At 40.9% G+C, this 70,172-nt stretch overlaps 5 protein-coding genes across 9 annotated transcripts; 3 read left to right on the top strand and 2 right to left on the bottom strand.

Annotated features, from left to right (window-relative positions):
• Positions 1 to 5,160: 5,160 nt before the first annotated feature.
• Positions 5,161 to 18,973, bottom strand: LOC145212258 (plectin-like). Of its 2 annotated transcripts, none has more exons than XM_080080318.1 (37): positions 18,871 to 18,973; positions 17,648 to 17,736; positions 16,945 to 16,993; positions 15,352 to 15,443; positions 13,812 to 15,024; positions 13,672 to 13,752; positions 13,534 to 13,592; positions 13,274 to 13,419; positions 13,006 to 13,121; positions 12,730 to 12,870; positions 12,477 to 12,612; positions 12,215 to 12,348; positions 11,975 to 12,143; positions 11,724 to 11,845; positions 11,566 to 11,618; positions 11,301 to 11,395; positions 11,127 to 11,239; positions 10,916 to 11,056; positions 10,665 to 10,800; positions 10,463 to 10,596; positions 10,215 to 10,383; positions 9,721 to 9,842; positions 9,541 to 9,608; positions 9,182 to 9,276; positions 9,004 to 9,116; positions 8,795 to 8,935; positions 8,499 to 8,634; positions 8,303 to 8,436; positions 7,858 to 8,026; positions 7,659 to 7,740; positions 7,381 to 7,576; positions 6,945 to 7,107; positions 6,756 to 6,884; positions 6,492 to 6,683; positions 6,230 to 6,368; positions 6,099 to 6,156; positions 5,161 to 5,662 (listed from the first exon to the last, which is right to left on the bottom strand). In XM_080080318.1, exons 1-37 carry the CDS (start codon positions 18,968 to 18,970, stop codon positions 5,451 to 5,453), a joined length of 5,637 nt encoding a protein of 1,878 aa, XP_079936444.1. In that variant the 5' UTR covers positions 18,971 to 18,973; the 3' UTR covers positions 5,161 to 5,450. The 2 variants fall into 2 exon arrangements, with proteins under 2 accessions (XP_079936444.1, XP_079936445.1); XM_080080319.1 differs by having other exon boundaries at positions 13,006 to 13,118.
• Positions 18,974 to 21,533: 2,560 nt separating this feature from the next.
• LOC145213195 (gap junction gamma-1 protein-like) lies at positions 21,534 to 23,560 on the top strand. The gene is made up of 6 exons (XM_080081426.1): positions 21,534 to 21,770; positions 21,890 to 22,070; positions 22,332 to 22,375; positions 22,650 to 22,742; positions 22,878 to 23,052; positions 23,376 to 23,560. Exons 1-6 carry the CDS (start codon positions 21,534 to 21,536, stop codon positions 23,558 to 23,560), a joined length of 915 nt encoding a protein of 304 aa, XP_079937552.1.
• A 4,413-nt stretch (positions 23,561 to 27,973) lies between these two features.
• LOC145212288 (gap junction gamma-1 protein-like) lies at positions 27,974 to 33,503 on the top strand. The gene is made up of 6 exons (XM_080080375.1): positions 27,974 to 29,050; positions 29,364 to 29,580; positions 29,893 to 29,936; positions 30,444 to 30,569; positions 30,783 to 30,957; positions 31,294 to 33,503. Exons 1-6 carry the CDS (start codon positions 28,811 to 28,813, stop codon positions 31,566 to 31,568), a joined length of 1,077 nt encoding a protein of 358 aa, XP_079936501.1. The 5' UTR covers positions 27,974 to 28,810; the 3' UTR covers positions 31,569 to 33,503.
• A 12,485-nt stretch (positions 33,504 to 45,988) lies between these two features.
• On the top strand, positions 45,989 to 67,265 carry LOC145212262 (sal-like protein 1). 4 transcript variants are annotated; one of them, XM_080080335.1, is made up of 16 exons: positions 45,989 to 46,558; positions 61,127 to 61,212; positions 61,283 to 61,316; positions 61,492 to 61,623; positions 61,724 to 63,250; positions 63,345 to 63,599; positions 63,703 to 64,186; positions 64,383 to 64,518; positions 64,794 to 64,950; positions 65,426 to 65,496; positions 65,681 to 65,785; positions 65,950 to 66,033; positions 66,111 to 66,293; positions 66,367 to 66,520; positions 66,598 to 66,710; positions 66,858 to 67,265. In XM_080080335.1, the coding sequence occupies exons 1-16, from the start codon at positions 46,087 to 46,089 to the stop codon at positions 66,864 to 66,866; spliced, it is 4,002 nt and encodes a 1,333-aa protein (XP_079936461.1). In that variant the 5' UTR covers positions 45,989 to 46,086; the 3' UTR covers positions 66,867 to 67,265. The 4 variants fall into 4 exon arrangements, with proteins under 4 accessions (XP_079936461.1, XP_079936460.1, XP_079936459.1 ...); XM_080080334.1 differs by having other exon boundaries at positions 63,700 to 64,186; XM_080080336.1 differs by lacking the exon at positions 45,989 to 46,558 and adding an exon at positions 51,477 to 58,031 and having other exon boundaries at positions 63,700 to 64,186.
• A 920-nt stretch (positions 67,266 to 68,185) lies between these two features.
• Positions 68,186 to 69,809, bottom strand: LOC145212284 (adenosine receptor A1-like). Its single transcript, XM_080080370.1, has 6 exons — positions 69,461 to 69,809; positions 69,085 to 69,375; positions 68,867 to 68,997; positions 68,526 to 68,667; positions 68,364 to 68,466; positions 68,186 to 68,303 (listed from the first exon to the last, which is right to left on the bottom strand). Exons 1-6 carry the CDS (start codon positions 69,807 to 69,809, stop codon positions 68,186 to 68,188), a joined length of 1,134 nt encoding a protein of 377 aa, XP_079936496.1.
• Positions 69,810 to 70,172: the final 363 nt, after the last annotated feature.

Genomic DNA, 70,172 nt, shown 5'->3' with positions numbered 1-70,172 from the left:
AAAATCCCAAGTCAGTTTCTTCTTCAGACGACAATTTTGTTGGTTCTTGTTCAGCTGGGCGATTTTCTCTCTCTTCATGCGCATCAACTACTGAGCCTGTGGGTAAGGTATCGTCATGTTCGTTGTGTTTTTTCTCATGGATCGTTTCTGGGAATTTATCGTGGGTCTTTTCCAGTTCATGTGGCTCATTAGGTTGATTTCCCGGGTTGCTCTCTGCTGGTTTGACCTCCGGTTTGTTGTCTTGTGGCTGTACAACAAAATTATGAATTAGTATTAAAAAGCGATTGAAAGCCTATCCATGCCGATTTTAAATTCCAAAATTAACGGCAAAAATGTTATCCTTGCAAACAGGATTTAGATAAGAGACAAAATCGTGTTTTAAACAACCAACCTCGGGATCTTTATAGTGCAGATTTTCCAATACCAAGGAATCTTGTAGCTGTTGTAGGTTATTGGTCTGCAATTAGAATAAATGTAGATTTAAAATAGTCGTCACCGTTCGGCGCAAAAGAGTTAAAAACTATTTTTCGTCACTTTCACGAAGTGTTACTGTTTTTAGCGGGCGTTTTTTACTGGACCAGCATGCTAAAACTAAAATTAATTATACACCCAGTATAACATTGTAAAGGTGTGCTATCATGCTATGTATTTCTAGTTGTTGAATTGAGTTGAGTTGAGTTTATTTTGCTTGGTGAAAGCACATATAGCGTCACAATGGCACGGAACAATCACCTAGCCGGAAAGTTGCGCAACGTTGAAAGTTATAGAGCGCAAAATACTAGATGGCATAATTGGTTGATCATGACTTTATGACGCGCTGCAGCTACACCGCAAGAAATTATCTTAAAAAAATTAGGTACCTCTTGGGGTATGTTCTGTGTAAAATCTTCCTCATCACTAGAGTCTGTATCACTGTCGACTAGGTTTAAGTTAAGATCCGCAGAGTGGTGAAGGTTGTTTCGGGCTTTAGGCGGTGTACCATTGGATTGGGGAGCTGTTTGCAGCGCTTTTTCGTGTTCAAGTTGCAAGTTGGTAACATCGCTGCTGAAAAGCGGAGACACAGAGAGTATCTGCTGCTCATTATTTTGTACTCGTTCATTTTGCACGTGCTCTTTCTCTAGCAATGTATCATCGGGTCTCTCGTAGTGATTACATTTACCATTCTCCGTTCCCTGCAAACAATTACAGTACACCAGTTTAGTCACTTGTAAACGTGTTTTATATGGGATGTTAACATTGTTTTAGATTGGATAGTTTTTAAAGATAAACGAGCAAACTAATTAGATTGTTTTTGTTCTTTCAAATATTTAACTTTTCAATTTACACGTACACTAAAGTGATGTTGCATTAATTTGAATGTTGACATGTTTTAATCAGAACAAAAAAGTAAAGTGTGCTGTAGATAAATGTTTAGAAAAACATTCAAAAAAATGAGCAAAGATGTTCATTACGAAAAAAGCAGAAAAATTCCACTTGTGGCACCGAGAGTGATTAGGATTGTTTGAAGTGTGGCCAAATTGAGGGGGACATACAGTACAGAAACCTTTACTCAGTTTTTATCGTGATTTTTACAACGCGCAAAAATGTTACTGGGGGCATCAATAGTGATTTGGATTGATTTTGGAATGTGGTCAACTTTTGTAGTACAAAATACATTCACTCAGATTTTGTTGTACCTCGCTGGTATTTTCCTCTTCAAAAACCAGTGTATCATCTTTTGAATAGTTGTCAGCAATGTCAGGGGTTTGACTGCGCGACGATTCGTGAGATTTCGAAACTGGTTGGTGGTTTGGAGCGTTTTCTTGTTGTAATTTCGAATTTGCAGCATCTTCGGAAAGTGATGACACGGTCGCCAGAGATGTTTCCTCCCCAGCACCGACATTCTTTAGCTTTGAAAAGTATTTTGTTTATGTTTCACACAACAGGTAAACAATACTCAGTGAAAACCTAGAGCTATTTAGAAAGCTTGTGTTGTATGGCAATGAAATATTAAATTATACATCAAATCGAAATTGGCTGCATTAGTTTTGTGCAAAGTATGCCAAAACGTAAAAACACCAAGATAAGCTGCATTTTGACCTGTAAGGTCTTATCAATGCAGCTGATGACGGAAGATCGGACGTATTGGCTAGTGAGGCAATCCAATGGCACTCCAGTTGGGTCTTGGTAGTTTACGCTAGCCAATACGGCCGATCTCGCGTCACTAGCTGCACTGATAAGACCTTATAGGTTGAAACAGAGTGCACTGCCAAAAACGTTTTACCAATATGTGCCCAAGTTTATATTTTAATTTAAAGTTGAAAATCACATGTAAACTGCAAATGACGTATGTACAAGAATCTGTAAGGTTTTCAGATTTATCCCCGGTACTTTCCGCAGATAATACACGAACTGCAAGGCAGCTTTAATATGAAGCACGAATGTCTATGACGAAACTTTTGTGAGTGGGTTAGACTGAGAAAACCAGCTGTCAAAAACAAACCCTCGTGAAGGTACACAGACCAACAACACAAACATACCGTGCTAGTGTATGGTCTTCGGCCGTCCGAAACCACCTCTGTTAAAGCGTTTTCACCACGTCTACGCCCATCTTTACATTCTGTAAACGACAAAATAAAATTTGCACAATTTTAGACAACCGTTTTTGTTGCGTAATTTGACGGTAAAGTGCTTTTGTATCGCATAGTTGCTACAGGATTGGTTTAATAATGTGACAGGGTTGTCAAGCTACTACACAAAAGTTGTCGCAAACTTATCTTTTAATAGAATGATACCACGCTTTGTCGAATGTGAAAGCCCCAAGGTGCGGTCTAGGGTTGGTGAGTAGGTAACTACTAATCTAAAATGGTTCAGCTTTTGACAAGTTTCTCTCCTCCGAAATACAATACACGAAGTAATTTTAAAATCTTTTTAAACCGATCGTATTAAAACACCGGACTTAAAATGTTTTACAAATAACCCTTTTTAAAAAGATATGAATAATTTTTTCATTTGTTTTTGTTTTGGAACACTAACGTTTGATTATTCACAAGATACAATTTGATGTTATACAGATACAACTTTAAAAACAAAAACACTTACTTTGAATCGTATAGCTGCATACAAGAGCTACGATCAGAATTAGTGAAATACCACCCAAACTTCCGAATACGTTAATCACAATAATTTCTGTCGGTCTTAAAGCGTTTACGATTCCCACTTGAAGCAATAACACCAAATCTTGCGGCCATCTCATCCTGCTGTCTCAGCTGTAAATAGGCACAGGACCGTGCAAAATTGCGCAGTAATTCCTCATCTGGCTTGGCGGATGGAGAATGAACAGACCATGCTGGTGCTTTCTTCGTGTGCTCAGACTTGAGGGTGACGCACAAGTGGCGCACCCAAAACATGACTCAGTTCACTACAACCGTATATTAGTGGTCTTTGTAGTGTATTTGAAGCTTAAGTTTGCTTGACGAGTCGTTATAATATATCACACTGACTGTGTTAAAGCTTCAGTTACAATTGAACACCCAATGTCTTGTGCGCAGTACATTTATTTGAAGAACACTACGAACTCAACATTGCTAACACCAACTCTACACTAAACCTAATCATGCAATAAAACTGTACAAAAGTCAATAGTTCACAAAAATCAAGGTATACATGACGGGAAATTAAATTATGTGACTTCATTCTGCACGAACAATTAGTACTCATTGCTTTCGTCATCGCGTACGACGATAATGTTTTTGGTGAGAACAATCTTCATTTCTGTGTCCGTCGAGTCACTTAGGTTATCTGGAGGAAGAAAAATAGCAGAAAAAGATTGAACAATCACTAAAAATCAAATAATGAAATAACATAAATTACAACTGCAAGTTATACTGCGTATACCTTCAGACGTATCCGTTGCACTTTCGACCTCCGTTATGGTAGTGGTTTTTACAATCTGTTGACATTAAAATGTGAAGTTTAAAGGGGCGTAATTTGTTGTGTCGAATATGGCAGAAAAGTGGAAGAAAGCTACCTTGGAGGTGACATGATGAACTTTAGTTGTTTCCAATACCGTTGTGGAACTATGCTGTACACCTACAAGGCCGTCCTTTTCTGATTCCCATTGAACCATCATCTGCTGAGAACCATTGTCGATGACGCAGCTAATAAATAGAAATAGTAACCAGCCTTTGATTTTGGTTCTAAAAAAAACTTTTGAAAAGTTCACCTCTCCATTCTCCTTGAACAATAAGTCCCAACTTCCAGTCCGTTTCCCATAAACTGCTCTTTATTATCACTGAAAAATGTACACCCTATCGTTGTACATAATCGGAGACTTTTTTTGCTCTGAATCATTCACAAAGTTTATTACACCTCATATAAAAGACAAGTTAAGTTGGTGTTTTTCGTGCAGTTAAAATTTGGTACGTATAGTCCTACCAGGCTTGGCATTATAAAAATAGATGCAATATGTGTGGAAAGCCGGGAGAAGTGCTTAAATTTTCCATAATGTTTGATAGAGTTGGCGCCAGAAATGAAAATCAACGGAAATTGATATCTATCCTCAATCCACACCTTCACATGTTGAACAAATTTATAAATAACACGCACCTTTGTCGTAGTAGAACGCGAATCACTGTGTCTGATATAGAGGATTCGCCTGACTGCCTACGTACGACTTTATCAAAGGTCAATCCAGTTTGGTAAAGTTCAAACGCCGCCCAGTCCTCTGAGAAATTCCCCATGAACAGTCAAAATTAGTCACGTACACTTGGCACTGAAGAATATATTGACAGTGCATAAATAGGCTCATTTCTTACCATTTGTGCTCAAATGTGATTGTTTCGAATTCTCGTGGTTCCTACAGACTTTAAAAGTGCAGTGCCAAGACCTTTTTCAAAGTGAAAATGTGTTGCCCAATTATCCGCCATGCACCGTTGAACCAAACTACGACTATTAGTGTGTATTGAATCGTAACGACGTGCCAACTTTTCCAGTTGAATATCTGTTTAACTGTAAAGGCAGTTTGGGATATGTACAACTACATACAAACACCACTTCATCAGACTTGTAATACGCAGTGATGCTTTTTCTCGTTGACATTCCTTGAGTTTTTGTCATTAAATTAACAGCAAGAATTCTCGCAATTGATTTACTGGCTATTTATCGTCTTACAACAAAGTATTTCTTCGTCATATGCGTTTGTTATTTGTGAGTTTCTCTACGGGGCACGAATACACGATGAATAGCGTACAAGAAAAGTGCAGCGTGTCAGTCAAATAACAATTACAAAAGAAGTTGTCAATTCTACGCGAACAGGAACTGTCAGGTTGAAAAGCGGGGGTACATGAAAAGTGAAGCATGCAGTGTGCACAAAGAAGCAAAAGTCTTTACAAACAAAGGCAAGAAATACTACAAGCGTGGAATACAAATCTAATCAAGCATGAACTGTAACAGGCGGTCACGTAATGCAACTAACTCTCTTCCTCGAAGTCGCCCTCCTGTGCGATCAGCTGCTTGGCAGTTTCCTCGTCAATGAGCTTGAACTTGAGAGCTTCCTGCACTGTCATCTCGTTGCCCGTGTTCGGATCCACGATCACCACCCTCCGGCTGAGGATCGCTGGAGGACTACTCGGGATCGCCGTTGGAGGAGGAGAAGTCGAGGATGTGGAAGCCACTGCTAATGCTGGAAAAACCAACCCACAAAATAAAGTGTCAAATATGTACAAAGATACATAAACTGTTGCCACCAGGAGTACTACACATAAGCTCAACAACGTGATTGCGATAAAAATCACAAAAAACTTCATTTAAAATCATTTAAAAACCATACTCATCGCCCAAATAAAGTATCAAATATGTACAAGGATGCATAAACTGTTGCCACCAGGAGTACTACACATAAGCTCAACAACGTGATTGCGATAAAAATCACAAAAAACTTCATTTAAAATCATTTAAAAACCATACTCATCGCCCAAATAAAGTATCAAATATGTACAAGGATACATAAACTGTTGCCAAAGGCGTACTGAATAACGTAATTGAGACAAAAATCAAATAAAAGATAATCTGTAATTTATCTGTAAAAAAATCCATATTTCATTGCCCAACTAACTAACCTGCTGGCGGCTCTCCCTTTCTTGACCTTCGCTTCTTTCTCTTCTTTGTTTCTACCACCTAAAATGATCGTTTACTTTTAGTTGATTGTTGCTCACAAAAAACTCCTGCTTGGCTACATGAGTATCCAAACCTCTGTAGTGAGCTTGGCTTGTGCCTTTTCCCGAATCTTCTTCGTATCAGGTTCTGGTTCGAATGGTCGCACGTTCTGCGTTACGGTTCCTCCTTCGGTCATTAAGAACAGTAGATTGGTGTCCTTGTCCAGAACACATCTATTTCGCAAGTGATAAAACGTTATACAACAAGGTAGTGCACAACCATTGAATGCAACTGTGATTTGAGGCAAAACACAGGTTAGTCTGCTCATAAGCTTTACAGAGAATATTTAGGAATACCTTCCCATCAGTTCCGAATAGTTCAGATTCTCTCCAGTCATGGGATCAAAATAGCTCGTTGTTTCGCGTTTCTCCATTTTCTTTGCCAGACCGGAATCAATCATACCTCTCTTTAGCGCCACCTGGACGCTAATGCGAACAGGACTCTTGATGTCGACTATGCCTCCAGTGGCGATTTGTGCCTCCAACAGTCTGACGAAAATCAAAAGGATTGACATTGTTGAAGATCAGTTTTGGCATATTTGTCAATTAAATGTGACAAACCTAATTGCATGTCTTTCCACCACAAGATGTCGCGCCATAGCGTCACATAGAGACAACACTTCACGCTTGAAAGGTTCTCGGTACCCGGTTACGGCTCGATGAGCACGTGACACAACGTCTTCAAATTCACTGCCAAAATAATAGAGGATTTTGAATAAGTATAAAAGTGCGAAAATTGACGTATTTTACCTGTCAATCACGCCTATGCGTATCGCGGTTTCCAGGGAGACCGATTTGCCTGACTGTACATCCATGATCTTTCCACAAGCCGCCTGTGCTTCAAGAAGTTCGAACGCGGTGCCTTTGCGAATGAGACCAGCGCGACTTGCTTCAACAATGCTCATCTTTTCACCTAGACATTTAATGCAAACATTCGATATTGTTAATTGTATGTCTTTACGAGCCTTACAAATATTGGCCATTAGGCCTCCATACTGTGCAACCACCAAGGTTTAATGCAGGCAAAAGTACTTAGAGGGTGTTGTTTACTACCGGCTACGAATCATAATTTCTTAGGTCTAATCTAGTTTGTTTACAGCGTGGATAATTAACTTTTATACTCTATGACCGGAACAATCAGCTTGAATTTGCATTGCAAACCTTTTGAACAAAACGTAAACAATACCTGTAGTCGAGCTTATGATACCAGCAATAGGCATCGTCCCATCCACGTAAACTTTAAGATGGGCGACCATGTCTATCACCTCATCAGTTGTCATCAGCCCCTCGTCATACTTCTGAGCAGTGTTGCTATCCAGAAGATCGGCTGCGAGAAGATCAGCAAGCAGCACCTGACGCTTTGTGGCTGATTCAAAGACCACCTGTGTGAAATTTTAAAGTTGAGGTAGTATTTTATTAAGAGTAGGCTGTGTTAGTGTGGAAAGAAGAAACATAATACGTTACCTTTGAATGTTTCAATGCTGCCCTTGAGCGTGTTACACGGAAGGGTAACAGCCTTAACCCGGTGTCCTTGTCCACCACACATCTGAAAACAAACAAACAAATTAATGGTTAAATATATGCATACAATAGCAACATATCTCGACACAATTATAAATCAACCACCAAAACTGTTTTTGAGGTTAAAAGTTTAGTGCACTACCTTTCCATCAATTCGAGATAGGTCAGATTTTCCTCTGTGTTCGGGTCAAAGAATCCTCTCGTGTCGTCTGAAGGATCTTCCAGAACATTATGCAACCTTTCATCAAACAGACCCCGCTCAAAGGCGACCTCTACCGGCAGACGATGGTTGGCGTTAGGATCAATAATTCCTACATGAAAGGGACAAAGATTTATTGGCAACGTTTTCAAAAAAATCAAATTTATGATCTCAGTCAACTGTAAAACACATTTAGTGACGTTGCACCGCACAGAAGTTCCCGATATTGGAATACGAAAAACAGATTTGAAAATGCAAAATATGTTGCTGAAACTGCACAACGATCGTTGGAAAGGGTGTTTAACGCCGTCGGTATATATCATTAGTAATAGTTTATTATTCAATCAGAAAAGGCTTTCCTCGCCCCAGCTGAACTGTAACACTATACCTCCAGTAGCAATCTGAGCTTCAAGGAGTCGTATTCCATGATTTTCAACTACCAATCCTCGTTTCATCGCAGCAAACAGTGACAGAGGTTCCTTACTCAAACGAGTCTTATATCCGTACACAGCCCTCTCAGCCCTGCAACCAAACTTGTCTTTGAGAAAAAATATTGACTCATGTCGTTTACGGGCGAAACTTACCGGGTCAGTACAGCCTCAAACTGTCGGTCGATAACGCGTTTTTGCGAAGCTTCCTCGACTGACATTCTCTCAGCCGTTTGTGGGTCAATTATACGACCGGTCGCAGCTTGTGCTTCCAGCAAACTAATCGAGGTTCCTGTATAAACAAAAAAATAAAGGTATTTTACGTGGTACATAAAGCTGGACAAAATGTTCTGTGAAGGTAGTTTCATAAAGGCAAAAAAGGTTCACGACATTTTCATTTTTATCCGATACCGTAAAAATTCTAATAATGATTAGAGATTTGGTCTATTAACCTCTTCTAATCAATCCTTGTTTCCAGGCATCATAAATTGAAATTTTGTCCCCAGTATCGGACATAAGCAGTCCAGCAATCGGTTCAGCTCCAACCAAGTATTGTTCCAACGATTTCTCAACCACTGACTGTTCAATTTCACCTATAAAATGTGGTGCATAAGATTTGTTTCAACAAAGAATGTTTTTTGACTTTTGACCCGAAACCTACCTTCTTCCAGTTTTTCGATTGTTGATTCAGTGACGACACCAGCTTTGAGGAGGTCATCTATGGTCACTTGCCTCTTCCAACCTGACAAAAACTTGATATCTTTCCGCGATTTCCTGTAATACACAATAGTTAAAAGAAATGGTACCAAAATGTTTGACGAAATTGTCTCAGAAACAACCTTCGTTTTTCGTGTGTTGTTGTGGTAACAATCACTTCTTCCATGGTGACAGTAGTTGTCGATGAATCCTGTTCTTTCTTGGTCTCTTCCGAAATCTACATCGTGATTGAATACAATACGTATTAATCTTAAGTTGGATTCATGTTGTACATCTGAGGCAAGATATAAAACTTTTGGAACAAAGGTATAGCAATATAGGCGTTTCAATTTCAATTTTGTTTGACTCATGGAGTATCAAAGTTTGTACAGATTTTGTTACTTTGTTCTAGACAGCAATGCTCACAAAAAAAACGCTTTTGTCAGACGAAGTATTATTAGATCCTCCAAACGTTGAAGTAAAACTTGTTTATTGCACTGACCTCTGACACGACCATTTTTCCTTCGTCAGAAGATGATGAAGACGAAGATGAAGTTCTAGTCCGTGGCTCTATAATAAAAAAATCATTTACATTTCATCCCATGTTTATGTACTGCTTAAACACGATGATGTTTGCCTGCCAGTATCACTTGAAATTGCATGTCCGAAGCCACAATCTTACCTTGTTGCACAACATGAGCAGCACTTGTCGTAACAACTTCTTCAGAAGCTTTTGTAACTTTTTCAGCAGTTTTGACTCGGAATGGGAGCAACCTTAAGCCTGTGTCCTGGTCAATCACACACCTGCAAAGCAATTTAAGACCTTGTGTCACTGTCACAGTAGTAACAAAAATCACATAACACAAAATCAGTGCATTTAACTTTTAATTTCTAATGGCCTGTAGTGTTTTAATCGAAGTTGTAAATTGGACCACAGCTTTTCAGGTCGGGCTAAGGCTTGATTTGGACGTGATTTTACACTAAGCCACATTGATGTTGTAACTTCAACCTGGTAAATTTAATACTTAACACTTTTTCATCCAATTTTTTATGTTCGATCCGGGTTTCGGGCCTCCATTACAGGCCAGCTTACCAGTCACACTTTTTATGTAAAACAAATGGTCAGTCTATTTTTATGCCCTTAGCTAACGTTAAGGACGTTACAAAGTGGATCACCTTTCCATTAGTTCAAGATAGGTAAGATTTTCTTCTGTGTTCGGGTCGAAGAATCCTCTTGTATCGTCCGACGGATCCTCAAGAATCTCATGCAGCCTCTCGTCAAACAAACCTCGCTCAAAGGCGACCTCTACCGGCAAACGGTGATTCGCTTTTGGATCCACAATTCCTAGACATCAAAATGAAAAAAATAGTGACATAACGGTGCCAAAATTATACTTGGATAGCTTTAGTAATTTTATTCGTACCTCCAGTAGCTATCTGTGCTTCTAGTAATCTAATTCCATGATTTTCGACTACCAGTCCACGATTCATCGCCTCGAATAAAGACAGAGTTTCGTTTCCACCGCGTGCTCTGTATCCAATCACAGCCCGCTCAGCTCTGCAAAATGAAACACAGCAATTGTTGTTAACCACCGACCAAGGTAACAAGTTGCCTGTAGTACATACCTGGTCAACACAGCCTCAAACTGCCTGTCAATTACTCCACTTTCGGATGCATCATGAACAGACATTCTATTAGCGGTCTTAGGATCAATAATGCGACCAGTGGCTGCTTGTGCTTCAAGTAAACTGATGGATGTTCCTGTTAAAATAGTTACATTTTGTCGATACTATAAAAGAATTATACAGCTATTCAGTTAAGTAGAAAGCATTTTGTAGTTTGTAAATATAAAAAAAGACTCAATAGGGCTATCCACCTCTTCTAATAAGTCCCTGTTTCCAAGCATCATAAATGGAAATCTTATCTCCTGTATCGGACATAAGCAGCCCAGCAATAGGTTCGGCTCCCACCAAGTATTGTTCCAATGATTTTTCGACCTCAGACTGTTCAATTTCACCTGTTCGAAAAATTGCTTGCCTTTCAATATATGACAAGTTTGTGTGGTCAGTTTGAATTTGTGACTTTACCTCCTTCAAGTTTTTCGATCGTGGACTCAGTGACTACACCAGCTTGGTATAGATCTTCCAATGTAACTTGCCTATTCCAACCCGACATAAAGTGAATGTCTCTCCTCGATTTTCTGCAAGAATATTAAATTACGAACACATTCTTTTGCTATGACACGTTTTATCGACACAAACCTTCGCTTTTCTTGGCTAGTAGTTGTTACAATCATCTCTTCAGTGGTTACTACGGTAGTTGACAATTCTTGTTCTTTTTTGATATCTTGTGAAATCTAAAAGGTAATGTCATATTAGTCAACACAAGTTTTTATAAATCTATTTTAAATTATGTCGATTATTGTACAAAAGGCTTTGGGGATGATTTGTTTAACAATAGACAAGCACAACATAGGGAACAATCTTTGAATTATTTATGAACAATGAAACAAAACATGAAGATTACCTCTGATACATAGCGTTTGTCCTTATCCGAATCTGATGATGTCCTTCTAGGTTCTTTTTAAAAAAAATAAAAATTGAGTAACACACCATTTTTTCACGTCCAGCAAAAATGGTAAATGCACAAAGATTTCCCAAAGCATAAAGTAAATCGAAAATCACCTTGTTGTACAACTTGGGCCTCACTCGTTGTAACAACTTCCTCAGATGGTTCGGCAACTTTTTCAGCGGGTTTCGCCTTAAACGGAAGCAACCTCAGCCCTGTATCTTCATCGATAATGCATCTGAATGCAAGGTTTCAAGTAATCATTTTTGGTAACAGCACTTTTATCAAAGTTAGAAAATGTCTGGTCAAAAACAATTTTGGAATTTTTAAAAGTTTGTAAAGTCACTGTAACACTCTTGGTAATAACCTTTCCATCAGTTCTTGATAAGTAAGATTTTCCCCTGTGTTGGGGTCAAAGAATCCTCTTGTATCATCCGATGGATCTTCCAGAATATTATGCAGCCTTTCATCGAAAAGACCACGCTCAAAGGCGACCTCCACCGGTAGACGATGGTTGGCCTTTGGATCAACGATTCCTGAAAAACAAAACATGTTTGTATGGGTTTTGTCACCAGCAACATACACTTTTGTAACGCAAAAAACTCACCACCAGTGGCTATTTGCGCCTCTAGTAACCTAATTCCGTGGTTTTCCACCACTTGACCATTGTTCATTGCTTGAAACAACGACAACATTTCGTCTCCTCTTCGAGCCCTGTATCCTATCACTGCCCGTTCAGCTCTAAGAAAAAGTAGGTTTAATGGAATTTTGTTCACTAAGTAGCTTACGTAATTTAGCCACATGTCTGTCTGCTAAAGTATTTTTTCTATTTACTCTTTTGTTTACTCTATGAATGTAACATGTGTTACCTTGTTAGAACTGCCTCAAACTGTCGGTCAATGATTTTATTTTCCGACGCTTCTTTTACCGACATTCGATTTGCATTTCTAGGGTCGATAATGCGACCTGTTGCAGCTTGTGCTTCCAACAAGCTGATTGAAGTACCTGAAAGCAAATTATCGAATACCGATCATATTTTAACCAATTAAAATCTACCTGTGGGACTTTCTCATTATAAGTTTATTGCTTCAGAGTTCAGACATAAGTAGACCTTGCAATTACCTCGTCTGATAAGACCCATCTTATAAGCGTCAAATATGGAAATCTTCTCTCCAGTGCCTTCCATTATAAGCCCAGCAATAGGTTCGTTGCCGACCAAATACAACTGAAGTGACTTCTCAACATCTGCTTCCGAAATTTTCCCTGTTGCAACAATCAACACAAAAAGTTAAGGACTTAAACTTCCATCACTTTACTTCCGGTGAGAGCCATTTTCTACTTTTGCTAATGTTGAGTGATCATGTAGTAGTTAGATGTGTATGTTAAATTTCAACAAACCTGTTTCCAGTTCTGTCACTGTAGTCTCCGTCACGATACCGGCTTGGTAGAGGTTATCCAAGGTCACCTGTCGGTTCCAGCCTGATGTAAATCGAATATCGGCGCGAGATTTTCTGCTTAAAATATTGGTTAAAGATTATCAAGATAATAATTGACAACAGGTATCGAAATTATTGTAGAATTAATATTCAGAAAAAAATCATTACTACCTGGAAAAAAACGTTCAAGAAACCAATTGATCCAAATTATATAATATTTTAATGCTTACCGCCTTTCCTCCGGTTCTACAACTCGTTCCTTAGTTACAATGGCAGTTACAGAGGACGTGTATTTCTTATCTTGTTCTATTTCAACTTTCTTGTCAAAGTCCTTCGCCATCATTGTTACCGAGTGAGTTTGCGTCTGACCGTCAACCTGGGGATGCAAGATAGAAAAAGCTCGCAACAAAGGTTGTGTGTTTTCACTTAGTTTGTGCTAAGAAAGTAAAACATGATTTTCTTTTATAAAAACCTTATGATAAATTATTACCCTTGTTTCGGAAATCTCATCTTCAGAAGATGACGATGAAGAGCTTGATGACATTTTGTCTGCCAAAGAAGAACAAAATAAGCAAAATCGCAAACAAGTGTATTGTAAAAACTATAATCAAAGACAAATATATGTCACCTGTTTGGACACCGATGGCGACATGATGCATTTTGGCCTCATCTTCTGATTCTGATGTAGTCATTGCCGTGGCTGTTGTTGCTGTAAACACAAACAATAAGTAAACATACCTTCGAGCAAATAAACCACGAATGACCAACTTGTATGAACGTCTTCTTTCACGAGTTCACGAACAACGACGTCATCTTTCACTAGTTCACGAACAACGTGGTGCTTTGTGACGTCGCGGTTCGGTGACGTGGTCCTCTCGATAATCGTCGTGGTGATGTGACGTCCATGCTCTTGGTTGGTGACGTCATAATAGTACTCGCTTGAAAACGATTTTCCGTCGCTGACCAACTCCTGTGGAATGTCGGTAGAAGTAGCAATTTCCCTTGTTCCTGCATCAGGCAGAGATACAGTCGAAGAAGATGAAAGGGGTCTTGTCTGGGTAGCTTGGACTTCCTTATGGGTAGTTGTAATTATTATTTCTTCCTCTTCTGAGCTCTCTGATGACGAGCTTGAAGACGTGGGAGGCGCTTGAATCTTTTTCACCTTCCTCTTCTTTTTCTTTTTCTTCTTTATCTTCTGCTCTTCCTCGGACGACGATGTGGACGAAGATGAACTCGACTCCTCTCGTGTGACGTTGGACACCTTTTTGTGCTTCTTAATGACGATGTTCTCCTCTTCAATAAGCTCAATGATCTCCTTGTTTCGAATGATTTTGCGGCGCACTCTCCTTCTCTGCTTGTCAACCACGGCGTCGCCGTCACCAGAAGACACACTTGCGGTCCCCTCCTCCAAAACAACGATCTCCTCATCATATGAGCTGTGATCTGAACTCTTCTTGACTGACACCAGCTCTTCAGACGTTGTCGACTCTGCTATGGATCTTTTTATCTTTCGTTCTTTTGCAATGGGGACTTTTTGAATTGGAGCTTCCCTTTCGCTCTCGGAAGAAGACGAAGAAGACGTTGGAATTTTCTCCTCGATTAAAGGTTTCAAAACTGGTTGTACTGGCTCATCGTCTTCTGAAGAGGACGACGAGCTGGTGCTGCTTTGAATTGGCTCTTTAAGGGGAGGAACAACAATCACTGGAGGAGCTTCATCAATCTCGCTCTCTGGTGAAGATGCTGATGATGATGAAGATGATAATGAAGATTCAAAAGGAGGCTGGCGATCATCTATTGGTCGTTGGGCAACAATCTTTGGTATCGGTTCCTCTTGGACTTCATCTTCACTTGAGCTTGATGAAGAACTGGATACTTCTGCTGGTTTCGTGCGTGGTAAAGTATCTTGGTCGGTATAAGGAGCTAGAGGAGGTGCTTCCTTGCTTGGCGACACTATTACTACAGTCACCGGGTCTTCGTCAACCTAAATACATATGACATCTTTTTGTTGCTGGTTTTGGAAGTTGATTAGCAAGAGTTTTAAACACGTTAGTGTCACTATTCTGCCAAAGTTTGATCAAATGTTTTACACATATTTTTGTTTAAGTATGTAAATGGTTGTTACCAAAGTTTGAGTGGTCTCTTGTATTACGATTTAAGAGAATTGGGATTGATGTATATGATTACATGTTTCTAATTGATATCAACACATGTTAGGTTTGTTATTTCAAGAAACATTTTTCATGTAAACTTATATGTAGGTTGGTTTCAAATCAAATTTGTTACTGCTGGCTAATTAGCAACAACTAACATCGACAACAGTGTAAGGTGGTGCGTGCTCTTCTTCCGGCATAGGAGCCGACGGTACAATTTCGTCCTCATCGATCAGTTTCTTCTTTGGATCTGCAACAACATTCGAAAGTTTACATTCAGTCGACCACAGGACTCTTATAAAAACCGCATTCGAGCCTGGGGCGTTACAAGCAAGCTCGTTGGTGCATTACAAAGCGTACAAATGCCGTAGCTGGAGGAAAAGTGCGTTTTGCACGAACTTGGCTGATCGGTTGCACACGGTCCATCAATTGCAGTGATTGGAATTTATGATACAAATTGATACGATGCGATGAAATGACACAGTTCTTGGACCGCATAGCAACGAGCGTATGTCACATATGCAATTATAAATGAAATAATTGTGAAACACAATAAGTTGAACATCACTATTTGCGTTGAATAGCCCCATAACTTTTGAAACGTATTTTTAAATGGTGCGGCATGCCTTATCAACCTGTTCTCCCTTCAAAAGTAAAGTGGAAAGTTGTAAAATTGTTTGCTACTGACGAGCTTGTTAATTCTTATTGAAATGTGTTAAATCCCAATCAAAGTATGTGGTAAAGCTCTTGGTCAGTTTAATCTTTATCAAACAATAATTGCCCCAAGTTATTTGCGCAACTCTTAAATAAGCAGAAACCCGAATCAAGGCATTTAGTTTTGACTTGTAAAATGTAAAACGTTTGAACCTGAAAAACCGTAACTGCCAAACGATCAAAATAAATTGTACAAAAGCGGTAGTTGATATTAAAATAATAACAACAGGAATTCCTTTATCATCACTGCGGACGTCGGAAACAATTCGATCGCGATAAATAGCTCACGGGCTAAAAGCAATGATCAAGTTAATCGCCTACGCTTCAACTGCAGACAATATCCTTTAAAAAATTTACGGTTTGTTTTCGCCATGCTGATCTGTATTAAGCGCATTACGTGTAAGCGCAGGTTGGCTTTGGCAAATAGATACTCAGTAGCGGGTGTTTTGGCTTTGGGGCAAAATTGTATTGCTACAAGCATAAATGTTGATGTAAAAAGAGGTTTGTAAAAAAGGAACGCTTATAAAAAGTGAACAGATATTTTGAGTCTGCGGGGCAAATCATATCGATACAGTTAAATTACAATTTGTTGATGTAGTGCTATACAAGAATTAGCCTAACATTATCTGTGGCTTTGTGAAGTTTATTGCGCTTATGCGATTCGAAATTCAAAAAAAGAAATGCAAAATATATTAAAAAGAACACCTGTTCAGTTTTACGTAAAATAGTTTCCCCTTAATGCAGAAGATTTCCCCTTCTTTGTGCAAAACCACCATGGCTGTCCAGAATTACAATTCATTACGTCGATGGGAAGTACTTTCGCTAATTACATAATAACGGGTCGTGGCCGCGCCGCGTCAAAACATAGGACGCTAATAACCTACATAGACTTGTTATCAGCCCCCAGCACAAATACTAATCATTTTTGTCTGTGGGAAGGCCAAGCTGGGTCGAATTGTTGGTTATTCCTCGATTGCGGGGTCCGCCTTCCAACTTACGCACTTTGAAATATTGATTTCGAGAAACATTACGCCTACCTGGTGATGATGACGTAGAAGAGCTAGGGATGTCATTAGGATCCTTCTCCTGGTAATAAACACAAGACATGGTTTCAAGATACGGTGGTATAGGAATGTAGAAAATATACATTTAAGGCAATAGTTTTGGCATGTGTATTTGGGAAAAATTTAGATTTAAATATGTCCAAATAGCCTTTTGTTAAATGTGACGGCGCCTTACCAATCCCAAGTAACCAAGTAATCGTAAGGCATTTATTTCAGCAACTTTTGAACTTAAAAAATCAGACACGAGTTTAAACTTGTGTAAAACATGGTATTTTGACAACCGTTTTTCTATTTTCAATATACTGGATGGTATATTTCTTATTAGAGCTTTCACCACCATGAAATATGTACCCACTACTATACATATCTCCCGACACCTAACGAACCATCCATCTTTACTCTATCCAACAATGATTCATTCAAATACCAAGAAGCGCTTAGAGTGGCTAACACAAATGATACATATCTAGTTCCCAATTCTATTTATCCCCGAGCTATTTGGTACGCTATCGCCGTGGCTGCTTTGATTTGTGCAACGTTTGTACTTGATATACTAAGAAATGTTCGAAAGACTTTCTTTCGAGATACCAAAACGACAGGTCAAGACTGTAACTATGTCCAGAGCAGGAAAAAGCCGTGACCCTTGGCCCCACAAGATAAACAACCTTTCACTCACATCGATATCAATGAGGACGTGGCCATTGCTGTCATGCGGATCCTCGTATGATGTTATCACATTGTTGTCCGGTTTTAGTTTGGGTTTTTCTGCACAATATATAAATTTGTTAAACCCATCCAATAGTTATTGTTTCGCGAATACTGATAAGCGAGTCCTCCGTAAAAAAGATTTTCTAGGTTAGCGCTAACACGTAAAACAAGTAATGAAAACACCTGTGTTTGCTATGTATGTTTTACAGATAAATGCTTATAACCGACAAAATTCAAAAAAAGTTTACTTTTAATTTGATTTTGAGGGTAGTGAAATTACATGTTCTAATACTTAAGGGCGTTATGTCGAGGTAGTGCAATAACCGTAGTTGTCATCAGTGTAAATAAATCGGAACTGACATTTATGATCTTGCTGCCCCAGGCGCATTTCTGTCAGTTGATATCATTCGTACTTGTATTGTTATTGAAGCTGCTTGAAACGCGGTGATTTTTGCATGGCCAGAAGTAAATTACATGCTTTGAGCCGAACAAATGAAATAAGTGAAGGGTATCTTAGGTTGAACGTGTGACAAATGATTTTCTTTTATCACTGCCATTCAAAATCACGCCGGGTTCAACATTTTTAATATTGGCATGCTAATTTTCATGACAAATAAATTTGTGAAAGTTTTTGTAGAAGCATAGAGCCAATAAATGATAAGCTGCAGACAGTGCACACTGTTTCGACCTACAAGGTCTCATCAGTGCAGCTGGTGACGAGAGATCGGCCGTATTGGCTAGTGTAGCCATCCAACGGCACTCCAGTTTTTGTTTTGCGAAAAGCGTGGTGCATTTACTATTTTAGGGCAATGTTTAAAAAATATAAACGTCTTCAAAAAAGATTAAACTAAGTTTTTCGCGTAGCACAACTATATTGCAAATCTTCGTTAAGTGATGCACTTACTGAAAACTCGTTTTATAAAGGCGTCACCATGGTACCATACAATAACACACATAACCTAATATGGCAAGGTGCACTTGGCGTTTAATGTAGCCAAACAAATTGTGGAGTTTTAACACTTATTTTGATTTAAAAACGTTAATTTTTTTTTTTATAAATATTCAACAGTTTGTTGAACACTACTTTTGTACAACCACGAAAGAAACAGACAAAGTTTTTACAAATCAATTAACTAATGATTCAACTCAAAAATTGCGACAAAAAATAAATAAATAACGAACACAACTTACTTTTGGGTTGTCGGCGGTACAGCAGGTAGGTTACCATGCCAGCAACCACTGCAAACTGCACCCCGAGAATAACAAAGAGGGCAATAAGTCCACCATCCATCCTTGCAACTCACAAATGTTCTGGACCCGATATATCGCGTTGCTTCATAAAGGATGACGTTTCAGCCCCCGGCTATTGTTCGTTCTTACGGCTGAGGCCCAAAAGGTTCTTGGATGGCTGAGCTACTTCTGTCTGTAGTACTGGATTGGTTTATGCCACAAACTAAAACCCACACGTGACATCTACGTGGGTGCGTCTTTTTTGCTAAGGGTTTTGTGTTTTTGTCGTAATTTTGTGATTTCGGTTTTAAGTGTGATTTAAATAGTAGCTCCTAGTAGCCTACATTACATAAACACACATTTTCTCTTCTGGTTGTTCGATATGTTCTGAATTAACAAATATTCATAGCCTAAAGCGAGATACAACAGACGATTAGTTAAAATATAGACATCTTCAAGCACTAAATTGTCGACAATAGGGTTGCTTATCTGTTCAAACCTATTTGAAAACACATCAGTCAGTTTGTACGCAAAACTAATTTTGCTTCCACATTTTAGGTCTAGAACATATTAAAAGCACTGATGTGATCTCCACATTCCGTTGTAACACACGCGTTCCAACCACAAAGCTTGCCTCAAGCATTTAAGCTGATAGCGATGCAACATTGCACAAACGATTTAACCATCTGCATACATTACATCTATATGACGCTCATTTAATAGTTAAATTTACGATAAGCAGTCTATAAAACAAATCGTTCAAACAATTACTTTACTGCATGTAAGACTTAAAGATGTGTTGAACGGTCAGTATCGTATGTCTTTTTAAAACAAGGGCAAGTACAAAATAATATTATCAACCTGAACATTGCTATGGTGTTTCTTTATCATTTGTTGGGGAAAAAGCAATTGTAACTCTAAATAGACATAAAAATTGTATCAATTTATTCTAGCAACTGCCGTTAACAAAAAGTTGTGTATTTTGTGTTGCAAGATTTGTTGATTAGACCAAAAAAAGACGTTTCCCAAAAACACGGTTTCCGTTCATCGAATAAATTGTAAAGAACAGATTTAGTACCGTGGTCGGTGTGTATAAGACATCGATTGCAAAATTTCATCGTTTAACGAAACTCGCCCTAATCTAATGAGTTACCGCAATCACCAGCTTTAACCTTCCTCTGGGTCGTATTACACCCACGGGGGTCGCGACCCATAGGTCGAAAAGCACTGAGCTAAAGTGATTGCGATCCTACGGCAGAACACAGAAGTCAAGCATTATTTAAATAACAGGACACTTGACCCGATGGATAACTCACGTTATTTCAGCGTCCGTGCTGTTTTACGCAACTGTTCAACAATGACAATGTGACAATTAAAGACATCGCAAAATATAGAAAGTAAAACAAACTTGCGCCCAATGCGTCTCAGGGCACGATGGAAACTAACTACCTTCTGGAGAAATAGTGGAGATAATACGCGCAGGTGTCGCTAACCCACGGATCAACCGGTTATTGCTAAAGACAATATCTTTCTGCAATAATCTCAAACCTTAGGGACTTTTTAGGCATGATTTTGTGTTTGCAACATTCCATTTGAAGTGGAATGTCTCTCAAAACCCGCCACATTGGTACCGAACACGACTGGTTAAAATATATGGCTGGAAAACGTATGCTTGCCCAAAACATTTAGGGTTTACTCAATTCAACGTTTAACAAACTTTAGGTGTTGATTGTGTTTAAGCATGAGGTGTTAAAAAAACTTATTTCTCTGAAAAACATTGCTCGAATAGCGCATAGTACAAAACATCAGATTTTCCTGTAGTAGGTTATATTATAAGTTACATACAAACACACGCAAAAAGAGCTACAGGTATACAAGAAAATTAGAAAATGAGTGTATTCTTATTAAGGTAGCGTCGCTTTGTGCAATTTTCGAGTTTGTATGTTTTATTCGTTGAAAATTTCTCATTTGTTTACCTTTAAACTGCTTGTATCAATGCAGCCACAATACGTCTTTTGACAATCACAGAAGATTAAGCTACAATGTCGATAAGCAGTTCCGACATGGCATGGGTACTTATTTATGCAGCCAGCTTTAAAGCAAATATTAGTATCAACGGGGTAATAAGTAATTAAAGCACTTACTGCTGTGTGGAAACATTTCACAGGTGCAACCTTGAGGTGCAATGTTTACAATGATTTGCATATTGGAGAACAACGAAGCAACGCATCAAGCCAACAAAAAATAAGCTGCAGACAGTGCACATGGCTACACTAAAGCCAATATACGGCCTATATTTTGTGACCAGCTGCACTGATGAGAACTTATAGGTCGAAACAGTGTGCACTGTCTGCAAAGTAACTTTTGTTTTGTTATATGTGCAGATTGAAATGTTAGATTGCACATAATGAATGTTTCTTCATTTCTGTTTTAGCTGCACATTTGTTATTACACGGTTTAAATCTATGTTGTTGTTTTTTTGCTTGCATAATAGAAAAAAAGATGCAAAGTCGCTTCGAGATTTACGATTGAGTAGAAAATTATTGAAGAATCGTTCTTCTAAAATCTAAACAGATCCGTTTCTGCACACTATTTTTAACAAATTTTTAACAAAAAGTGTAAAGATGGTCAGTAATATCATAAAGAAGCACCTGGAACAAGGCTACGAACACTCAACATTGGTTGGAAAGTTGTGGATCAGATTATTTTTTGTTGTGAGACTCTTGCTGATAGTTTTAATAGCTGGCACTGTATTTGGCGACGAGCAAGCCTTCAAATGCAACACACAGACTCCAGGTTGTCCCAATATATGTTTGAACGACTTTAGTCCAATATCTTTAAGTCGATTATGGGCGCTTCAGGTATGAAAAAAACTGGTAGTGGCAAAAAATAATTCTTTTTTACTAGTTTAGGTTGTTATTACTTGCCTACTGCTAAAGGTCTTCGTTATAAAAAGTCCAAAAACAACCTAATTTAACAGAGCTTGGCCGTTTCATTGCCAACCGTAGTTTTTATGGTGTACTCGACTCACAAGATCAGTCAGGTCAAAAAAATGCGCCAGCAGGAGCAGCATAAAAAGAAGAAACGACAAAAGAAACTGGAAGTAATGAGGAAAAGGGCGATGGAGGACATTGTAAAAAGAGAGGAAAGTGGAAGGCCAGGTGAGGACTTGGTTGTTAGTTATTGAAGTATGGGGTTGTGCAGCCAAAAAATCCATTTTCTGTTACATTGAATAAAGCTAGCTTTATGCATAACGCAAGAGACTGTACAAATTTTGATGGCAAACGTCAGACTAGGACTGGCCTTACAGATAATAATGGCAACACTTGTAGTTTACTATTTAAACAGTGTACAGCCGGCGTGGATCTTAATCTTCTTTTACTGTGTATGTGTATTAAAATTGCAAACTTATCTTTGTTTAGAACATGTCAATTTGGAAGATGCACCGATTTTTGTGGACGAAATGGTAAGAAACTTTAGGTTGTATTTACTTTAAATAAATATGTGCAGTTTCATTACCTATAACCAATGCTTTAGCTTTTCATAAAGATGTGTTTGTGTTTAACCACAGTAAACAAGCCTGTACATTGTACCCAAATTTAGGACAAATAGAAGCAGGAGGAATAATATTTGCGATAATGGTGTAAATACTATTTGCAGCAGTAAACGACTGTTCAGCTGCAAACGGGGACGTTATGCAGTTTTGCTGCCAACATTTGCAACTTGTTTTCTTCACGTAGGTTGCTGACAGAGACAAGGAAGAAGACAAAGTTTTTCCGACCAAATTAAACTCGGACACTACGTCACATATATGTCTTGCATATGTTGCGCAGGTAAACGCTGACAGCCTTTTTGCACCAACTTCATGGGAAAACATTAACTTGCCTTCTCAAAAAAAACTTTTTATTTGATTTAACCTGTGTAAAACCTTTTAAAAAGAGTACTGCAGCCTGGCATTTCACTTTTAGGTGTTTGTGCGGCTTGTGATAGAGATTGGATTTATGGTCTTGCAATTCAATATTTACGTGTTTAAATTCTGGGTGCCGGAACTTTTCAAATGCGCTAGATGGCCTTGCCCCAACGTGGTCAATTGCACCGTTCCGAGGCCAAAGGAAAAGACAATGATGATCTGGGTAATTTTCGGTGAGTTTAAACGACCTCGATATATAGTTTTTTTGGCATTGTGGAGACCAGGTTTTTTTAAGGTTTGGTTTGGGTGACCGCTAAGTAGTTTTAAGAGACCGCAAGTGTTTCATTTAAATACCAAAAACTGTAGTTGTAGTTGCAAGTCCAAATTTTGGGAAACCGCTGGAGAAATTTGGGGAACACCTTAAAAAAACACTGGTGGAGACCGACATGTTCTAAGTGCGTCACTTAATTAGGCACAATCTTGTTCAAGTAAAATTGTATCACTGTTTTTTTCGTTGTTTGTTAGTTTTGCGATCCTTTAATTGATCTCGTTTCAGGCATCAGTTCAGTGATGGTACTCCTTAATATTATTGAGCTCTTTTCCTTGGGTATTCGCAAAATCACCAAAGCCCACAAACAGCGAAGCCAGAACAATAAAAAAGAAAACATGACCTTTAAAAACCTGTATCATTTCACCGGCCACAAAGGACAATACGGTGGAGCGAGAAATCCAAGAGGTTAGCAACAACCTGTCAGAACCTGGGTTGGTTACGCAAGTAGCAGCTTGTCGGGAGAGGGCGGTAGTGATTTCGACGAAGAAATGTTTTTCTGATTGGAATTGTTCACGCAACAGATTTCAACAAAGTAATCGCAAAAAACATAATAGTATTACTTATTACGTTGAAATCTGTGTTGTACAATCACTGACTGACTGCTAGTACAGTTCTGGTCTTATGGTCGGTTTACGTTCAACCCCATGTAAACTTCTTCCTGGTCATTTTGTTTTATTTCGTGAGCTAATCTGTAGGTCTTTGAGCTTCCTGCAGCTGTACGCCACAGTAGCGTCCAAGAGTTCAATTTGTTGTTCATTTAATAGCGTATATTTCTAACTGATCATGAAAACGCTTAATTTGTTTTTGCCAGATTAGAAATTGCCTTTTTTGCAAATTGTAAGCATGTAATCAAACCTGCGCAACTCAAGCTTTCTAAAGGTGTAGAATGGTGACTTTGTTGAAACGTAAAGTGATGGCCATTTTTTGAACATAACGAAACATTCAGTTTCGGTCAGATGGTCGGTGTGTATAAGACATCGATTGCGAAACGTCATCGTTTAACGAAACTCGCCCTAATCTAATGAGTTGTCGCGACCGCCAGATTTAATCTCCCTCTGGATCGTATTAGTATTCTGCTCTAAACAAGCAAATTAACTAATGCAATGTTTCCGAGGCGCCCGTTTGCGTTATCGGCGAAGAACTCTCTAAGCGGATTATATGTTTCTATACACCAGGGCGACCTGTGCAACTAATCGGAGGGTCGATGAGGCAGGCATACCCACTACTTAATGAAATAAGATGACCATTTCAAACATTAAGAAAAAAATGTCATTGGGTGACCACCAATAGTATCAAAAATGGCTTATGTGCGACACCTGGCGAACGATTTTCAAGTAACGCTCTGCGGGAAAACATATTGGCGCCTGCATCTCATAAAGCAACAGTACACTTTTTCAGTCTCAAACGACTGTCAATATAAATTTAAACTTTTGTCAACGATTTTTTACTGCTGCCTTTGCAATGTAAATAACATAACTTGCTTACTTTTAGTAAAAGGCCTTTTATAGCCAGCAGAAACAGTTTTTATATCCTTACCATTCGCTACTGCAAATTCATCGTCCCAAACAATTGTCCGCAAAAATCGTTTTTCGGCAAAAAGCAAATTTCTCGATTGAGTTGAGTTTATTTCGTATGGTAAAAGATTTGTTTTGCAAACATAGGCAATATGTACCACAGAGGTACGCGGGCGCACCGCTCAATACGCATTAACATAATTCGGGTTTAATGCTCCCGGGCGATGGTCGGAAATGAAGCAGGTGTCGCAATTTGCTAACTACCCGACACACTTGCTAATCTCTTCACACTTGGGGTTTGAATAAAGCGAGCCGGCCTCGACTATTCTACACATTCGATGGCAGCCGACGAACATAGCAGGCACGTGTACTAATCGCAAATTTTCATGTTGAATTTGTAAAACATGATTTGTCAGTTAGAGTTTGTAAGAGAGAGACGCAATTTAGTAATTTCAGGGCAGCCAAGATGAAAGCGTGGTTGTATGGCGGTGCAGTTATAAAAAGTGGATGAATTAGAAAAGGAGATCAGCTACAAGTTACAAAACTTACAAATTTTATTTTGTGACTTAAGGCGGTAATTGCCAATTGGGATGAAGATATAAGCGTAAGAAATTTACGTATGTGTCCATATTTTGTGTTTAGATTTGGACTTGGTTGAAGGTTCCTAAAATTGTTAAAATTACACGACCAATAAATTGTATGGGTCAAATCGGTTCGGTAATTTGATACTCAAGGTGTAGCGCTGTGTAGCACGTTGCATTTAATATCGCCATGTCTGCTTTTTTCCATGTCACATTTATTACCGAACACCTACAGAACAAATATGACAATGGTAAGGCGACTTCGAACTTCGGTACAGGAACTTTGCAACGATTGTGCAACTTAATATACCATTTGTGTAATGACGCCCCCTCATACGCTGACGTCAGCATATATGGGCGCGGTCCTTAAACAAGCTAGGGGTCCTTGACCTGACGATGATTGGGTAACTGCTATAGGACCGAACATCCGCATTGTTAGGTATAAAAAATACTTTAACAGGTTGTGATGATGCGCAATGTTTTAAGTGCACTTGACAACTCCCTGTCTATTCATACGCGTTGGCACAGTCATGTTTGCGTTATATCTTTCATAAATGGTTACAAGTGTTGGGCAGGGGTTGTTTATGCAAGTAAAAACCTTTTTTGTTCGCGAGTATTTGCTTTAAACTGTTGAACTTGAAGGTTCCGCAAAGCGCGTATGATGAAAAATGAGAAACAGGGTTTAGGATACAAGACAGATCAAATTTGTTTAACGGACAAAAGATTGCGTCACGTTTTGTGAGCACGGTGATCGTCAGTTCTCCCTTTTTGGAGTAAACTTAGGAAGTTGTTGACTCGTAAAATGTATGCTTGTAACCAAAGTCATTTGACGTGCATAAGTTTTTTTGGAAAGGGGGGTAAACGGTAAGTTTTCGTACACAACTGGTAAAGAACAATTGAGATGTATGCTCTGTTCCCATCATTTCTTGGGTTGTTTTGGGTTAAAGTTTGTTATTAAGTTGGCTTTAAAATGTGTATTTTAATCTGTTGCCATCATTTGTTGTGTCCACTGTTTGTAGACTAACTTGAAAAGCACGCGTTTTGGGATTCTAAGATCGAATCGTACGTGGTCGACTTTAAAAATGTCCTACATACCTTGGTAAAAAACTGCTACTTTTCTAGATCATAAGGAGTTTTCAGACTATAAAGGAACCTGGCATAGAAGGTTATAAGGAGTTGTTGAAGGTCATAGCTTTCAAAGCAACAACTAAAGTAAAAGCCATAAATGTGCGTCACAGTGCCACGTGATGTGGCGTGTCATCTTGACGATAAGACCGGTCGTGATTTTTCAAAGAAACGAACTTTGGTGGGATGTTGTTTGCAGAGGTCGTATATGATGTTTGCTCGCATTCAATCAACGTGTTTGTCGAAGGTGGATTCATGGCGAACGGCTGAAAACATTTTTTTCATCCGAACCGCGTCACCTGGTGACTTTGTGAAATCGAAAAGGTTACACTTGCAGCACTTGTTTGCTAAAATGAATTTAAATGTATCAAATGAGAATAGCAGACATGGGGGCCTGCATTTACGCTTTTTTATTTGTCTAATGACCTACGGTTTTAGGTTAAAATCATTAGTATTTTTGCACTGATTGTAAAAAAATGTTTCCAGACCTTTGTTTTTTGTTTTTACAAACACCACTAGTTTTGCAAGTACAAAGTGATAGATTTAGTTTTGTTAATGTTGCTGTTAAATGTGGATCTTTCCAGAAAATCCACGCACAAATTAAATTTAAAGTGTGGTGATTATTAAAACAACCATTATTTTTTTGTTGTAATCTCGTTTTTGGCGCAAGTTTATATCACGGAAACATAAAAAAGCATGTTAAAGGACGTGGGTAAGGGCATAGATTTTAAAACCACACACAACAAAATGCCTTGTTTGCCAAGGTGACAGCGAATAACCTAAGTTTTTGTGAAGCAACGTGACCAAAACTTTACCTTTCAGCACTCAAGGGCAAGCAAAGTGCACATACCACACGTTGCCAATGACAACGTTTATCGCGTGGTTAAGCACACAAAGTTTGGGAAAATATCAAAGCCGGCCTTTGTAACGAGAAACAAGGAGTCGGATTTGTTGGTTAAACATTAATTCGAAATCGCATCGTTTAAATCTCAACATGAGGCAAACACGTCAAAGATATATGTGACTTACTCTCTGATCGTACTGGATGCAACATTCTTCAAGCTCGGCCTCATTTTTATTTTCGCCATTCTAAGCAACTAGGCGTTTGTGAAACTAGTTAGTTTTCTTTTTCCTTTTCTTCTGTGGTAGATGTTTTCTAAAAATTCATCACTCCAATGTTCCACGCACAGATTTTTTCACAAGGTTAAAAAGTAGTTAATGCAACTTGTAAGTGAACAAAATTCAGTTACATTGGTTAAACTTTGAACGCTGATTCATCATATTTACACATCAGGAGTTTTACGTTGTTTGCGTCATAAAAACGGGTTTGCACCTTAAAAGAAGAAACGCACCGAGACAGTTTGAGAAAGGTCCTTCCCGCTACATTAAATGTCTTGTGAATGCAAATCAATGACGTACGAATGACATGGCGCGTCAGCATTTACGAATAACATGACTTTCAACTTTTCAGATTTTTGATTAGTTATTTGGCGTAGATAAAAGACTTGTGTTTTAAAATGTGAATTTCAATGACCCAAAAATAGTTTGTGGCATACAAACTACAGTAAAAAAAATTTATTCTTTTTTTGAACTTTTGTTAGTTTAATAAAGTAATTTATGCCTGCAAAAACTTAAACGGAAACCATGAAAGGCAATACAGTAGCAGTTTATCACCTATTGATGTAACTTTATTTTGTGTAATATTCATAGGTTATTGTAATTTTGGAGCTTTGCTCCATCAAGGGCGGTCACCGAAAATATTAAAAAGGGAGAACGGTCGGAGCAAAAGACGTGCACAGTGTCTACGTAGAAAGCTTCTTTAAACAGAGAGAACAAGTTATGAGCGGCATAAATCCAGCGTCGTTGGAAAAAGTTGCTCCGCGTCATGTGTGCTCTTTTGTGCACTCAGACTAAGAGCCAATATTAGTTCTCCATTGAGTAATCAGTAACGCAGGTACATCGAGCAAAGTGATACCGGCCATACCAGAACATATATCGCGACGAGACTTGGGCCGTTGCGCAACGTTGAGTGCTTTCAGCATATTCGAGAATAACGGACCCTTTGTTTAAATCGGCTTCAGTGTTTAAAGTTGTAAAATGGTTGGATTAGGCAGATGTGTTTTTTTATTGGAGTGTAAGAGATACATTGAAGACAGTTAATTTATGTTAAGTATTTGTAATCAAACGACAATTTTCCAGTGGCAGTTCAAGAGGTAAAATTTTTATTCAGTTTTATTTCAATTCGAGTAGTTTAAGTTTTGGGTTTTGTGTCTTTTGTAAAAGTTTTGCCGGGCCGTCAGTAGGAAAATCCCAGACTAAACGTGGATTAATAGAGAATACAAAATGAACGTCAAAAATCATAAAATATTTTTGAACGTTTCAGAACAAAAATATATATCCTAAATTATTAAAATACAACTTGTAACAATCAAACGTCAGAATGGCCTGGCATATCATAGAGAAACTTCTGGAACAAGTCGCTGAGCATTCGACCTTGGTCGGAAAGTTCTGGGTCACATTCTTTTTCGTACTGAGATTCTTGTTAGTGGTTTCAATAGCCGACACTGTATTTGGCGACGAGCAAGGCGCCTTTGTGTGCAACACACTGACTCCGGGTTGCTCTAATATATGTTTTAACGACTTCAGTCCAATATCTTTGATTCGACTATGGGCGCTCCAGGTAAGAATGTGTTTAAATGTGAAAGTTGAACCGAAACGCAGTCGTTAACGCAGAACCGATTTATCAACTGGTTGATTTTATTTAACAAAAACAAGAACGGTGTTAAAAAAACTGTTTTGTCAGGGCGTTAAGTTTTCTTTGTCGTGTTTAGGTTTTAATTTATGGTAAAAGTTTGAAAATGATTTCGAAGAGTATATAGTGGCTTCCATGAGCATTGTAAAAACAACGGAAAAATTTTGACGAGGAATGCTATACTTTAAAAAAATACTTCGCAGCGCATAGAAAAAAATCAAAACAACATTTTATTCAACAGATCTTGTGCGTTTCCCTGCCGACCGTAGTTTTTATGGTGTACACCGCTCACAAGATGGCCAAGATCAGCCAGGCCAAGAAACTGCGCCAGGAGGAGCAGGACAAAAAGAAGAAACAAAAAGAGAAACAAAAAGAGAAAAATAAGAAGCAACAAGAGGCAATGAGGAAGAAGGCAATGGAGGACATCAGAAGACGGAGAGAAGAGAGTGGACCACCAGGTGAGCAATGTTGATAACAAGGGTCTACGTGACCTTGTCAACAACAAGTCACGTAATCCTCCAACGACTTGGCAAATTTGGTTGTTTGCTATTGAGGGCACAGTTGTGTAGGTAAAATCTCTTTTGTTTCCTTTGGGGACGAAAGAGGTAACGGGCAGTTTTAAAGCTTTCATTGTCCGTTGTAAATAGCTTCATCCAGAAAACTGACTTATACTGTCGACCATCCAGTTAACTGTTTAACTGCCTAGTTCTGCAACTAAAGCCTTGTGTTTTTTTTGCGCTTATTGTAAAACAATCAATTTTTTTGTTTAGAATATGCTGCTTTGGAAGACGAGGCGTTTATTATAGACGAAAAGGTAAGCAAAACATTACATTTACAAATTTATAACTTTTTCGCGCAACAACTCTGTCGACGATGAGTTTGCGGTCTTATAGGTGGAATGTCATGCATTAGAGTTAGTGTTTACTTCCCATAGTACACCCTACTCAAACATTTACGCGCTTTATCTTATCTATTCAAGTATACATAGGTAGGTAAAGCACCACACAATTATGCGCGAATTAAGGCGATTAGAGACAGAAAGTCATTGTTGATGGCCATTTGAAGTTATTTTGGGTTCTGCAACTAAAAAAAGTGTTTATAATTGCATAAAAATGTGGGGGAAATAGGTGGTAATATTTGTGTGTATTATGTATTTTCTGTTACCCAGCAAACTTGTGGCAAAAATCAGAGCTTGTGGCATCAAACGCGTTCGGGTTAAATGTGCAACAAAGAGTTGGAGATCTTACAAATAATATCTCATTCTGCATGATGCAACATTTCACGTCACCCGGAATTTTACAACTTGTATTTTTCCATGCAGACCGATGAGAAAGAAAAAGAAAAGAAGGAGGAAAAGAAAGATAAAGACAAAGACGAGGATAAAGTTGTGGCGACCAAATTAGACTCCGACACTCCGTCACGTCTTATGCTTGCCTACGTAGCACAGGTAAACATGACAGCGTGGCTACTATAATAAATATGAGGGAAGGCCCCGTTCGTTAAAGTGGTTTAATAGTGACTATTTGTGTTTTCACACGTAAAATATACACTGCCATATTTAGGAACAGCTTCTCTAGCAAAATAGCCTGGGTAATTTAAGCTTTCTGACCTAATTCGTGTAGAATTGAAACAGCTATTTAACAATGTTATTTACTTTCAGGTGGTATTGCGACTGGCTGTAGAGATTGGATTTATGATCTTGCAATTCAACATTTATGTGTTTAAATTCTGGGTGCCGGAGCTTTTCAAATGCGCGAGGTGGCCTTGCCCCAACGTGGTCGATTGCTTCGTGTCGAGGCCAAAGGAAAAGACCATCATGCTCTGGATTATGTTTGGTAAGTTTGCACAAGGCATTTATGAACGACCTGTGGCCATCATTCAAACAATGGAATTTGTTTGACCAGTAGCTGCGTGTGTTTGTCCAGCCTTTGTACTCTGGCTGTACAACGAACTGTAGCTTTGCTTGGTAGAAAACTCGTGCACCAGTTTTGCAAGCAGTGTCATCACATTGTATCGTGACGTCATGGTCGACGTTACTGCCTGTGATGCAATATATGACGTCACTTTCAAGCGCAGCCATTGTTGGATCGATTTATGACGTTACAGCGCTTGTTAGTTAGAATTTTATGAAAAAATAAATAAACATTTATTGTTGATTTGTGATTTTTCAGGCACGGGACTGATCATGATAGTCCTTAATATTATCGAGCTCTATCACTTGGGTCTACGCAAAATCATCGAAGCCTGGAAACAACGAGGCCAGGACATCACAAAAGAATACAAGACCGTCAACAACATGCCTCACTTTGGCGGCCACGGAAGACAATACGGTGGAGCAAGGTATCCAAGAGGTTACCCGCAAGCTGTCGGAATTCGGGTTGGTTACGCAAGAAGCAGCTTGTCGGGAGAGGGCGGTAATGATTTCGACGGAGACAAGTTCATCTGATCTCAATGTTTTTAGCAGCGAGAAAGTGACAGTTTGCAGCGGAGTATGGGACAAAATTTCGCGGCGTAATTTTGATAATTTTCGCGACTTTCGGCGTCCGCTCAGGCAGGAACAACTAATTTACACGTTTTTTGTAAATTTTCTAACGAAAGGCCCTCGTTATTTATTATTTGACACACTAGCCCTCTATTAATGTTCCGCAAAACATCCATTTAGCTTACTTTCTGTTATTGACTTGAAACCGTAACACAAAACAATCAGCGTTTTTTTGGAGACAGACTTAGTTCGTCGCCTTTTAGTGAATTAACTTGTTAGCTTTAGTGGCGAGCGTCTCTGGTTGCCATGTACATAGTTAGGGACATGTCTTTGTCGCGAAACCAGTTTTTCGTAAATTTGTATTTGACCTTTTTGTTTTCAAGGCACTTTTTTCTGCGAATTCCATTGTGTATAAGTAATCGTCCCCTTACACTCAAAACTGTTTTGATGTCAAGTTTAAAGAGATGTAATTTTATTCCGACGTTTCGACGTCCTATGCAGGTCGTCTTCATCAGGGTAAATAACACTGAATGCGACTAGCACACCTGTATAGGACGTCGAAACGTCGGAATAAAATTACATTTGCCAAGAGCTCTTTAAACTTGATACTATGCCTGGCAACAATAGCTTATATACTGTTTTGGTGTGTTCATTTTTTTCATCTGACGACGTACTTAGATGGTTTAAAGCCGATGTACAAAGTGAAAGCGTTTGTTAAAAATTGTATAAGTTCGAACAAGTTTGTTGAGTCCTGAGAACAAATATCAACCTTATCGTTTTTAGCGTTATAAAACCTACTGGGTAACTTTCATTTTGTATGTTACATCTTTGTTACATTTCGTTTTAGTGACCCAGGTCCTCAAACGTTTAACCAAGAGAACAAAAGCACTCGTAAGACAAGATGTGCTAATTGTAAATATATGAGCAACGAACAAAATATTCTTATGTTACTTTTACCGTTGTACGCTTGCACACGAAAAGCATAGATAGTTGCGTATCGACCAAACAAAGATCAACTATTGTAATTTTTTCTTGACTATATTTACGAACAAGTCATTTTTCTATTTTTTTATTTGTCCAAAATGTAAGGAAGGTTTTACCGCAACCAGTATTTCTGCACATGTATGTCTTCGATAAATTGTTTTAAACAACTTGCGCTGGCGAAAGTATGGCGCCTATTTGTATTCTGTACAAATGGTCTGAATGTTTGAAGACGAATATTTCATTCAAATGTTAAAGACGATAATTAGGAATATCGGTAAAATGGCTAGCAAAAACAATTTATTCGCATTGTGTCGTTTTGTACCGGTTCAAAACAAAGTATGCAACGTAAAAGTTTTTTTTAACATGGTTGTATTAATTGTTCCACGTTTACTTATTTAATTGTAATGACTGAGCTACGAACAAACGACGTACCTTGTCCATTGTATTAGGATTCAATCCTAAACCTTTCGTATAGGTCAAGCCCCTACTGTCGCATTCATACATACGCCATACAACCAAATACAGTGGTGTTCAAATTTTTCCACAGCCTTGCATGTTTTTAGAACATGCCGCTTGGGGGCGCTCCCGCACCACTTATGTACATTGTACTTCAACATGTGTCTTGTACACCATTTTAATGACTTTGTGTTAAGATCCAAGTTGGGCAGTGTGACGATGAATTGTGATCACTGTCCGTGTAAATAGTATGCTGTAAATATCGCCACATTCTCGCTTGTGCCGCTTCTGCACGAATAACTGCAAGTTCGAGTTGTTTTATTTTGCCGCTTTGCAATCGTACCATCTGCCACATACGCTTGTACGCCCTTACATACATTTTTTACCAATTTTTTCGTCGATAATTTTCACTGAGAAAAATGAATGATTTTTATGCATAATAAACTTTTTGTAACTGCATTATTAATGAGCTGTGTGTGTTTACGCACGCAAACTGTCTAAACCTTAGGTCAAAATTTGAGATCAACAGCAGGTACATTTAGGAGGGAATGTATACCTAAACAGTTCTTAGCACTCAATACATTAAAAGCATTGCATTAAGCAGTTCAGTATTTAAAAGGTTATACGAATCAAATTATATTGTCTGAGGTCGACATATGGAAGTGTTCGTGTAATAATGAGCGCGTGCGCAAGCAAATATTTTATTTATCCGTCGCTTCTTGTACGCCCAACTGCGCCTTGCCATCCGCAGCTTTTGCTACAGAGGCGCTATCGAGTTGATGGGATGTTCACTGTGGTGTAAATTGTTTTTTGTTGTTGTGCGGAGAAGGTTATAACGGTGATACCCAAGCTCTCTACCCGCAAATCGATCGATTTCAAACCGGCGCGAAACAAAATTAAAACTTTCGACATGGGCGAAACATAAAGAGTTGGTGGAAATTAATCAAGTTTGTCCCCGCCCGACTTGCCGCGCACCACACTCATCGATCGCCTCTTGTTATTTTATTCGAAACATGCGCATCGACCGTCCCGTGGAGACATCTAATGTCGATTTCCTCTTATGACATAAAAGTTTTATCATGCCACAGAAATCGCCTGGCACCCGTCATAAACGCACATCTATGACGTAATTGAACCTCTCTGTTTCGGTATAATGCTCCCTCATGTAAAATTAAAAATTCCCAGTTCAATTTACCTTGTGCAGATCTAATCGAATATTGTTTGTGTAGTATGGTCGGAAACAAGTGATGTTCGATGTGATGATTAAAGCTGTGGCTTGTGTAAAGTTTTTCGTTGATCTGGGTTTTCTTGCTTTGCTTAGCCTGACTCTTGTGCGCCACCTCCTGGGATTATGTTTTATCTTGCATTTCGTCCTTAGTGCGGCGAAATTGAAAGAGAACGGTAAAGACACAGAAGCAGAAGATATCTAGATACAACTTAATGAGTTTCGACAATACGTGGTTGATTTTTCGGCATTTCCACACTTGTGTTTTGATGAAATCGTATGGACGACTTCCTTACGGTGGCATAACGTTACAGAAATGTTAAAGTGTGGTTTTTAGTTTTTTTCAAGCTCATGTAATCCAAACCTAACCACCGAAAAGATCGCCTTTGCAATCTACAACACTTAGTGAACGTATTTGAATCCATGAGGGTCTTAATAAAATGCAACTGAAATTACCCACGAAACTGTGCCACAAACTGTTAAATAAGCTAGTAATGTAAGCGATTTTTAAGTGGTTTTGCGAGTTTAAGAAAATATCAAAAATCTGGTAACGACTAACAAACCGACCACAGAGGTATTACGTCGAAATCAAATTTCCCAAACGATTTTACGTACCAACTAATTCATAGACCCACTACATTCTTTCCGCTATTAGCGTAGAACCAAACTGTAAATCGGAACCGCAACATTGTTACAAAAACATACATACAAAAAAGCGACCGAAGCCTGTCCAGTGCCGGGTAAGAATAGCACTGGGGCAACCCTGCCTGTCGTAAAAGGCGACTAAAAGGGTAAGCAAAAGGAAGAAAACTCGGGCGTAAAAAGACCTTCCGTATTTGGATAAATTTAACGGATTTAAGATAAACAAAAAAGCAGGAGAGATAATTCACCTAAGCGCACCCACACACGGAATACAGTCCATAAAAAGAGAAAGCTGTTCTGTTTAAAGATAGGGGAAACCAGGATATTGCCTTAATAGCGCAACGGTCATTATCAGAAAATATCAACTTTAATAAGTATTACCACCGCACACGATCTTAATCCAAGGCGTGGTGTGACAAGAAAGATCCGACCTCAGAGGTCAAGGCATTAAGACATCCCAAAACTGAAGCTGGCGTCCATTACGGGATGATGGTGAATGTGTGGGCTGACCCCGTGCAACAAACAGCCGATAACCCGACAACGTGTAACATATCCGGGCTGTTCGACCAAGTTTTCAGTCAAGGCCAAACTTAAGCATTTTCCCACATGCATTTTATCGAATCATTAGCCCGTCAAATCGATAGGCTGACGAAAGAATTTCAGTTTTCCTGTCACTCACATTGAGTTTTCGTCGACGTCTTGTCAAATTATAGACGACCGGTTAAATTTTCATCGCCCCGACCGTGCTTAATTTTTGCAGCCCGCTTGTGATGAAAATAAATTTGCGGGCATGCGTTGGGAAAATTTTCCGCGGCTCAAAAATTCGCTAAATATGTTTACTTACGTCGAATCCGTTGAAGGTCAAGGAAGTGGATTAGCGAATTTTGGCTGATGCGGTTGGCAGGAGAAATTTCTTGCTCGTCAAACGAAGAAAACCTGTTAGACTTTGAGTATAAATGTCAACTGCACTACAAGTTCACATAAAACCAATATTAAATTACAATTTTTGGCGAATTAATTCTCGGTTTATTGCGATTCTTGGAAAAGTGTTATGCGCAACGGCTAAATATAACACATGTGTATTGAATCTTAATCCAACTGTTTAAAATTGACTGTTGCTTAATACGGTAAAACCCATCATAACTCTATGAACAACAATATCGAATTGTCCTGTATTTGTACATGCTGTCATGAGTTAGATCAAAAATAGAAGGTAATACATCAAACTGATTTGTTTTCCTGCTTAATAATGTTTAAACTTAAAGCCATTATTTGTGAGTCTGCATAGCCAATGGGTAATGATGTGTACGAGAATCGCTACCTCGATAAATATTAACGTTCAATCCGAAATATTTCCACATGAGTCTATACTTATCAGTTTCTATGCTCAAATGCGTCCGTGAAGGGTTCGTGAATTCGCGACATTGACATACACAAATAATTTTCAACAACATACTGTTTTCATTACTTTTAGGTCCGCGAATAGTTACCCTGAGTTATAAAAATGGCCACGTACTAAAAAGGTGATAAAGAAAAATTGAATTTTAATCTGTGAATCAGAGTTGCAAGTCGGGCCGGGCTTTTCGGGCCGGGTTCGGGTTCGGGCCGGGTTCGGGCCGGGTTCGGGCTTAGGTATTTGTCAGAAAACGGGCTCAAAACGGGCCTGACTTTAAGTTCCGTTTCCGCCACTTTTTAGTAACAATGTTCTTACATTGACCAAATGCTCATCCTACTCTAAAACGTATTGTTTACCCCATTGTCTACTATTGCTCATTGTGTTTGTTGTCTTTTCTCTTTTTTCTTTCTCATACTTTGTTGCAAGGCTTTCGTGGATAGGCCTGTCTATCAAAATTTCGGGCCTAAACGGGCTTCTCAAAAACGTTTCGGGTTCGGGCCGGGCTTCGGGCTTATACTTTCGGGTTCGGGCCGGGTTCGGGCTCAGATTTCGGGCCCGCTTGCAACTCTGCTGTGAATACGGTTAATTTTTTGAAAAACAAACATAGTCTTTTCTGCGCCTGCAGGTCATCGATCACGTGACCAGCGGACCTTAAAATGGAAGTGCAGCGACGCGTGAACATCGATGACAATTAAAGACAGAACGACAGCGATTCGAGCCTATGGCATAGAATTGCACGGCAATAAAACAATGACTTCTGCGATTCTGCCGGGGTCACCGCATCCTGGGTGCTGTATAAGCCTTGATAATGAGGTCACAATTGTGTAGTCATGTTTGCGGCAATTATCCACGCAATTTCTCCGCGAAATTTTAAATTATGCATTCGCTATAAAATCATTAGGCGGCACCGGCATGCGATATTGACCGGTCTGGGCCCTAATGTCGAGTTTCTTTAGTTTTTCGCCGACCACTTATGTCATTAGAGTTTTGTTTTGAGGGACTAGGAATCTCCAGAAATTGGTCGCCAATCGACAGGCGTGTTAAGGCGAAAATGAAAGCGAAGATTGGGTAAGTACTCGGACCAAAACCGAATATACATTGACGTCGGAAAACTGATTTGTTTTCTAACATATAATGGCATTACATGAAGCGCATCTTTCCGTGATTGTTGTGTCCTAAAAGCATTGAGACCGACAAAAACTGACATGCTTTAATCTCCACAATCGGTTTGACCATTTTAGTTTTTTTGTACACCCCTAAATCCAAACGCATGTGGATTGAAACAAAACTAGCCATTTGTTTCCTTTGAAGTTATTTTATTGTAACTGAAGAAAGTTAAATATTGGGCCTCACAAATCCGTGACTTTGGTCAACGTATTCTTTGAAAAAAAAAACAAAAACACTGAAAAGTACGCTTGGGAACACTTAAATTTAACAAACAAATTGTTGCTGCCAAGCATATGTACAGACATATTCGGCAAACAATAATAGGTTTGTCAGAAGAAATATTTTTTATTGTTGATAAACGCAAATTACAATGTCTCGCGAGTTTTGGACTCCGGCATACGTGGATGTGACCCAGGGATCAAGTGCAATTTGGCACATGGATTAAATCTCTGTCCGCTGTTGTGGATGTTGTGTGTCAACGTTAACAGTGGGAATTGGTGCGGTGGCCGAACATGTCGGTTTCTCGTCATCCATCACTCCCTCGTCGGCGATGGGTTTTGTTCGAATCAAATCGTTCCTAATCAGATACGTTTGCGTTTGTGACAGATTAAAAACGCCCCTTACATATATCGATATGTTGCCGGCCGTCGAAGAAGGTCCCAGCGCGACCGCTTGCAATCAAAACTCTATCGCTTAAACTGATTAATTTCCGTGACCGCTCTGACCCTGCCAGCGCTTGTAAGAAGAAACCTCGGCCACACAGCAGCGCTGACGGGCCCAACAAACCGTGCATAATAGGCTGCGCGGTCACGACATACGGAATCGCCACGGCATAACTGTCATAAAATTTTGCTTCGGACTCTGCTTGTGTACAATGCTCGGGTCCCGACGGCCCAACGCTCTCGTAAATAAGTCGAACGGCCGTTGGTTTTATTGTGAACAACGCGACTCCATAAAGAGATTCGACAATGTTGTTTAGTGGAATGTGGCCACGCTTCATCTTGAACGCGACGTATGACATTGAATGACGCAAATATGTTAACAATAGACCCACTTTGTTTTGGACTAATTGGCCTGTAAACGTCACGATGGTATGTGATTCGCTTCCAAATAAAGAAATGAAAAAATGACAGTAACAAGCGTGACACAAGATCGCAACAAGATCAAAAAAATAAACTTTATCAACATTAAATGTCAAGCAGTTTTATTTGTCAAAGATTATAGCTTAATACGTTATTGCTATTTTTCAAGGCTTGTTTAAATTTAAAAAAATAACACAAAAAAGTCGGAACGAAAAACCACTAGGCCATGCGCTTTATTTACTCTGGAAAAAACATACAGCCACGGAAAACTACAGAAACTTTCCGAAACCCAAAGAAATTAAATTTGACCTACAAGTTGCCTTGTGGAAACGAATAAACGGACAATCGCCAAACTGAGTCATCTTGATATCAAAAGTTTTCGAGAAACACTTTCGTTCGGCGACCCTTTTAAAATTATAGCCTAATTGTATTTAACACGCGGTTCCGATTGCAGCGTAGGAATAGCAACCGAGAAGTGATCTGGTCGCAATACGTTAAGCACCGACTCGAAATAAGCCGCCGGAATTCAACATCGGCTAAATTCGGCGCGGTTTGGCGGTTGCATGACCTATTTAGAGCAGTCAGACGGGACGCCAAAATATTAAGCCACAGGTGGAAGGTTGAGGGTCAAAAATGCCGAGTGGAAATGTTTGCGATGACGACTGTGACTCACACAAGCAGCAGCGGTGTCGCTCAGCAGTGCGGATAAATATAGCGACTAATGTATTTTGACTTATCTGGCATTGATTTAAGTTGGCCGATGCAAATCTCCTGGTTGTGCGTCCGCCCGGAACGGCCCGTGCCCAAAGAAATCTGCGCGTTCGAAGCATAATTATTTAGAAGGCATTATTCGTGGACCGGCGATGCGTCCACTCTGGTCATTTATAATTCATAACCGGTCTTTATTGCGTTAATATCGATTGGTCAACTAGATGGCACGCACAAGAAGTGCCCATTTATGATGACGAATATTCAACAGGAATATTCACAAAATCGCCTCTACACCTCGGCCGCGGGGAAAACGCTGTCCCTCGACCCACGGAAATTGGGTTTTGGCACGACGCTAATCTCTTTAGTTCGCCAAGGCAAGAACGTCTTCATTTTCTTCAACTTTTAATCGCCCAGTCTCTGTCGGTTTTCAATGCGCTCTGTTCTTTCGTATACCTCGATGTGCATCGGATTTTCGCTTCTAATTAGCGCAACATTCTCAAGCAAATGGACGAGTTATGAATCTTTTATGCATAATACGACCGTGCAAGGCTTTCGGCGATGAACTGACTGGAATTCGGATGTAGTTCATCGCTTGATAATTTAACTTTTGTAAACTATTAATGCCGCGCAAATCCACCCACATGCAATTGACCTTTGCTACATGAATATGAATCATCTTTAAAATACGAATATATCAAGACACAAACTTTGTAAATCGTTGTGTGCATATTCTCCTAATCTTTAACCTTTTCACTTTATGATTTTATGTAGGATGCGAAGTTTTGACATTTTTGCTTTATAGCATGGCATTTCGAACAATTTGTTTAGAACGTTTGCGTTTTAAAAGTTGAAAATTTTTTTTTCTAAAAATGGAACAGTAAATAACGTCAAAAAGAGAAATGCAAATTGAAATCCCTGCAACATATTTACGTCGACCCTGTCGGAGTGTTGCCTATATACGGCTTCCATACCCCAAACAGCCTAGACGTATATAAGCTTTACTGATTCAGAACATAACTGAAACTGTGATGCAATACATTTTAAGCTTTTAATAATTGTTGAACTAGACTGAAAGTGGCGTTTTAAATGGACAAGTGTTTGAGGCAACGCTAAGTATTGAATTGTCAAGCCATTCAGTTTACAGATTCAAAATTTAAGGCTTAAACTGTTTATATATTGGTAGGTGTCATATCAGATAGTAAACCTCTATGGCATAAAGTTCAAAACTTTGGTTGTAAAGTTGTGAAACCTGTTTATTGAAACCACGCACAGGCACCCTCTACAGTGGTTACAAGACGCCGAAAACAACAATGAAAGTAATGACTAGCCGCAAAAAAACGGTTCCGCTTATTTTTCAACTTTGAGTAAAATATATTTTGTATATGATTTGTCTGTTTTTTATTGGTTTTCTTCCAAACAAAAGAAGATTTAAACATATTGGGATATTAGAGAGAGCTATAGATGTGTAGAAATTTCAATAAGAAAAGATTTGCTTGTACACAAACACTCTCCGTGTTGGTAAAAGGCAAAACTATGGTAAAGGGACCAAAAGGAAACACCTTCACAGGAAGAAAACCCCTTGCTTAGGAGCCCCGTTAATCATGTCCAAAATAAAGATCTAGATGACAGTTAATTTAACTGGGGCGCCTGGGCGCAGGCCCTGTTTTAATGAGGGACATGCGAGCGCACAAGTTAGCACGCGAAACGAACAGAAATCGAATCGGCCCCCATCGTCTAATTCCATTATTGTGACGTCACGAGGGACCGAATCGTTGTCAATCGAATTGGCAAAGTGGCAAAAAACTCGGCAAGGCGAAAAGTTTCTTTCAGATAGCAGCCCCGCATAAACACACCGCCCGCGGAGTTGGCAGTTAGATTTATTGCGATATTAGTTTGATTCATTTCATTTTGGATGAAGCCTCGCGTCGCCCAGGTGGCCTTCTGCCACGCTCCATCAATATTAATTATGACGAAACAATAAGTCGCTATTTGGCCGCCCGTTTTATCACAATTTCTAAATGCGGATGCTTTTTGTGCAGCTCGGTTCTGCCATTGCGCTAGTTTATAACAAAGAAAACAAACGCTTGGCTCTTTAAAACTGCAGAAGCGTTATTACAAGAAATTAAAATTCTGCAAGTTGCTTATACAAGGATATTCTTGATATATTTTTACGTTTAAATAAAAACATACTAAAATTGACCAGTGGCCACAATGTTTCGTAATACGTGTGCAGTTGGGTACACTTAATTATTCCACTCGCTTGTAGGGATTTAACAGCAAAATTTTATTGAAAATCCAACCAGAAAATAAAACAACATCCATGTAGCATGTCATTGGTGGAATAAAGCAACGAAAATCGCAGTTGAAAAGCTTCAAAGCGAGCGTTTAATCGAGTCAATGCCCACACGCTTGAATATCGGGCCATCGCATCGGTGAGCTTCACACTCGCACCTGCTACCTCGTTCATCAGCGATATAAGAAGGTGTCATGCGATATCAGAGCTGGGCAGTTATGAAAACACGTAACCGCGAAAGCTATGTCTCTGTACAAACGAGCGATTGACATGCACCTCGCAATGACCGTCCGACATTTTCTTTTCGGCACCTTGTCAACGTGATGTATGTGCTGCGAAATCGAGAAAATGGAAAGAGTTCTTGAGTTTCGGCTGCCTGTTATGCAAGCGACTGTAATTGGGAAATCGTCATATGACGCATTATGGGGGTTTAGCCGGAAACTATTCCGAATCTAAATTATCAGACCGCGCAGGTGTTATGGCTTATAAGCGGTTTGGTCTTAAAGTGTAACGGTATTTTTTGGGGGTGATTACTCACCTTCAAGATTTCTAAACCACGCCTGATTATCTGTGTCAACATCACCTTTTTGCGATTTTCAGCGATTTGTTTGCTCATCTTGTGATATTTTGCCGGATATTTTTTAACAGCGCCTAACACTCATACTTCGCGCTATAGTTACTCCTCAACAAAAGGGACATACCTCAAAGTTTTCCCACGGTATTAAATGAAGTGGTACACTTGTTTTTACCAGATGCCTCATACCTATATTTGCATCTTTGCTACCAATTCGTTGAGGACAAAGAACAAAAATATAATATTCCAAATGAATAAGAGCTTTTGCACGTTCTGCTAAATTATACGCAGTGTTTTTGTTTCCCCGACGTTCAATTTGGAGGGTAAGTTACGCGGAAAACGTGTAATACGAGCAATGGTGTAACAATAAATGCAAACAAAGTCAACATATGTTTACTGCTGTACGTCATTTAATGTTTGGTTCGGCATTTTAACGACGTTGCACCCCGACGTGTGTTAATCAAACTGAAATATATAGTCTGTGGGAGCACAGCTGCTATGATATGCCCTAAACTAACATTCCGAAAATATCTAAAATCATACATAGGTCGTAAAATGGACAAACACGCATGCTAACAAACAAATGGTAAAATAATGTAAAACTAAGATTCAGTTAGCTTTACCTAAGCATTTTTTTGTAATTGAAAGACGTTATTGGGTTTGTTTTAGTTTTATTCTTCGTGGGTGAACCTTAATGCACTAAATGCACACATGGAAATCGTGTTTTTCACCTAATACAAGTGCATGAAATTACAAACCTGAACGTATTGCAGACACAGGGCATCAATCAAATCTGTGTATCCCTATAGGGACATAATGGGGATATAAAATTAAGTTCACTGACAGTTTAAAGAATAACCCCATGTCATTGAGACTTCATACGAGCCGAAGGTCTTCCATCAACAGCATCGTAAAACCATTTACGACAGAGAAGGAGACCAATTATGAATAAGGTCGTCCTGTTATAACGACAAGCGCTCGGAAAATCCTTGTTCTTGCTTACTCAACATCATATATCTTGCAGACGATAAGAATCGTTTAATGAGGTGGACAAATACTGCCTATCAGTGGAAAACCACGGAAAAGACGACAGGCATATATGATATCTAAAATAGGTAGAGATGGAATGAGGCAAAATACAAAAGTAAATGTGGCGCTCACTTGCTAAATATTTATGGTTGGTGTCTTCGGCGTTTCCAAGGAATTGCGAGCAATGCAATCGAAGACAAGAAGCATTCGTGACAAGGGGGGCGATTTAACGACATGCGATTACACTATAGCTTCAGGAATCGACGCCAATGAAAGAAAGCCAAACGACTTAACTGCGACGTGTGACAATGGCTTTCAAATCATCGCTGCAATAACAGTGTATAATTCGAAACGAAATCGGACCGTTAATTTTTACGGCGGGCGCTCTGTTTTCTGTCACGGGAACTTAACGAGTCAAGTTAGGTGCTGTTAATGATGGGACATATGTATGGGGATAGTGGTACGTGCACTGGATTGAAGGCCTACTTAACGAGCGTATTGTTTTGTCATAATACGGCCTATGTCGTTACAATCATAAATGACAGAGCCCGGTTGTAAAGGAAGGTGAACGGCCTTGGTATGATCCCTCATTTATTGTACGCATAGGTTGAGGATAATACGCCATAAGATTATCGTAAAATCATTATGAAATTTTACTGCTGGAGGTTCCGACCGTCACCATTATTCGCAGTATTTGCTGAAAACCCATAAAAATACGCTAAACTTCCATAAAAACACGCCGTGATCAACAGGTCAACGCTCTTGCTTCTTAAAAAATGCCAAAGTCAGTCCACATTTAAACAGGACAACTCCCAAGCCCCTGTAAAAAAAACTACATAAGCGGTTTACAACTTACAATTAAACACGGATTACACGGTTGTTTAAATTCCGTTTGTGTGCATTTAAGTCTGAAGCGAAAACACTATTTGAAAGTGTTTAGTAACATTCAGTGCCGCTAAACAACTAAAAACATGCTTGGATGCAAATTTGATTACAAAGTCTATATCAGTCGTATTGCACTGCCATGAAAATTCCATTCGAATCGCGGTGGATGCATAATACGGGACAGCCGGGGCTCAGTGCAAATCAATGGACGTACTTGCGGTGACTGGTGATGAAAAATAACGCAACGCGACAATTGTTGCCAGCAATATTTGCTTTATCGCTCTGACGGGACCGTGACAGCGAATTGGCAGGGAAGAGAAGGGTACTTGTGAACGAAGGCGACGGCGCTGGCCTTGGTGGGTCTTGGTTGAGGGTTGGGAACAAGAGAAACGACTAGACGGGCAATTTTCGAGTTTTTTAATTTTTTTCGCCGATTTTTCGCCAAAATTTGTAAGCGCGACGAAGAGAACAGATGTCGTCTTGGAAAGTGGTTTAGAATTGATTTCCGTCGACCGCTTTTCAAATTTTCCGCCGGTCGGATTCTTGAAAAATAAAATCATTCCCGCTCGCGCGCGTTGTCGGTTATTGGCCGCCCAAAATCGTTAGTTAATATCAAAAGAAAATACTGGGAAATTTGTCACGCCACATCATGACGGAAAAGCGCCCCGCGAAAAGATGATCCGGTCGTCGACGATGTGCTCAGCCCGGTTTCGGTGTCGCTTCTGCCGCGTCCTATCCTTACAGCGTTAGGAGTGTTGGTCGACAAACTGGAGGTACTCGGTCCAATGTGAACGTGTTAAGTTTCGTCAACACTTGAAAATGTAAATTACCTTCAGAACCTATAATTAAGGTCGAATGTCAAGCCTTAACATCTAAACAGGTATATTTATTACGATAAATTCCAGATATACTGAGTTTGTTTGATTATGTTAAAGGACGAAGAATTAGCATATATATAAGAGGCCTGATATAACAAAGGCTTTAGACAAAAATAGTTTTACACCCTGTCAGGCGTTTTATGGCATTCCGAGCGCAAACAAAGCCAAATTTCCATTTGTCCTTGACGTGATATGTTACACATTCCGTATGGGTGACTATTTGGACGAAACCTTGCCATAGCGCAGTGTAGTAATCGCAATTGCAAACAGGTCACACCTGACCGAATTTTAGGTGAAATTTTGCACAACATTTTTTTTCCATTTTACTTACAACAATGGCGACACATATGTGCTGCTAAGGAACTCTTGCACTATTTTTCTCATAGGATTGTATAAAACTGCACAAAATGCAAACTTCTATTTAGTCGTGATGTGAACAAAAACAAAGACAATTTCTCTGACTGATGGCCACTTCTTCGCGTTTAAAAATGAACAAAATCTGTCACAATCGACGCGGTATCCACGTGACAATTTGTTTCGCTCCCATTCGAAAGAGAGAAATATCAATAAATTGGGCTGTGGTGGGCAGCAAGCGGGGACGCAGAGAAAAGGCGAGGGCCGCGCACGAACACGCAACTTCTTCTCGACTCCCTCATGCACGCCGACGCGCGCCAAAATGATTAGCGCGTTGTTTTTCTTACGCGATGAAACTTTGCCATCGCCTCTAATCAGACGATGCAACTGGTTGTCAGTCGAGTTTCGGGCCATTCCAGAGGAAGGTCACAGCGTGCGCGTGGTGCAAGTGCAGCTTGTACAGTTTAGCAGTTTTAATATAATTTATGTAGGTGCAAGGGTTTAAAGATAAAATTTTGTTTATCACGGTATAACAATGCTACCTACGTCAGCTCGTTTGTTTTCAGCACCATTAGTTTGTAAACAATCGTCCAAGCGTTTGTGACGTCAGCCGCCCGGCGTTGTTTGGACGGTCTCAGAAAGAAGCAATCGCGAACGTCAGTTTCAACGAATCATACCTGAAGTGAAGTTTCGCGAAACCAAACGTTCTAATTTTGTTCTTGCAGATTCGTATGCTTTGCTTAGATGTTTATTAACGCGCTGCATCCTGAAACTGGCAATTGGCAGAAGCGTTGCGCCCCCACGGCATGTCTCGCAGGAAACAGTCGAACCCCCAACACGTGAACGACCCACCACCCGCGGCGACCCCCTTCCAATCGACGACACGCCCTAGCCTGTCAGACCAAATTTCAAACACCAGTTCTCCTGTTTTGAGTCAGGGCGGAGCGGCCTCAAGTCAGATGGACGCGAACAACCGCTTGATGACATTTGAAAGCGAATCGAAAAACAATCACAACGCCCAGCGCGGCTACGAAGAAGGCCAAACTATGGACGAAGAAACGGCCGCCGATCGGCTCACAATGGCCGGTGAATATTTCCACCGAGTGCCGATGTTCGAAGTGCGCAGCGACAGCGACAGACATTTGAACATGAACCCGGCGATTTGGAACACCGCCAACACAGAACCTGATGTTGATGCTAAAGAAATAGACGAGGACGGCAGATTTGAATCGGACTCGGAGAACACAAATAAAAATGGCGCAGCGGCAAAGAATTACGGTAAGATTTATTAATGCATGAAGTGTTGCAGATATGGTGCAAAAGATTTTTGTTGTGTATAATGAATAGTAAATGTTCTGTAAATCTGACTAAGCATCACTTTAAAAGTTTGGAACTGTTGTGTAAATTTTTGTGTGATAAATATGCAAAAAATGCGTACAGTCTTAATTAGTCACTGGGAACAGTCAAATGGCTTACATGCGCGTCAGTCCTGATCGGAATAGACTTATCCGCCTTCAGAATTGGCAATGAAGAGCGGGCAACGACGATATCCGTGACATGCAGGCCTACACGTTTGGTGCCGCTCATGGTTTACCGTCAATACACTATGTACATATTCAATCATATTTGACTCAGTGGCAGTGAAATGCGTACGACGATCACGGCCCGAGCGAGCTTGCGTCGATGCTAATGCGATCAAAGAACACCGATACAGCGTGTCAGAGGTGCACATAAAATAATCCATATTCATTACTAGTCGCGACATGCATCAGATCACCTTCTTTGTTTTGTTGCAAAGCTGCGGTTACCCCTGTTGTGCCCGTATCGGGGATTTTTATTAATCGCTCAGTATACTTGGGATTATCTAAATCGATGGCGAGGGCAAGGTGGCCTGTCAAGTCATTTTGTAGCCGTTCTGACATTGCTCAAATAGATTTGTAAGCCCTGGCTAATCGAAACATTTCGTTAAAAAGACAATTTTATTTTGGATTAGTAACATGACGTTGTTGCATAATTGTAAGGAACGTCAAATGTTCAGTTTTTCGATGTCGTAAACGAAAACGCCCAATACTGCACGTTGTATGTTATTGTGGTTTTTTCCGCACTTTAAAATAGCGTGGTTTAGTGACAACCTGTTTTACAAACATTGTTCAACGTGTCAAATTGCCAAGTTCGCGCTGTCGAAAAAGTTCAATACGATGCGTTGCATGATTCGCTGCAATTGGCTCGGGTCATCTAATGTGAGGCAGGACCATTTGGCTCAGGGGTCCATCGATCGTCCGGCCCCTGCCAGAGCGTTTTGATAAGTTTGCCTGTGAGAAAGCCATTGTGCACGGATGCAATGGCATTTTCGCCGATGACGATTTGGCAGCCATATTATATGTCACAGGGTGATGGCCTGTTGTATTTGCAAGTGATTGACTCTTCTGTTTTTATCATGGCACAACGGGAAAACGGGTCACATTGGAACGAATAAATTCGGAAAGCGAAATACTTTACTTGGCAATTAAGGTCGTTTGGATATTGCAGAGTTTGTGAAAGGTGTTAATTATGAACCATTGGTGATTCGATTGTTAGCCATCATCGCAGGTGTTGTCCACCAAATCAATAGCGTCCACATAATATTCGGTTTCCATTGACGGTGTATCGGCGAAATTGTGAATCAGAGCGTCGCGACATGATTCCAAGCCGACATCAACGCCATAAATATGTACACACGCCGACCGAGTCGCTTCTCTCCACGGCAATGTTGCCCCCATGCGCCTTGCGGTGAAATCGAGTGAGAGGGAGCACCGAGATTCGGGTAAACCTGTAACCGAATCCGTCGCGAGCCATTCAGCATTGAAACCTGGTACGCCTGGGACCCTCGGTGTGTAGTTATTATGAAAAACGTGCAGCGCAGTTTGCCATAAACCGACAGGCTCTATATTGCTTTTTATGCATTTAGCCCAGCCTTAGCCAACGGTGAGGAATTTATCCGATCTCCAGCAGAACGCGACCAATACTTTAGGGGACAGCCACGTGCCTAATAGATGCCCCTAGACAGCGCTATGCGGTCGGATTTAATCGATGGAGTGTATTATCGTGATCACCCAACAGCAATCCGACACCGGGGCCTATTCAATTATGATAACGGTTATCATTCGACGAAGCAACTTAACACCATGTCGCGCCTGCGACCACTTCACCCAGGGTCTGCCGATCTCTTTGAGTTTTACTGACTTGTCGTCGCACATAAGCGATTGGCTGAGCATGAGCGGCCATTTTTATTGATGATGGCAGTAGGGAGTATTGATGTCACGCAAGGGCGGTGACCCATTCTCACATCGTTACCTGACTATGTCAGCGATCCACGAATTTAATGTCGCCTAATTGCGGTCGTTTTTGCGACTGTATTCGATGCGTTAAGTGGATTTGGGGTTAAGCCAGGGGTGTAAAAGGTTTAGGAGCTCCCCCTTCATGAGGCTGTAATGGTTAACAGAAATTGATGAGTATGATGACTGTAAAAATTTCTAATATATAATTTGTCGGTAAATTTTAACAGTAGCTTTATTGAGGCTTAAGCATTTCGTGATCTTATACACTTGATTGTCCGAATATTATGTTTCAGTCGTGATGCTACATCAGGTTGTGCGTTTTTCACTAGGTCGCCTCGTTGTGACATAAAGCAATTCTTGTATTTGTGTTGCAATGAATCCTTTGCGAAGTAATCCCGATGAGAAGTTTTTACGACAATACCAGGTTGTTTCGTTTGAGGTTCATCCAAATAAAGCTTGCTGCAGCCAATCGCGGTTCTTTGCAGACTAATAAACCAACGACCTTAATTTCCCTAAGTACGTACCGTCAACTACGCGTGAATCACTCATGCAAAGTTGACCAAAGGGCGCTGACCAAATCCACATGTTTGCACAGACAGCGGATGGGAAAAATCATCAGCAACTGGGCCAACTAGATTTGCACTTTAAAACTGGCCGTTTCATGACGCGCAACAACAAAGTACAAATTAAGCACCAGGTCAACTCTGTTTGTCTTCGTTTGCCCTGACTCGTTGGAATCGTTCAACGTCAAGGTGCGACTTGATTGGCTCCCGGGGCGCGGAGACAGGTATTATTATTAGCGCGTTGACACCAGTAGCCAAGGTAAAGCGGTCGCGCATTATTTCCTCGCAAAGGTTAACAATCGCACATTGATTGCGCATAGAAATGTCATCGTCGGCGATCAGTGCCCAAAATTCAGTGTTTATAGGCCGCGCTCCTGCGTATACGCACATGCAGGGACCGTTGTTCCGCAGGCTCTGGGAACTCACTGATTGCGGCCGCTGACCACTCGCAATAGGAAACGCCTTATAATATCCAATGCATCGGGGCGTTTTTGTTTTGCACACAACGCGGGATCATAGGAAATCATAACATATCCGGCTGTGCTCGCTCGCCTCCCAGAGTGTTATTGCTAATTTCGCGAGCAAACGCGACGTTCGGCGATTGTGTGCTAACATGCCGACGATTGTGTTGTCGCTGAAACAGTCGCTGCGGTGCGGTCTGTATATGATTTATACCGCAATAATAATCTGCTCCACGCCACAGATTGCGAGCTTGCGGAAGGTCAACTAACGCGTGAATATTTCGCCAGGCAAGCGATGAGCGATTTATTTATTGCCTGACATCAAGCGCCCTGGTAGTGCGACCGCGCAGCTCTGGTGTTTAGCCAGTTCGTCCGGCGGATAATTGCCAGGCGGCAGCGTTCGCTTGTAGCAATTGAACTATCACGTTCGGACGTTTGACATTATCACTTTGTTTTCGTCGCGAGCAATTATAACTGCACACTCATATATGTGATGTGTGGCAGCGGGTTATTGGCTGTAAATTGATCCCGGTTTCGACCGGCGCTTTGGGTTTCCCTTTGGTCGGCAGCGAGTGTGGGAATACACTCGGAAAGTTGTGATTAGGCCCGGAGTCGAGCGTTGCTTGGGACGGACCCGGTTAAAGCACCGCCTTATGTTGCTATAACTCGGGATCAGGACATTGGCCTGGCAATTTGTTTGAGGTGACCAGGGCAGCGGCAATACGTTGCAATATAACGTACGGGCTTCCTTTAGCTACCATCTGTTTAACACACAAATATCTTGTTATGTAGAGGTTTGGGGGTCGTTTATGGTTAAAATTCTGCTTGCGTTTATGACAATACACACTTTTTTCGCACATCTGCACCGTAAAAATACTGCGCCGACAAGTAACTTATACTAGTGAAGTGTGTTAATGAGCAACAAAAATTCAACCGAAACATTTAACATAGGGCTTACTGTACATCGTGCAAACATCAGCCCCACACCCAATTCGTAGTTTGATGACGCAAATGAGTGCTTTCGTATCATAACGCAGTGTCGGAAATCCCTTTCAGTGGCTTTCAATGTACTGCGCCGGTCGTCCATTCAGTCGCATCTATTCTCCCATGAAATATACAAAGCATATGACAGGCAATCATGGCATATGAAACACGAAGCCGTAAAGGATGCTCGGTCCGTCTAAGTTTGCAAATGACAACATTTCAGTCGCCCCCACGCCATGATTCGAGATTTTCGGGGCACGTAAGCACCCGTTAACGATATTAAACATCAGCAACGCCGATTGATCACCACCCAAACGCCTGTCGACCGCCGTGACAAAAACAAATTCGTTTGCCAAATGTATAATTGGCGCGCGCCTCTCGCATCTGCAACGTTAGGGATCGTTTCGTATCCACTTGTGCGTGGCGCTCCCACCTTTCATGTGGTTCGCTACGACGAGGGGTTTTGTTTCGCCCCACTGAAAGGCATATACGTCGTATCAACACCACGTGGCGGCTGCGATGTATTCCGAGAATATGTAAAGAGGCAATGAGTGTATTTTATGGTTAATTGGGAATAAAAGTATTGGCTAATGTCAGTTTGTGTTGGATTAACTTAAGCATAACAGCTTTGATGCCATTCGTGTTTCCATTCTAATCTATCTGACAAGTAGAAATTTATGGGATTCCTTTGTGTTTTGATTTGTAAGTAATTGTGTCACTGTTTGGGTCTATGACCTTGCCCCCCAAATCCACCTCACCCACAACAGTGGCCTATTAGTCGGTACATCGAACGGAAAGCGAAAGCTTTATTTTTTACGAACGCGTTGCGCTTGTGTGAAGCAAGTTTCAACATTTGAAAATGTATTTTAAGTTAATGTTGTGTTTTGCTTCGTGCTGAATGTTTGTAACGGCGCAAGTGGATGCCGCTTACAAGATGGGCAATTTGTTTAAGAGTAAAAACGCAAGTTAACTCGACCGTCAGTTGTACGATCCACTCCTATTGCTGAACTCCGAGGCAAAACCGAAACCCGCAATTGAAATACAATTTAGCATTGGGCACAGCGCATGTTGTTCAGGCACTAGACAATAAAAATTCGATGAGAGAATAACGGGTGTTGATACGACTTTAGGACTATTATTGAGGCCAGCGCTAATGGCAATGCCATCAAAGCACGTGATCCGCTACGCTCGACTGAACTTGGCGAGTGCAAAACACAACACGGGAAGCGGAAAGGTTGTTGGGGCGGGATTAATAATCGAGATCGCCTTGTTTTAGTCACGCCGTGTTGGCCCTGTGTTTTCATTGCACAGCTATGGTGACTTTTGGGCCTCGCGCATATGTGAAGGTCCTTGTATGGCACGAATATAAGTGGAAAGCTGAGGACGAGTTTTGACAGCGGACTCGGTTTAATGGTGTTTTGTGGCATTAGGCGTCGGCGCGGCTAGCGGGCGCGTATTTATAACCGAGACAAGCTAATTGTGGGGTAAGTTGCAGTAAAATGTGCAATCATCCGCTTAGATGGACGCATCGACGCCGCCTTGTCATAAATAAGACTGTGGTTATATCGCGTATTCAAGCTATAACTAAGCTGTCGCGCTTTGTTTTCAGTCTATAATACTTCAGAATACAAAACAATCCCACGCTCGATGCAAAATCAGCCCGTGCGACTCGCTTTCCAGGCTGGAGTTTCAGGACCACCCGCGCGAATCTGGAAAGCAAAGAGTCACAACGATACATGTCCGTCAGCAGCCATGCTATAAACGAATTATAATAAGCGATCAATCCACAGATGCTTATCATAGGGGCGCGATTTAGCCTTGCAGCTCCCGGAGTCTCTGTGCTATTTCACGCTTATCGCGGCATCGGACAAGCTCAATAAATCGTGAGTCGATCTCTTGCACCAAAAATTTTTCTATTCCTGGAGTTCATCGGTCCGACTTTTTGGTCGCAATGTCCACAACTCATTTGCGTGTTCAAAAGCAACCTTGATATTGCCTTTATTGAATACGTTGCCTCACCACAACATTCGCTCCCACTCTCAAAAAAGTACATTGATTTATAAGAAACTTTTTTGGAAGCACAAAGATTTAAGTTACCTATCTGTCACGTTCACAGACGACTCTTCTGCGTTTTCTCACATTCACCCCAACACCGATTACATATCGCAAGCCCATAGCGTGATAGCTTTACCACAGTAGCGACAGATTGCTTGGGCGAGCACGGCATGATTTTTGACCAAAATCGTCGACCTTATGTCGATGTGGCCTTATCGGAATCGACGTCATAAACAAGGCGATTGTGACGCTGCACAGGCCGGTGGCCAATCGGGCGCCATATTTCGATGACGTTTATGACAAAACAAGCGCCTGAATGCCTCCATTAACTTGGGTCGACAGGAGAGAGCAACGGCCACACATCGACCGCGTAAGATAAGGGCAGCAATTTCTTCGATATGGCCAACAAGCGACGAAAGATGTGGAAAATTGAAAATGTGTTTGCGGCCAACATTTCTCCCGGTATGTGGCCCAACCGACCCTTTTTTATCCCTGAAGAAGCGTGAAGACTTGCGTGCGTTCTCGCACTTTTTCGCATTTTCTTCAAGGTTTAATTTTTGGTACAAATATTTTCGGCTATCATATTAACTACACGCAAACGTTTATACTTGGCACTGTGGCATTCGAAACCCCGAAACCGAAGATCCAGGGGCAAACACAATTTGGCGTTAAGCATGATTGCTCAGCGCATATGGCATCACGTTATGTGACAAAGCACAAAGGGATGATATGAAATCGCGGGGTGACGTACACCTGCGACCTGTTCTTCACACATCAAATCTCTTTCCTGTTTATAGTCTCTCGTCAGTTCTCAGTTCGCATGGCATTGACGCGCACAATTCTGTCGCATGGCATATTCTGTCGAGTCGTTATGAATCCGACACCCACGGGGCCTTTGGTGGTTTGGGGCGTCTCTTGACCCGGCGGGGTTGACTTGCAGCGCGTGGCGGCAAGCCCCAACACACTAACTAGTGTCCCAGCTGAAGCAAAGACCGCGCGGGGATCGGGTGATTAGTGCGGCGCCTTAGAACATCAAACGGAAACGTGTCAAGTAACTAGCATCGAATATTGATGCTCATAAGCGTTCTCGCTTTGAAGTCGGCTTCCCGGGGTTCGGATGAACTAAGGGAGACCTGTGTTTGTTTTCGCGCCTTTACCCACTTTTGGGGCTAAATCTTATTACGTCGTGAGCAGCTGAGACGTCACTCAAGCCCTCTTGTCAAGTACCTGCTTATGTCACAATGCAACCGGTCGTCGAGTTGCGAGTTAGGTACGCGCGCCCTCGCATATTCTCGAATAATTTGAGTGTTTACGTATCTGTCAGTCGATGGGCCGGCGCGACTTGAAATCTGCCCGGATTTTTCTGCTGATCCGCGGCAGCGCTCTTGAGAAAACAGCGTTTCGGTACTTGTACCAGGGACCCAAGTGGATGCTGCTAATTAACCATATTGCCGGAAAACTTTCATACCAGCAATTGTAGATGTATGAAGACCGACGTTATTTGAACAGCGAAAGCTAACAGGCATGTCGCTCACTCGTATTAATAGCATGGCAAATGTGCCGCCACGTCAACCGTTGTGAAGAGATGGGCTCTCGAAGAAATCGGCGATAATGTTGACGATACTCGATGCGATGTTCGCGAGTACTCGAGCACCCGCTGCAGCATTGTTAACAAGATGTGACCCCAGCTAATTATTGAAGTGTATATGATTCGCTTTCACTTTTCGCACACAAGTCCGTTGGCGATCGGCTGTGCAAACACCCGTCGACTTCTCTTGTACGACTTCCAACTCGATATTCGCCAAAGAGCAAAAATTCCAAGCCACACTCTTAAAGGCATTAACGCCCCCTCACTATCGTTTTGTTTGTATCCTGCTGTGATGAGAAAAACGGCTGTGACATTCGAAAGAAGGTCAGCGGTTCATGCCACCTTCTAAGGTTAGTTATGCAACCACGCTATAATACGGCACTTGAAATGCCATGTTTGCGCATAAATGCAAATTTTGCGGTTGGCGGTTATTTTCCGAAAATGAACGTAAAAATATCGATATGGCTGCAAACCGAGAATCTCATGTTGACTACAGATTGAGATCTTTGCTAATGAAAGTTAAATGAGGCGTTCTGGCACTGCCCGGTTTGGGGACAACGCCAATAGACTCAAGGGTGTTGCTGATTTATGGGTGCGCCTGCGTTTCGCCAAAACAATACCAAACGCGCCACGGGCGTCTCATTGGGGTCACCTTGGCAAGAGGCAAAGATATACCGAAGATAAAGTGGACCATGCTGCCCAGTGCTACTCCGGCCCGCAATATTTTAGCCTGTTCAAACACAAGGATTGATACGCAACAATGGACTGCTATCATCGCTCATAGGGTCGGCATTTTAAGCTGACGAACCTTCACACGCAAGTGACCGCACTGGGAGCTGACCAATGACCACTGAAGCACGCCCTCTCCTTAATACATCTTATCATAAGCATTACTCTTTGTAAACAACACTTTTTTCAACAATATGTGTGCGGAATTTCGGAATAATTTAGCTTATGCCTGAGGTGCTTTGGACAGACTTTATGAAAATCCGCAGATATTGTATGCTGTATTTGCCACATCTTTGGGGACTTATGTATGAATCCAAAGAATTTGAAACCTCCCCTGTCAACCGCCCGGGTGTTCCGAGTTTGCCACGCCAAAAACCGTGCCTGAATGCCTGAGGTCATCTATTAGTCTTTGGCGCAATTCCCCATTAAAGCTGCGTGTGGTTGAAAGTAAGAAACCTTGGGGCGCACCTCACACCCAATGGCTCATAATCCAGCAACACCACACAGACCGGCGCAATTTTCTGGGTCTTATCACGTTATGTTTCAAGTGGGGGGTGGGTAAAGCATGCGGGCAGCGATTTGCGTTGCGCGATTTTCGGCTGTAAGGCAAGACGCAGGCGCCCTGTACACCTAATTTGACACCTAATAACTTAAACCGCGCGGTGAGTGGTCAGTTAATACGGCTCATTCACGGTGGACTGCATCTGCACGACCCGGGAATGCTTGCCCGTCCGGTCGGCGCCTGGTGATATCGCTAGACAGGTTCTTCATCTTCATAACTCTCCGGTCGGGCGCAAAAGCTCATCATATGAGTCTTCGTTCTTTTGGGTCAGGGGGCAATTTTAAGCCGTCACACCTGGCCGACGATGCCCCTGTTTACGTGAGCCGGACAGGCACGTTATAAGCCGCGGGCAATTACTGGGTGCGATGACGGACGCGGGCTGCCCAGGGCCGAGCTCGCATATTTTGGGTGAAAACATACCCCCCTGTCCACAAACTAAAATGTTTCGATGATAAAGATAAAAGTGCCTTAGTGAAGAAATTCTTACGCAATATTTTCGGCGTGGTTCAGAAAAAAGGTAAGGATTTAGGCCGATTTTTTGTTTTGCAATGCTCAATACAACCTGTTTTCGACGAAGCAAGGAGCTCACTGACGTCACAAAACCGAGTTATGACGCACTTAAAATCAGCTTGTTCGCTCTATAGTTAATCATGGCAGTGTATGAAAATCAAACGTTGTAAAACAGCATATCTCGATGTATGTAAAGGTCAACAGGCCACAATCACCTCGGAATGACACAATGCGAATATTTGTTATGCACGAAAATAAACCGAAGCGTTTTGTGCACGGAACCTAAATCCACAACCATTGATATATGGTGCCATCAAGTATGGTTTATGTTCACATGTTCTCCTGTGGCCACCTGACACCGAACCAGGAATCTGCGCAATTAATTTTAGTAGAGCCTTTACACAATAGCCAGTCCTATCGTCGACAATAAACGATAGCTCCATATTTCAGCGGCATCAAGTTTTATGATCTTCGGTGGCTTGGGCCCACGGCCCACGAATGCATCGGTGCATGAATCCGCCTGTTACCAAACAAACCTGCGATTGTGAGGTAACAATAGCCCGCGCGCACAATTACGAAATAACTGTTTGGTCACAATATCTAACAAAGGGTGGTGTAGCGACGTTGCAAACAGCCACTGGGTATCGATGCAATTGTTTCGGTATAGATCGATTTTCATGAGCTGATTCGAGATTTTTAGTGCCATAGGTCGGTGTTTCCGGACACAGTGAAAAAAGGTGATCTCTCTATCGTTTTACCTCTTGTTAACTTTATTAAATTTTAGGTAACAAAACGTTTATTTCAAAATTTATTACGATGTAATGAAAATTACATGACTACATAGTCAATGATTTGACTTAATACACATTATCCACTATGCGCTAAGAAATAACCCCGTCAGACTGAAGAACCGCAAATGCCGCCATTCTATTTAACAATACAGTGAATGCAATCATGAAAAACAATATAACACTGCTTGAAAAGCTGAAATTGCTACTACATATTTTCTCACACCAAAACTTCCTGCTTCTCGAGAGCGGTCAAGGGTCGAATCAGGGTTCGCGTTATCTCAAGCACGGAACATCGGTCGGGGGTTTCGTTGGGGTCACCTTTGACCTCCAGCCGGAACCGCAATGTAATTTTGTGATGACACTTACAACAGGGGCTTAAAAATTCCCTACTTTTTCAATATTGCAGTTATTGTACCTGGGTAGCGACAAGTAACTGTTTAATGACAAACAAGCCCACTTAAAAAAAACGCAAGGTCGCAATATAAAGGACATTAGGCAAAAGAGAAATTCGCTGAACGGCATGGACACCTTTACCCCTTGGTGACCCACCTTGTTCTGAGAAACACCATTTTTGGCGAGAATCCGTTGATAGCGAATGTGAATCTTAACCAGGCATGGCAAGTTTTGTCTCAGCGCTTGTCGCATCGGCTTATGAGTCGGTCTACCGCAGAAATTCGACACTGGCGCGGATGGATGATGGCATTTCTCGACTGTTAATCACAGTCAGCGGTTTGCAGAAGTTATTACCGTCTGAATAACCTGTTTACCTACCACTGTCCAGCTTCTGTGCCGCGCCATTATCGGTTCACGCAGGTTTGCCTAAGATTTAAAGTATGTTACTGGCCGTTAATTGTTATTTTTGTAGGCTGCTTGGTAGTGGGTTTGGAACGGTTTGTTTCATAATGTTTATACGATATAAAAGCACTGCGGAAGTAGAATCATACCAAAATGTAATTGTAATGCATGTCATAAACTGTAAACATGTGGATTTACATAACAACTGATACACATGTTTTGTAAACAAAAAAACTGATACAGAGTGAAAATGATAGAAATATTTTTTTTGACACAGATTGGAGTGCTGAGTACAAGATGTGATCAATCGATCAATCTAAATTTCTTTGTTCCATTTTAAATCACTCCGATATCAGCATTCCATAAAATGTTGTCACTTGTCCAATGCGCACTGCGGTAAGATTAACCCCGATATAAACGGAAGCAATAGGAAGCAAATTGTGCCGAAATAGCGACACCAACTAGTACGCGCGATCCCGAAACAGAAGCCGCGAGATTTCTGTCGCAATTAATCAATCAGTTTCCCATTGCTGTTCCTGGTGCAGGGATGTGGGAAAGTTAAGTTTAGGAATGCTGGAGTCGCAATTTACTCGCTGTTGGCGGTCAGAATGATATTGCAAACCCCACGGTTTCACATAGGGTGTTGTTTTACCTGCTGACTCACAAAGTTTGGGGTGATTCGTCATACTATTTGATCTCATGGGTTAATTGGTTTGTTTTTGCCGCGGTGGGCTTGGTGGTCGACAGAACACTTGTTGCGTTACAGGACGAGGTTAACCCCAAACCCCACCACAGCGTCAAATACTTAGTTAATGGTTTCAAGTTAATGAGACGAATAGTTTGCATTTGCAATGGTTTTAGGATTGGATTGTTCAGTATTATCACAGAAAAAAAATACTTTGTTTTAATGGTTTGTTGACGGTTTAGCGTTTAACAGTGAAGTTAAGATGCTCTCAAAAGGTGTACAGAGCAATTAAGCTTTTGGGTCGTTAACATTACAGCTCCTATATACTGTTTCACAGCCGAGGCATCTACAAAGCGCACAGTGGCTACGATGCGAGGAACTTGTTGCATGAGCGAGTACAGGGCAGCGAAACAGCAGAAGGGGCCTTGTCGCTGGCGATTCAGTTCAGTGATAATCCGAATTTCTGTGCGCCCAACAACTCGCCAAAGCCGTTTCGTCTTTCGCTCTGGGCTTGTTGCGTCGAAGACGAATCGCTTGTTCGTTTTAAGTGGGGCCAACTCGTCCCGACCGCCGCGTGCTGACAGTTGGGGAGATTTGCTTCTTGCCCCTCGTTAACAGACAGTTGTAATTGCCCAGGCCCCAGACCCGGTTCCCGTTCACGTCGTTGCAAGTTGAGCGATGACGTACAGGCGGCGATTGTTATTCTTTGCCCAAAACTATTCTATATGATTGGCGAAAATATTTGAAGACTGATCGCTCGTAAAATCCATCTTGAAACGGCGCGTTTGGCAAAATACCGTTGGTAGCTCAACAAATGTTGGGGGAGTAATCACCCTGCTGCAAATTACCAACTTTTTGCCGGTCGAACTCGTTAAAACGAAATTTATGTAAACCATTAGGCAAAACAAAATGGTGCGTCGCATATTCAAAATGGCGCTATATAAGCGACAAGACATAACCTTGACAATAAAAGAAGTCTACAGGGCTGTTACCTGCATTTACCTACACGTTGGGCTGATTTGGCGCACATAGCAGGTAAATGCAGGTAAGCGCTGAAGGGCAGAAAAACACGTGAACGAATTGCATTTTATGTGATTAGCAGCAGATAGCTAACAAAGGTGTAACTGGTTTGGGCGGGTTTTTGGTGTGGTATATTTGGAATTTAGTCTTCGTATTGCGTGTTTCAGTCAGAAAACCAATGAGATACTTTGTGAAAAGTGTCAAAGAAGATTATAATAATGCTTGAAAATGGAAAAGCTGTGGTGGGTGCTACTGTCAACTGGTTTTGCAGTTTAATGCTTCTTCAATGGCCTAATCTTTGTTTTTGAGAATTCTTCAGTTAATGTCCATTATGTGTGGGACGTAATACATATTAGCGGCGCACCATTTTCATTAAATGCCCTTTGGCTGAAAATTATTGGACCACAGTAACGGAATTTAAGTTAAAGTGACTGGAAAGATCACATGTGACCACGATGACGTTTTTACATCACCAGTGTTTTATGCTGGGTCTCACAGCTGCACTCCAGGCGGCCTTCAAAGGTGGTCACGCGACATATTTTGTCAAAACCGAAACGAATGCGGCGGTGTTGGATTGTTGTTTACGGCGTTGAACTAAGTGCCGGCTTTGATGAACAGCATGAGTTGAAAGCACATCAACGCCCAAAGTCATAATGACACGCATTGTTTCGCCGGTGTGGCCTTGTTTAACGTTTCGCCAAATGTTTTTTGCCCGGCGACGACTGTCATTTGGATTTGCTTGGGTGAAGCGTCGCTTTATAAGTTACATTATGCACGCATTTTGTCGCGTTGCACCCTTTCCCAGCATCGCTATTTGCCTTTGAAGTTTTTTTCGCGTTCTGTTAAAAAATCCATTAGGTTTTTCGGTAAAAACACGGAATGTGAAAGTATTTGTTCAGTAGAAGGGTTTCTTATTCATCATGAAAATAAGAAGTAGAATACAAAAAATGCGCAATAGATATTCCTCTTACATAATCCAATTGTGTTTGTTTGAGTAAAAGTTTTTTAGAAATTCACTTATAGGCACAGTATATTTTTAAATTGGGGCGATTTATATGCATACTTTCAGGTAGTTTTCGTGCTAAAGTTTGCATTGCATACGTTTTTGTATGCCGAACTAAAGGTTACACTTCACGCAATATGTAAATTCTCCTCTAGCTTGCAAACACGTATCGCAATTTTTGATCATGAAACCTGATAAACAGCGTCGATATTTACCAATGTACAATTAGGTTTTTGCGTGGGAGTAGCAACGGAAGGTCACCGCGGCATGTGCTCAGAATGCCAAGACGTTTAATTGCCGACGAGAGTCGGATCGTAAATGTAACTCTTGAGAGTTTTATTATGATTGGCCATGATGCTGTATTACCGTTTGGCTCCTCAGGCAAGTGTCTATTAAAGCTGAACCGCACAAAAACGCTATAGATTAGCTACGTACCCAGTGGTGCTGTATTTTGGCAAAGGTTCGCTGTTATCAAAGCGCTTTTGCCGTCAGCTACAAATCGAGTCTAAAACGAAACTGTTTCGATGACCTTCGCTTACGCATGCTCTCTTTGAAATCGTCCGTCAAAATATACATGGCCGAGCAATTGATAGTTTGGAAACGCACGACTGGCCGTGCTTGAAGCAAACACCCCAACACGCCAGCCATGTTTTTGTTTGCCACGAAAACACGAGGCGATTAATGTTACGACACAATTTGGACGTATGTTCCCATGACGAAACGAAGACCCTGATGGGTGGGTCCGAAGTTTTTTGTTTAACCTTGTTTCGCTTTATGTTTCAGATTGCGGCAGTTCGGATAACTTGAGTAGACAAATGAATGTTAGCGAGCTGGAATCAAGATCAACAGTTCAAGTGACGGAAAACATGGTAAGAAAACTTTTAAACTGATTTTTAAAAGTACCCCTTAACGAGGTTAATCAACTTGATTTTATTTCAGGTACAAAGTGTGGAAAATGGGAGCGTCAGTAGCGGTAGGTTGAATGTTTGTCATTTTCTGCATGTTTCTCTTATGATTTATGCATAAGCTAACGTGCCAATTTTAACAAATCACAACATAACAGTGAGGCAAGCTAACAATGTTAAAATAGATGCATACATTTGCAAACTAAATATTTACTGATGGTGTTTAATTCTGTGCGTCCACAGACCCTCTCTGCCATTCCGACGAAAATCGATATGAAGGATCTGCAAGACACCTCGCGCACCATAACACCACTGAGCGAGAATTTGACAATCGGCGACCCATTATGTCATTGAAAGATGACGTAACCGATCAAGGTCGGTAATCACCTTTGAATTGTTAATTCACTTGATAAAAATCAGCAAATTGTAATGTTTTTTGGGTGCGAATATAAATGCTGGTATTTATAATGCACAGAACCTCATCCTGATAACACGCCTGGCGAAAGAGGTGATAGCGGCGATCATAGTCCAGGAGAACCACAAGGGTTTAACCAACTTAGCGAATATGAAGAGAGTATTAGGAGGTTTACAGAGAAACAAATGATGGCACAGCAACAACAGGAACGCGAAAATGACGAAACCGATACCACCGCCAAACTAGAAGACACCAAAGAAATCGAGGACATCAAGGACCAAGTTCGGCGCCTGCAACAACAACAGATGTGCCAGATTCAAATGCTAAACTATCTGCATTTTCAGCTTGCCATGGTGGCATCGACAAACCAACAACCACATCAGCGACCATCGCCATGTTTCTTTCCAGGGTCGCAGCAACAGTTCCCTGGTTTAAATGGGATGCAAATTCAGAACATGTTGGCAAATGCAGTTACGAATGGGCCTGGTGGACAACCAACTACACCGTTAAATGGTGTCTTGCCAAATATGGCCAATGTACTGGAGCGACAGTTTGCCAATGGTGAACTAACAACGAAAAAAGAGGCGTCGGACCCGAACGAGTGTGATGAAAGACTAAGCGAGAGTTCGTCTTCGTTGGAACCGAAACGGGCTTCGTTCAGTTTTGGGGGCGAAATCAAGGAACGAGCTTTGGACAACAAAAATACACCAGCGTCAGGGAATGGAAACAGCGACGACAAGCAGCAAGCAGGATTTGCAAAGCACGCGTGTCGCTACTGTCAGAAAATTTTCGGAAGCGACAGTGCTCTGCAAATCCATTTGCGTTCACATACAGGCGAGCGCCCTTACAAGTGCAACATTTGCGCCAATCGCTTCTCCACCAGAGGCAATCTGAAAGTCCACTTCATTCGGCACAAGAGCAAGTATCCAAATGTTGAAATGAATCCTCACCCGGTCCCTGAGTATCTGGACAACATTCCCACCGACAACGGTATACCCATTGGCATGTCCATGGTCCCTGATGAATCTGATTTACCCGGTTATGGAAGCAATGACGGCAATGATCGAGACTCTCCTAGCGATAGCTTGTTCGAACAGCGTGATGGTGACATTGGAAAGTACCCGGTTCCGAGCAATCAAAGTGACTTGGATTTTGTCCAATCTCTGAAAAACCCGGAAACAGAAAACGACAGTTCGAGTGAACAGAGCACTTCGCTTGCATCAGTCAACGAAAGTGGCTTTAAGCACGGTAACTCAACCCTGTCATTCCCATTGTTTTCTGCGCAAGAGCCCCACCCAGAAGGTGATGAAAATCGTAAAGTTACAGAAAAGATGGTGGAAGCCCAAACCGCAATGGAAAGCTGCAAAATTGAAAGCATGGAGAAGAAATATGCAGAAAAGATATCTGCTTCGTTTACATCCCCTGCTCAAGCTCAAAATCGAATTCCTTCTTCAGAAACAAAGAAACTAGAGAACTTGGTGAATCGAATTGATCATGGCAAGGAACTCGAAAAGAACGAATGTCATATTTGCCGACGAGTCTTGAGCTGCCAGAGCGCCCTCAAGTTGCATTACCGGACCCATACAGGTGAGCGCCTTGCAAACGTTTTTTGTTATCTTCATGGTATTTGAAGCATGCCGTTTATTGTCGGTTTGCTAAAGTTATTGTACCTTGGCATCAGGTGAACGACCTTACAAGTGCGATTTATGTTCGCGTGCTTTTACGACGCGCGGCAACTTGAGGACCCACTACAGCAGCGTGCACCGGCAACAACTAAGACCATCGCCACCCCAGAGTAGCGCATCGTCCCGCAGCAGCGTACTGCAGTGTCCGTTGTGTGGAAGCCGCTTCATGGACCAACAGTCTCTTCAGCAACACATGCATATGCATTTGTACATAAACAGCCAGCAGCAACAACAGCAGCATCAGCAACAAAGTAGGTTACCTTGTTTTTATCAATACCTACTAACTGATACATTTTTACAATAGTGAGATACTGTTAACTTTTCGGCTTTTTAGAAACATTTTTTTTGCAGTAGCTCGGTTCATCGCCGGTCAACAGCCAGGCGTCGCCAGCTTACCAGGGTATCCCCCAGTCAGTCTTCCGTCGACTAACTCTGAAAAAGAAAGAGAGAGCCTCGCAACCATTGACAACGGAGCACCCGGCAACCGCATGTCGAGCGACCAACCAGAAGACGACACGTCAGCTAACGACGAGGTGTTCGAAGACCAGTCTCCAGCACAGAGTTTTGGTACAAGAGCAACCCCCGATGAGTCTTCCAATGGAGCTGTTGATTCGAGCCCACAGCCACATCGTGATGCGCTACGAAAAGATAGTCGAGACTTCCATATCAATGGACGAATGCAGCCATCGGCTCTTGATTTAACCCGAGCAAATTCTAAATCACCGAGCGACTTGGCAATGCAGGGATCAGACACTGAGCAAACCGATGTCAGAGATATGGGTCCAATAAAAACTGTTTCTAACCCGCTGAGTGAACTGGCCCACCTAGCTTCTAGCAGGTTAGTAGAGCATAAAAAACACCAAGTAACGAAACTTTTTTTTTTCACGGGGTTCGAACCCAGGACTCTCCCGGGGACGAATCCCGATCAGGTTTTTTTTATGTCTGTATATGGGTCAGGCGCGCCGGACCATTCGGCAAAGTTCCTGCCCCCAAGTAACGAAACTCTTTGAACTAAACTGTCTATTTTCATGTAGCGCTATCATGCGGCCTGGTGGAATGTCTATAATGAGCCTTCAGGCGTCGCCGCCAAGCGATGAGGCTCGCCACAGGAAAATGACTACATCGTGTGAAATTTGCAGCAAACCCTTCACATGTCAAAGCGCACTGGAGGTAAGAAACATATTATTTGACTTTAAATCAAATCCACATGTCTTGTGATATTTAACACACCTTTAGAAAACGCCGCCTATTATCAAATAATTTATCTCGCGATAAATACACGCGATTTCAATGTTTATGACATTTTTGTGTTTATTATTTGAGAAATTTTATATGTCACACTGAAAAGTTGTGTACTGGGAACTCGCTATTTGTTTGAGCGAACGGCACTCATTACGTGGCTGTGGTTAGTCAAGTATTTTTAGATTCGAAATCCGTGTTTTCAGATTCACCTTCGAAGTCATACCAAAGAACGGCCGTTTGTCTGTCGAGTTTGCGAGAGAGGCTTTACCACGAAAGGAAATCTCAAACAGCACTTGTTAACCCACAACATAACCGAAGTGGACGATGATATGCTAGAACCAGTGACAAGCCCTATTGCCGGTGAGAAAATTTTGCAAAATTGTCACCCACGCGAAAAAAACACAGAACTTATAATATCTGAAGGTGGTTACCACGCTGAGATCCATAAAGGCCCCAAGGCCATTATTGTCGCTGGTTTGTCGGAATTAGGAAATGCCACAAGAAACCAGATTTACAGTCTTTAAGTTCAAATTGTCGAATGCTTGCAGAATGGCAATTGGGGAAGGTCGTTAACATTACCCGATTGGCGCCCGTAAAGTTATAAATCAAGTTTTTGAAATGGTTGACTTTGAAAGGGTTACGACACAAGATGTTTGATCAAAAACAAAATGGCGGCGGCCTCCTAATATTTGACGTTGATAACAAAACACTGTATCCCACTCTTAAAAGGTAGTAATTGCTACAATAACAGCATCCACTAAACAAACACAGTTTTCAATGTGGGTGCGTTTTTTTTGTGGTAAATCGATTTAATAGTCTAACATCATTTTTGCAGGCAATTCATCGAACGAAAGTCCGGTCAGTTCACCTTCAATGACTAACGGTTCACAAACAAGCGGACTTAAGGTTTGTTTACGAATCAATATGTTTGTTTGCTTTTTTTTCAAACAAAAACTCAAAATTTTAAAACATTTAAAAATCATTTCTCTCGTTTATCCAAAACACCATGTCTAGTACACTTCGGCCAAACACTGCATATTATTCACTGACCTTTTTACTGTTATAGTAATCAGCTTTGTTTTCATTGCAGCGCCCTTTGGAATCCAATCAAGCGCCGCCTTCGGCCAAAAGAACTTATCCCAGGCATTGGTGTCACATTTGTCAAAAACAATTTTCTTCAGCCAGTTCTCTCCAGGTTTGTTGACACTTGTCTGCAGTTGTCTTTGAACTCAATGTTAGTTTCCCACCGCCTCATGAAGTACCACCGTTAGTCTAAGTTTTTCAGTGAAAAAAGTGCCCTTATTTTTTTAATTTTATGCCTGTACAGGACGAAACGATTACAAAGCATTTATATTGTAGATTCACAATCGAACGCACACTGGTGAAAAGCCGTTTGCATGCAGTGTCTGTGGAAGGGCCTTTACCACAAAAGGAAACTTAAAAGTAAGTATAGATATTATACGACTTAATATTCGTAAGTTACATAAAATCATAACAAATCTCGCATTTTTTTTACCAAGGTTCATATGGGGACGCACGTATGGGGCGCTGGCGGTTCACGACGGGGCCGAAGAATTTCTATGGATAATCCTCTTATTTCCCCATGGATGCAAAATACTTCCAATACCGCTGCCAATCCTGGCCTTCGGCCTCGCGCTCCACAGGCCATTGCTGCTGTACCAGATCCAGCTGCTATCTATCAAGTAAGTGTCAAACTGATTCTTTCATTTGATTGATTTAAGGTCCGGTGTAAAAGTCAAGTTTGTCAACTTTCAGCAATACGCTGCACTTGCGTCCGCCGGCCTCATGGGAGTCAAGGCAACCACCGACCCTCGGTTCCATGGCAATGGCATTTTAAATTTGAACAATTCTGCTGCTGCAAGACTACTGTTGTCACAAGGCAACGGTCACGTAACCCCACCAGGAGCAGGTAACTTGAATTTTATACATAGAACATGTTTCTAATATACTTCAAGTTTTTCATGTGTTCTTTGTTTGACTTTTCAGTTCCTTCGGTTGGACAAACCCTCAATGCAATTGAAGCCATGAAAGCAAACGACAACAAAAACATTTCAGCTGCTGAATGGTTTTGGAAAGCTTATCAGAGAACACAGGAGCAGGTACAACAAACAAACAGCGTTTTGCTTGCAGTGGTAGCAAACTCATACAAATGGATATTCTTTTACCCGTGTTCATTAAACGTTGTTTCCTAAAGGCTGTGTAAACTGGTTGCAACTGTTGGTCATGTAACATTTTTGTATTTGCAGGTAAACTAGAACAAACGCCATTTCTTGGACGTGGCAAGTGCACCTTTTGCGCCACCACACGACTGCTTGATTTTATGCTTTGCAATTTATTAAATTCCTTCAACGCCCGCTTGCCTCTTCTTGTAGAAGCCATGCTGTTATTTGAATTTTCGTGCGTAAAACGTTTTGTGTCGATTACCTGCAACGTCGGGTTGTTGAGCTGCTGAAACTTTTGACAACTGCTGAACTGATGCAGGAAGAACTAAAAAGTGCAGATTTTTGTCTAAATCGCAGCTGCGTTGATACTTTTTGATGTCTTCAGATCTCCTATCTAAATAGCGTAATGTTTGTGTGTGACATCGTTTATATTGCAAATTGTGGCATGTCGTCATTTCATGTAACGTCGTCAATTAAAAGCCCAACACTACATTTTTGCATTCTGAGTTAGTTGAAGCTAAACTTAGGTTTTGTCAACCTTTAAGTACAGTAGTACCATATACGGATCTTGTCTCACTAAACCAAACAAAATCCAGCAATTTAAACGTGAAAATACGCAATATTTTCGCCAATGAGGCATTTAGCAATTGAGCGTTTAACAAAAATTTAGCAAAAGTCTTAAGATCAAACAAAGCTTACAATCCAAACGTTCGTTACAATGCTTTATTGCACAAATTTAAGTGCTGCCGTAGGCGCGTAGTTCGGTGGCCCTTGACTAAAACCATTTCACAAATACACTTGTACTATAAACAAAGGTTGAGCAAGCATTAGGTCCAAAACACTTACCTTTGGCCATAAACATGTTTGCGAGGTCACAATAACTTACCTCCGATATTTCTTGTCTCTGTAGCAAACAAACACCCAATAACAGCCTAGTGTTTACACAAACACTAGTCAACAGTAAAAAAATTGTCATTGCAATTCAAAAGGCGACAAAGATAAATTGTTGTGACGTAACAAGCGCTGATTAAATCACATGACCTAAAGCAAGCCGTGGGACGACTGCTTACTGTACTTATACAGCGTTCAAAGCCTTTGTTTGAGCTTTGAGACGTGTTGTTTACATTTGCTTATTGCGAAAAAGGTTGAAAACGTGCAGAAAATTTAAAAGGTGATTACAAAAGTGCAAAAAGAATAATAATAGTATCATAAAAAGTAAAACTGAGCGTTATCGCTCTGCTGTAAAAGTGAACAGCAAAGTTCCGCATCATTGATGTACTAAATTTGCAGCAGTATTTAGACATGTAAAAGGCATGGCATTATTCAAAGGCTGCTGTGTTTTTGTTAGGTTGCTTTCGTAAAACAAAATTAATGTTAATCCCAAAACTATTTGTGGCTAGTCAAACTGTTTGTCAGTTTGTGTGATGACTCATTTCTTTTTTTCTTGTCTTGCACAACCAGGAAAGGTAATTGACAATCGCCTCGCGGAACTTCTCATCGCGAAAGCTATATACAACAACGTTGACCAGGCTAAAATACAAAGTAAGTTAAGTTATTATTTTGTGCTTTATTTTCAAATTTACGCCGCACCTGTTGGACATGCTGCAATAAAAGCAAACGGCGAACGGCAGTGATAAGTTGTTGCAAGAAATGGCTCCAGTATATGTAAGCAGAATCAACACGACAATGGGTACTGCAAAATGCAAGTATGTTTTTCACATGTAGAATATGTTTGTTTACTTTTGTCCTTACAGAGTGTAATAGTAAATCCGAATTGCATCAAAGCCACAGAAACAAATATTGAAACTTCGCGTTTTCTGTCGTCTCTTAGTTCCTTCCACTTTTTCGCCAACTTAAACCTTACCACCAGGGCTGTTGTTATTGACATCAGCGTCTGCAGAACGAAGGCATAGCTTGGTTTGTTGTAAGTCTTGTATATCGCTTATCAAATTTTTGCGACGCTGATGTCTTGGGTAAAACACAGCATCACAATATCAACCAAAATGTGTGAAAAAATTAAGTGTAAAATTACTTAAAAAGACATTTAACCCCATAATATTTTCTGCCCAAGATGAAGCTGCTATCAAACGTACCATGAGAAGGAAAGGCAATACGTAAATGGTAAAAAAGACGTGCATCAGGGATTGGTAGTTTTTACTTGTCGACAAATTGAAGAGAAATGCCGGAACCACATACACAAATGTAAGATTGTGTGGAAACCAAACTGAAAAAAGAACATTCTTGTAACTTATGAAAGTTTCACATTACCAGGTTTGCTGACGATTAGCTAAGCACGTTTATGAATTTTTACCTGGGGCTGATGATGTGGTTATAGCAGTTATCCACACAACCGCAAGTAGGATGTAAATAGTTTGTTGTTTCTGAAACTTGTATTTAATTGGCCAGCCGATAGCATACAGGCGTTGCTGACTCATTAATATTAGATGGTGGAGCGACGAAACAAAGCAGAACAAATAGAAGATTCCTCCAAGTGTTGCCTCGGTTGAACCACGAAGGTTGTATGCCCGGCGTCCGAGTTCACTTGCACTAACGTTTATGGACCAGGTAAAATTGTAGACGACGATCACTAGCAATTGGATACCTAGCACAAAGCCAACGATTAGTTTCAGGTAAGGTTTAAACTACATTTTAGCACCGACCATTTGGGCATAATTCCTTCTGCTTACCTGAAAGAAAGTCGGCCACCGCCAGTGATGCTTTGATTATTCCGTATTGGCCTGTGAATCCCGGTTTCGTGGTAACCGAACAAAATATCACAAATCCGTTGGAGAGTAAGACTGCCACAGCAAGCAAGATAACCATGGTAATGAACAATGCTGCTCCTACCATGTTACAACTGTTGCATGCTGACAATACTATCTTGGAGCATCCCGTGACTGCAGATTTATCACAGAATGGAGGGACCCCACACAATGCTGTTGGGTCGGTAATATTGGGTGCGCTGGTTAATTTACCAGGAAAAGTCTGATAAGTAGTCTGGTTAACATTTTGATATGTTACAGGGGTTCCACTCATTGCAAATGAATGGTCACAATGTTGTTTTTTTGCAAACACCTACAAGATATCAATCTCTTACACAAATCTGCAGAAATCCTCCAAGTTCATGCGAAAAAGTCAAATACTTATAGCTGTTTTACCATCCAGCAGGCAAACAACATTCGTGTTTTAATCCACAACAAGACTTCACTCTCTGTTTTTTTTTTATCTTTACCAAGTAAATGTTTTGTACCTTGTCTGCAAAGTTGAAGCAAAACACTGTTTTGTCGTTTGCTTGTATAGCACAGCTGTTGGTTTATGCCATGTTATTGATCACTTCCGCAAAATTTTCGGCCCCAACCACCGTCCATCATTTGTCAGAAGTACTTATATCGATGTAAA

Source organism: Phallusia mammillata, chromosome 2 (assembly GCF_965637545.1).
Source record: "Phallusia mammillata chromosome 2, kaPhaMamm4.hap1.1, whole genome shotgun sequence".
NCBI classification, from domain to species: Eukaryota; Metazoa; Chordata; class Ascidiacea; order Phlebobranchia; family Ascidiidae; genus Phallusia; species Phallusia mammillata.
Note: the sequence above shows the minus strand (reverse complement) of the source record. Positions and strands in the feature narration are given on the sequence as shown.

Excerpts from the sequence above, each read along its gene's own strand:
- LOC145212284 (XM_080080370.1), bottom strand. The coding sequence starts at position 69,809 with ATGAGTGGAACCCCTGTAACATATCAAAATGTTAACCAGACTACTTAT. Across the intron at positions 68,998-69,084 it reads AACCACATCATCAGCCCCAG|TTTGGTTTCCACACAATCTT; the intron begins GTAAAAATTCAT and ends TTCTTTTTTCAG. Across the intron at positions 68,668-68,866 it reads TATTGCCTTTCCTTCTCATG|ACGCTGATGTCAATAACAAC; the intron begins GTACGTTTGATA and ends TTCGTTCTGCAG.
- LOC145212262 (XM_080080333.1), top strand. The coding sequence starts at position 46,087 with ATGTCTCGCAGGAAACAGTCGAACCCCCAACACGTGAACGACCCACCA. Across the intron at positions 63,600-63,699 it reads ACAGCAGCATCAGCAACAAA|TAGCTCGGTTCATCGCCGGT; the intron begins GTAGGTTACCTT and ends TTTTTTTTGCAG. Across the intron at positions 64,187-64,382 it reads GCCCACCTAGCTTCTAGCAG|CGCTATCATGCGGCCTGGTG; the intron begins GTTAGTAGAGCA and ends ATTTTCATGTAG.
- LOC145213195 (XM_080081426.1), top strand. The coding sequence starts at position 21,534 with ATGGTCAGTAATATCATAAAGAAGCACCTGGAACAAGGCTACGAACAC. Across the intron at positions 21,771-21,889 it reads GTCGATTATGGGCGCTTCAG|AGCTTGGCCGTTTCATTGCC; the intron begins GTATGAAAAAAA and ends CTAATTTAACAG. Across the intron at positions 22,743-22,877 it reads GTCTTGCATATGTTGCGCAG|GTGTTTGTGCGGCTTGTGAT; the intron begins GTAAACGCTGAC and ends TTTCACTTTTAG.
- LOC145212258 (XM_080080318.1), bottom strand. The coding sequence starts at position 18,970 with ATGGATGGTGGACTTATTGCCCTCTTTGTTATTCTCGGGGTGCAGTTT. Across the intron at positions 15,025-15,351 it reads CACCTTACACTGTTGTCGAT|GTTGACGAAGACCCGGTGAC; the intron begins GTTAGTTGTTGC and ends ATATGTATTTAG. Across the intron at positions 13,122-13,273 it reads GTAGAACCGGAGGAAAGGCG|CAGAAAATCTCGCGCCGATA; the intron begins GTAAGCATTAAA and ends CAATATTTTAAG.
- LOC145212288 (XM_080080375.1), top strand. The coding sequence starts at position 28,811 with ATGGCCTGGCATATCATAGAGAAACTTCTGGAACAAGTCGCTGAGCAT. Across the intron at positions 29,937-30,443 it reads CGTTTATTATAGACGAAAAG|ACCGATGAGAAAGAAAAAGA; the intron begins GTAAGCAAAACA and ends TTTTCCATGCAG. Across the intron at positions 30,570-30,782 it reads TGCTTGCCTACGTAGCACAG|GTGGTATTGCGACTGGCTGT; the intron begins GTAAACATGACA and ends ATTTACTTTCAG.